Source organism: Erpetoichthys calabaricus, chromosome 1 (assembly GCF_900747795.2).
Source record: "Erpetoichthys calabaricus chromosome 1, fErpCal1.3, whole genome shotgun sequence".
In the NCBI taxonomy this organism is placed as follows: domain Eukaryota; kingdom Metazoa; phylum Chordata; class Cladistia; order Polypteriformes; family Polypteridae; genus Erpetoichthys; species Erpetoichthys calabaricus.
Window position 1 is genome coordinate 331,489,766 of NC_041394.2, and position 70,394 is coordinate 331,560,159.

General features: G+C 40.7%; 1 protein-coding gene across 2 annotated transcripts; it reads left to right on the top strand.

Annotated features, from left to right (window-relative positions):
- Window positions 1-5,875: 5,875 nt before the first annotated feature.
- LOC114665979 (zinc finger protein 271-like) lies at window positions 5,876-53,228 on the top strand. 2 transcript variants are annotated; one of them, XM_051925324.1, is made up of 5 exons: window positions 5,876-6,289; window positions 16,309-16,747; window positions 18,144-18,508; window positions 18,622-19,554; window positions 19,673-20,491. In XM_051925324.1, the coding sequence occupies exons 2-5, from the start codon at window positions 16,315-16,317 to the stop codon at window positions 20,078-20,080; spliced, it is 2,139 nt and encodes a 712-aa protein (XP_051781284.1). In that variant the 5' UTR covers window positions 5,876-6,289; window positions 16,309-16,314; the 3' UTR covers window positions 20,081-20,491. The 2 variants fall into 2 exon arrangements, with proteins under 2 accessions (XP_051781284.1, XP_028676506.1); XM_028820673.2 differs by lacking the exons at window positions 18,144-18,508; window positions 18,622-19,554; window positions 19,673-20,491 and adding an exon at window positions 48,533-53,228 and having other exon boundaries at window positions 6,147-6,289.
- The last annotated feature ends 17,166 nt before the right edge of the window (window positions 53,229-70,394 follow it).

Here is a 70,394-nt window from a genome sequence, read left to right on the forward strand (position 1 = left end):
TTCTCCAATGCTGTCTTTAATTAGTTGTGTTAGTGAATTAAAGGAGTGGATGAATAAGAACTACTTGTCTTTAAATACAGATAAAACAGAGATGCTAATTGTTGGAGGGAATGATGCTGATCACAACAATATTTTGTCATCATTTAACTCAGTGGGAATCCCAGTCAATTTTACTGAATCAGCCCGCAATCTAGGAGTTATCTTTGACTCTAGCATGTCATTTAAAGCACATATTACAAAGTTGTCCAAAACATGTTTCTTCCATCTTAAAAATGTTAGGAAATTAAGGCACTTTTTAAATAAACAGGATTCTGAGAAACTAATTCATGCATTTATCTCTAGTAGGATTGACTACTGCAATGCGGTGTTCACTGGATGTTCAAACTGTTCTTTATACAGCCTCCAGTTAATCCAAAATGCGGCTGCGAGAATTATTACAAGAACAAGAAAATACGAACACATAACTTCAGTTCTTAAATCCTTACACTGGCTCCCGGTTAAGTTTAGGGCAGATTTCAAAATCCTTCTTTTAACATATAAAGCATTAAATGGTCGAGGTCCGGCTTATTTGTTTGAACTTATGACTTACAAACCTGAGCGCACATTAAGATCTCAAGATGCCGGTCTGCTTATGATCCCAAGGATTAATAAAATAACAGTGGGAGGTCGAGCTTTTAGTTACAGGGCCCCTAAACTGTGGAATGGTCTGCCTGCTACTATAAGAGATGCCCCTTCGGTCTCAGCTTTTAAATCCCGGCTGAAGACTCACTACTTCAGTTTAGCATATCCTGACTAGAGCTGCTGATTACTGTACAGACTGCATCTCTGTTGTTAGTCATTAGCACTTAAACATAAGTAACATGACAGTTATAATTGTATACTAACCCTCACTTATTCTGTTTTTCTTCTCGGTACTCAAATATGGCACTTGGTGCCATGGCCCACCTGCCAAGTTGTTTTGCCTGCCTAAGGAAAAGTCATCCCAGATGGAGGATCGCAGGAATCGTGGGAAAGAGGGGTCCTTTCATCGGATTGGCTGGCCCAGCACTGTTTCAGCCGTGGAATGGCCAAATGGGGGAGGCAGCTTGAAGGATGATGTCTCCAGGACTCTACACAAATCCAAATCTTATCATGGGATATATCATTTACTGTTAAATTCTGCTCTGTACTTCTAAAATTTATATTTTTTATTTCTTACTATACTAGGGGGCTCTGCCCCCTGCTCGCTTCGCTCGCCAACCCCTGGCGTTGGGACATGAGAAAGAGTCAGATGTATGAATTAGATCTAGAATAGTGTGCAGCTTTGGATGATGCCTTGAATGAGTCTTCCTTGGCATGGATTATTTATAATTTTAACTTTAACGTCAGATGAACGGCGAACATGTGAGAAGGCAACATAAAGTTGTCCATGTCCAAAAACGGGTTCAGAGAGGTAGATGCCAACCTTGTCCATGGTTTTTCCTTGTGATTTGTTAATGGTCATGGCAAATGTAGGTTTAATGGGGAACTGTCGGCGTTTCAATGTAAAAGGTAATTCTAGCTCAGAACTTGTAAGGTCAATTCTAACATTCATCAATAATTATCAGTTTTGCAAGACGGATGTCTCGGGCATTGCTACTGTGAATGTTCATAGTGGATACTGATGTCTCTGTGATTTGGACCGGTATTTTGAATATTGAGTGACATGTACGACCATTTATTAACAGATTTGCTGCCACTCCGGAGGATCGCAGTCACTGTTAATATGTTTCCTTTTCTGCAGTTGAACGGTTAATAGTGCTTTATTGTAAGGAGATCCACCTATGCTGACACCTATGCTGTCTAGTGTGAAGGTGTTGACGTTCACTTTAGAATATGTGGCTTTGGGTGTCACTTCTTATGGATGTGTGTGTGTGTGTGTGGGGGGGGGGTGGGGGGTGGTGAGGATTGTTGTTGCGCGAGCGTCTTCTTTCTTTTTGTGTTCCTGTGTCTTGTTTGAATCCCCCTCTTTGTGTGTGTCCCGTCCGTTGCTTGTAGGGTCTGTGGGGTGGGCTTCGCTCGCCAACCCCTGGTGTTGGGAATGACAAAGAGCGTGATGTATGAATGAGATATAGAATAGTGTGACGGTGTAGATGATGCAAATAGAAATCAAACAATAAAGTGTGTGGCACAGTGTAAAGGTTTATTTGAAAATTTCTTTGTACACGCCGTTTAAGTGTAAAAGGTAATTCCAGCTCAGAACTTGTAAGGTCATTTAAGATGGTTATTGTTGTGATCAGAGTCAAGTTTGTCAGAGCTTAGAAAGAGTTGTGTCTCTCCAGGAAGTAATGGAATGACTTGGGTATTTATGTTTTCCACATTAATATTTTTTGGACATAATATAGTGCGTTGTGTTAAAAGGGGCATTTGGTCTAATGAGATTGCTGTTCCAAATCTCTCTGTAACTAAGTCGTCGCAGATAAAGGCTTGAGGAATTGTAATAATATGTGGCTGAAGTCCATCTGTATTGGTGAGTGTACCATCTCTCAGTTGTAATAAGCAATTGTTATGATCTGGTTCTGGACATCGTATCTTTTTTACTAACTGTATCTTTTGAAAGTAATGCCAATTGTCTGCGTATTTTAAGGTGCACTGAACAATAGCTGAGTGCATGGCATCTGGAAGAATAGCTAATCACTGTCTAAAATCTCCTCCTCATAAAAGTACCTTTCCTCCAAATCGAATATTATTATTCATAAACGTTTGTAGAAGTTTATGAATGGTGTTGAGTAAGTGACTTCATGTCATTGAACATTCATCAATAAACAACATTTTTTCAAGACGGATGTCACGTGCAGTGCCACCGTTAATGTTCATAGTGGATACCGATTTGTAGGATCTAATGCAGTTGATAAAGATTTCACTTTCAGGTACATCGTCAGTTATAAGCCTCTGTAGATATTCAGTATATGAATGTAAAGAAGGCAGTCTAATTTGACCCTTTTGACAACAACGTGTAAATGTATAACTTGTATTGCCAGTTGTTTCTTCAGGGAAGTGAACTGAATGACAATGATTGCAAATGACATTCATTAATCCGAATGAATTTTCCTGGTGTATGTTTTCCTTGTGCCGTTTGAGAGGCGCGTTGTTGCATGTGTAGTATTTGGGACGTGTTGTTTTGGAGCTGTAATCGATTTGCCTGTGCTGTGTGAGAAGCCCGTTGTAGCCTTCGCTGCCATTAACGTATGTCTGAGACGGGAGGTGTTTCGTTTTGAATCCGTGACTGTTGCGATGCAGCACTTTGATTGATAGATTGCGTAATGTGGATCTAGGATGTAGATTTGTGCATATTTGCGTTGTTGATTTGTTTCAGGGTGCACTGTTCCAATGCGATGCAGTATTTGTGCACATATGCGAAAGCAGTATGGGCCATTGCCTTTTGGTGGCCTGATATTTACTCCGGTATATGCAAAAGCAAATGAACTATTGTAGGATCTAATGCAGTTCATAAAGTTTTTACTTTTAGGTACATCGTTAGTTAGAAGCTTTAGTTGAGCTTTGCGTTTTTGGAGTCGAGACATTTTTTCTTATGGATGTGTGGGGGGGGGGATCGTTGTTGCGCGAGCGTTTTGTTTCTTTTTGTGTTCCTGTGTCTTGTTTGAATCCTCCTCTTTGTGTGTGTCCCGTCCCTTGCTTGTTGGGTCTGTGGGGTGGTTTTGTGTTCTTTTTTTTGGTCTTCCATGGGCTTGTTGAATCCCCCTCTTGGTGTGTGTCCCGTCCCGTCCCGTCCCGTGCCTGTAGGGTGGGGGTGGGGGGGTGGGTATGGTTGTGCCTTGCTATTGTGCGCTCGTCTGTTCTTTTTTTTTTGGTGTGTTTAGTTTCGTGTGCAATGTGTTTCGTGCTTTCCCCTCGTTTGAGTACTCTTTCCCCTCGTTTGAGTACTCTTTTATGTGCCTTTTCCTTATTTTGGTGCTTGTTGAGCCTCATTTTTGTGACTCCTTTCTGTATGTGCTCACTCCTGTTTTCTGTGCTCTTGTCGGACTCTTTTTGCGCCTGCGTCTCTCGTGGCCCCTCATCCGCCTCTCTCCCCCTCTTTGTGTGTCCCGTCCCTTGCTTGTAGGGTCTGTAGGGTGGTTTTGTGTTCTTTTTTTTGGTCTTCCATGGGCTTGTTGAATCCCCCTCTTGGTGTGTGTCCCGTCCCGTGCCTGTAGGGTGGCGGGGGTATGGTCGTGCCTTGCTATTGTGCGCTCGTCTGTTCTTTTTTTTTTGTTGTGTTTAGTTTCGTGTGCAATGTGTTTCGTACTTTCCCCTCGTTTGAGTACTCTGTAATGTTTTTTTCCTTATTTTGGTGCTTGTTGAGCCTCATTTTTGTGACTCCTTTCTGTATGTGCTCACTCCTGTTTTCTGTGCTCTTGTCGGACTCTTTTTGCGCCTGCGTCTCTCGCGGACCCTCATCCGCCTCTCTCGCCCTCTTTTGTCCGCCTTTCTCGGGTCCTCAGCCGACTCTCGCGGACTGTTTGTTGCGCCGGCGCAGTACGTCTTTTTGCAGCTACGGCCCATGGCCGGATGTGCCTGCGTCCATCATCCGGTTTAGCATTCTCGGTTAGTAATATGGATTGAGGAATTGCTCTGTTCTGTGAACTGCATTGTATTGTATTGACCCCCTTCTTTTGACACCCACTGCACGCCCAACCTACCTGGAGAGGGGTCTCTCTTGAACTGCCTTTCCCAAGGTTTCTTCCATTTTTTCCCTACAAGGTTTTTTTTTGGGAGTTTTTCCTTGTCTTCATAGAGAGTCAAGGCTGGGGGGCTGTCAAGAGACAGGGCCTGTTAAAGCCCATTGCGGCACTTCCTGTGTGATTTTGGGCTTAACAAAAATAAACTGTATTGTATTGTAAACTGTTCTGCAGCTGGGGGGGTGTCTTTATCAGCACATTTACAGGACAAAAGATGCTGATGGAGAAGTGCGAACGGATTTAAGGTGGGCCGGATGTACGAGTTTTTTTGTAGGCTCTGGTAATTCTAGTGTTAAGCCTACGAATAAAGTCTCAATGCTGGGCCACCTTAAAATCCCCCTCCCCTCTTCATCAGCGCCTTTGTGTTGTAAATGTGTCAGTAGGCACTGGTAGCAAGCAGCCTGCTATTCCACCCCCCACCAACACAGCTGAAGTTGGAGAGAAAATTCTTAGAGCTCAGGTGTATTTATTTGGGCGTAAGGTGCCTGGAGATTTATAGGGTATATAATATTTTGTTATTTGGAATACAAACATTTAATGTGTGCTCCGTGTCTACAACGATCTGTGTAAATGTAGGATGACAGGAATTGTTGAACACATAACTAAAGCATAAAGTTTTTTCATGTTATAGTAATAATTGACAGCATGCTGAAGTGAAGTGTATAACGTGTGAAGACTGAAGTCCAGATATCAAATAAACACTTTCACAAAAATGTATAACAAAACAAGTATGCTTTTATTCAAGAATATAACTAAAGAAAAAGAAATTGGGTTAGGGTAATAATAATAATAATATAGGAAGTAGTAGCCAAGTGTGCTTGGCTGCTGCAGAAGTAACAACGGCTGTCTTATAATCAAAAAGGTGCGGGTTCTATCCCGGGTCCTCCTCGCATTTACCATTTTGATTAGTGAGCTGCTATTATTATTATTACAATTATATAATAAAAACATAATTGATTTGAGTCTGTAACAGACGGTTTAAATATATAGTACTTGTAAAAGTGTTCATCGTATTTCCTGTAGTCATACATTTACACATATCTTTGTAGACACGGAACACACACGAAATGTTTGTATTTCAAATAACAATCTATTATTTACCCTGCACATTTCAGGGCACCTCCCACCCAGATAAACACACTTGAGCTGCGAGATCTTCAGCTCCGTTGGGGGATGGATAGCAAGCTGGCTACTGCCAGTGCTGATCGACACATTTGCAAAACAAAGACACCGATGAGGCCGTGCGAGGGAATTTAAGGTGGCCTGGCATTACGAGTTTTTTCGTAGGCTTTAGGGTTTCTAGTGTTAAAAAGCAAGAACAATCTTACTTGATTACTTATCTGAAGCCTGTACAATAAAGAGGGTCATCCCTGGATGCCAGAGCACCTAGCTGTTTTGTTGAAACTGCTGTTTCACCTATGCCAATAGCTCGAGTGTGTTAGGCTTAAGAGGACTTTTATTTTGACACATTTCGTAGCACTCCTAGCCGGAAATACTGCTTTTCTGTTGCATTTGTCCCGACTTTACACGCTGACTGCAGTCGTTTGTTTGGGAAGTTCAAGAAAAGGCACGCACTTCCAGAATACGCGAAGGTAAGAGCAATGATAGTGATATAGCAGAATTCCGTTTGGAGTACTGTTGACCGAGCAGTACGAGTATGTGCAAGTTCCATTGATTCGAGCTCTGCTCCCCTTACGTTCGCATTACTTTGGGCGGGGGTGGGAGAGGGTTTTTTTCTGCACACGAGCCAGGCAAAGGACAAAGATGATTTAGTAGAAATCTTGTGTGGTTTTTGGAGTCAAAACGTTTACGCGAGAGCTATCCGATAGCAGGTGAAAGTTGGTCCTCGTTGCTCCCTGCTATACTGGTGCTATGCACGAGAGTGGACAGCGTTTGTCTTCAGGGTCACGTACGCGTATCGCCCCCTGCATGATTTCCGTGTTTTCGCCTGTGTGTTCAGCTGCATGATTTCTGTGTGGTGGTTTTTTTTTCAGTCCTGCCTTTACTTTTCAATCGACGAGGTACGTAGATTCTTCATTAAAACAGTTTTGATTACTGGTTTCTCAGTTTAAATCATACCACCAGTCATGTAGAATTCAGCACCCTAACTATCAGCTTGATAGAAGAAGCAGTTTCGGAGTCCGCTGGTCTGGAGCATCGATGCTATTGTTTTGTCTATCTGAAGGAAATCATTTTAAAAAGTTCATTACTCGGATAAACGACGTCACCGATGATTTTCTTGGCCTTCATTGAACTGCACCTAACGCGTATACAGGTGCATCTCAATAAATTAGAATATCATCGAAAAGTTAATTAATTTCAGTAATTCAGTTCAAAGTTAGTCATATATAGATTCATTACACACAGAGTGATATATTTAAAGCGTTTATTTCCTTTCATGGGCGGCACGGTGGCGCAGTGGGTAGCGCTGCTGCCTCGCAGTTGGGACATCTGGGGACCTGGGTTCGATTCCCGGGTCCTCCCTGTGTGGAGTTTGCATGTTCTCCCCGTGTCTGCGTGGGTTTCCTCCGGGCGCTCCGGTTTCCTCCCGCAGTCCAAAGACATGCAGGTTAGGTGGATTGGCGATTCTAAATTGGCCCTAGTGTGTGCTTGGTGTGTGGGTGTGTTTGTGTGTGTCTTGCGGTAGGTTGGCACCCTGCCCAGGATTGGTTCCCTGCCTTGTGCCCTGTGTTGGCTGGGATTGGCTCCAGCAGACCCCCGTGACCCTGTGTTCGGATTCAGCGGGTTGGAAAATGGATGGATGGATGGATTTCCTTTCATTTTGCTGATTATGGCTTATAGCTAATGAAAACCCAAAATTCAGTATCTCGGAAAATTAGAATATTGTGAAAAAGTTCCATATTGTTGACTCCTGGTGTCCCACTCCACTCAGCTAATTAACCCACAACACTGGCAAAGGTGTCCTGAGCCTTTAAATGGTCTCTCCGTCTGACTCTGTAGGCCACACAAGGAGGGTAAGCCACAAAAGGTCATTGCTAAAGAAGCTAGCTGTTCAGAGTGTTGTATCCAAGCATATTAATGGAAAGTTTAGTGGAAGGACAAAATGTGGCAGAAAAGGGTGCACAAGCACCTGGGATAACTGCAGCCTTGAAAAGATTGTGAAGCACAGCCTATTGAAGAATTTGGGGGGGGGGGGGGGGGCACAAGGAGTGGACTGCGGCTGGAGTCAGTGCTTCAAGAGCCACCGCACAGATATGTGTATCCAGGACATGGGCTACAGCTGTCACAGCAGTTCCTCAGTCTAGTGGAAGAGTGAAGAGGCACAGAATCCAACTTGCTTGAGGTCCAGTGTGATGTTTCCGCAGTCAGTGATGATTTGGGGAGCCATGTCATCTGCTGGTGTTGCTCCACTGTTTTTCATCAAGTCCAAAGTTCGCGCAGCCATCTACCAGGAAATTTTTGAGCACTTCATGCTTCCCTCTGCTGATAAGCTTTATGGAGATGCTGATTTCATTTTCCAGCAGGACTTGGCACCTGCCCACACTACCAACAGTAACAATACCTGGTTTAATGACCATGGTATCACTGCGCTTGATTTGCCAGCAAATCCGCCTGTCAAGAGGAAGATGAGAAACACCAGGCCCAATGATGCAGATGAGCTGAAGGCCGTGATCATAGCATCCTGAGCTTCCATAACACCTCAGCAGTGCCACTGGCTGATCACCTCCATGCCACACCATATTGATGCAGTAATTCATGCCATAATCAGCAAAACGAAAGCCATAATTAGCAAAATGAAAATAAACACTTGAAATATATCACTTTGTGTGTAATGAATCTATATAATATGCGTTTCACTTTTTGAATTGAATTACTGAAATAAATGAACTTTTTGATGACATTCTAATTTACTCAGATGCACCTGTATTGTGTAGGTTAAGAGCATGACCGCTAATGATTTCTTGGGCTGTACGCACTACCCATTGTAATGCTTTGTGATTAAGAGTAGTACAGTTCCCATACCAGACAGTGATGCATCCAGTTACGATGCTTTCAGTGTTGCATGATCTGAGGGTACACAGGCTCATGCTGCACCTCTTCAGCTATTTGAAGTAAAAATAAAAAATATATATATACAGAGCTGTGCCTTCTTTGATACTTTTCCTGTGTGAACACTCCATGTGAAGTCCTTGCTGATGGGTACACTGAGGAATTTAAAACTATTCACCCTCTCCACAATGGTCCCATTGATCGTGATAGGGGAGTGTACAGCTCCTTGCTTCCTGAAGTTCATGATTATCTCTTTGGTCTTGGGGCACATTGAGGGCGAGGCAGTTTTCGTGGCAGCAGTGTGTCAGGCCTCTGATTTGCTTTCTGCATTTAAATATGGAAAGCTGACCCACCACCAATTTTAGAGTGATGTTATACTGTGTTTACATGCTCTCAGACTAATTGGAGCTGCGTGTTGTGACGTTTCATGTTCCCATTTATGTATGTTCATGTGAGTTTCCAGTTGGACTGTGCAGAAAAATGCAGGATTGATGTTGATTAGTGTTGATCACTAATTTCACCAAAGCATTGTTCGCAACATATTTCGCCAAAGTGTTATTTGCAGTGAATTTGCCACGTTCACCCTTGTTTGTAGAATTCTTTACTGATAATTCGACTGGTTTAGGAGAACTTTTTTTCTCCAGCACCCCATCATGTTTTGTGAGACCAGAGCAAGATCCCCGGAGGTGTAACAGCCAACAATGGATAGGACCACCCCCTGAGTATATAATGCTGATCATTTGCATTACAGACTCTGTGGGACTTAGTCAGAGGTAGAACAGATAAGTAAATTAATGCAGGTTCTCAAAATTTTATTTTTATTAAATGTATGCAGCACATATAACTTGCTTGTAGCCAAATGTGCAGGTTGATCTTCGATTTCCACATCAGTATAAGAGAAGGAGGCATGTACCCTATGCATTTATAGTTAGCCATGTGGAGATAAACAAATCTTGAAGGAGTTTGACGACTCCACCCCCCAACACAGGACGAAACATTTATTACGGTTTTAAGGTGGGCTGGATCTACGAGTTTTTTCGTAGACTGGTAATTCTAGTGTTAAACAATGCATCCATATTTTTTGCCTTTTCTGTAAGCTCTATAATTTTGACAAAATAGTTTCTTTATTTAAGAACTGACTTTACTCTGCCATGTTCAAGGTTCATGGTTTTATTTAATAACGTTTATATAAGAAAACATGAAATTTGCCTTCTCAATCACATGAAATAACAGACAGAAATTAAATAAAAGAAACAGACAGAGATAAGACAGTTTAAAACTTGCACGGAAATTCTAAAACATTGACAAAATTTGAAAACCAGACTAGGTCACACTGTGATAAATGGACAACATGACGCTAAAGACTTCTAGCAGTTTTATAGTGCAAATTTGCCTAAAAATGGTTACATGATTAATATGAAACCTTTATACATAAGAATTGTTTTATTATCTCTGATAATCCTTATTAAAAAGGCATCGTGCCAATAGCCATACCAAATACACCTCAGAAGAAGTCATCCAGTTTAAGCTAAGCATGTTTTAGACTGGCCTGTACTTGGGTGGCTGCTGGTAGAGGTGTTGGTGAGGCCAGCTGGGGGTGCTTACCCTGCGGTCTGAATGTGGATCCCAATGCCACGGTGCTGAAAAATGGTGCAGTCTTTCGGATGAGACATAAAAATGAGGTCCAGACTTTCTGTGGTCATGACCGATCCTTGGCCATTCTTGGTAAAGAGCAGGGTGTATACTGACGTCCAGGCTAAATTGCCCTCCATGGCCTAGTCAGTCTGGCCCCCTAATCATCACCTGTCTCTAATTGGCTTTCTGTCTCACCACTTCACCACCTAACTGCTCATGTGTGGTGAGTGTTCTGGCACATAATGTCTGGCATCCCATCATCAAAGCTGAAACCTACACGTTAGTTGTTGTTTGAAGTGGCCCCCCACTCATTATGAAGAAGTGCTTTGAGTAGTAAGAATAGCACTCTATAAATGTAAAGAATTATTATTGTTGTTATATGGCCCTGGGAAGAATGGAATTTGTAGAACAGTTTTTGTGTGGTTTTTTTTAAGCAACTATCCTCCCTTATTTACTTAAGATTTGCATATAATGGGTATCTATCATCAGTTGAGCTGATTTCCATTTTCATTAACATTGCCCTCCAGCACACACTTACCTAACCACTGACGTCCGCCGCAATAACGTCAGCTGCAACTTTGGTAATCTGCTAAGGATTCTTTACACTTTTCTTTGTCAGACTACTAAACCAGACAATGAAGCTGAAAGTGATGACGGTCTGCATCACACTGCAACAAAAGGACAACAAGAAGTCCTTGTCCACATTAAATACTATAAGTATAAGGAGGAGAAGTGAGGGCTGATTACATTTAGAGTATTATGTTTTTTTGTATTTGCATTCCAATTAGTTAACATTACATCTTGCCTGAAGAAGGGGCCTGAGTTGCCTTGAAAGCTTGCATATTATAATCTTTTTAGTTAGCCAATAAAAGGTGTCATTTTGCTTGGCTTTTCACTACATTCCAATTAAGATTATTGTCTAGGGTAGTTCTTAAGTTTTTGTGTTCAGTTACCATTTTTACCTCCCTTCAAAGAGCAATGATGGGTGAACTTGCAGATTTCGGCCTCTTGAAGTCAAATATCATTTACTTAATCTTTTTGACATTCAGAGTAAGATGGTTCTTTTTGCACCAGTTTACCAAGCAGTCCACTTGATTCAAGTGTCTTTCATCTTCCACAGATATGCTTCAGCATGGTATTATTAGCATACCTGATAATGTAACAGTGGTCATTGTGTCTCGGGTCACTTATGTACAGTGTAAATAGTAAAGTTGATGAGACATATCTTTGAATGAATGAGATATTTTGAAAAATTTTTGAATATTTTGAAAAAGGTGTCTTGTACTTTGACTTGTCTGTGAATGATTAAAAATAAAAAGCCCTGAATCCATAAAGTAGTAAATGGATTAACATTCCTTCTGGTTAATTTCTTAGTATGTGAGGTTGATTGGTATTGAATGCTGTAGAAAAATCCAGAAATAGCACTCTGATGTACACTACTGATGAAAAGTTTTAGAACTCCTCAGTTTTTTCAGATTTTGTGGAAATGCACTCAGTTTAATATCTTAATGTTTCGTGAAATTAAGGCATAGATCAAATTTAACAACCACAAATAAAAAAAGGCAAGGAATCATTAATTGAAAATTTTATCCAATATTTTGATTCATCAAAGTAGCCACCTTTTGCGGATATAACAGCCAAACACACGTGGCATTCTTTCTATAAAGGAAATCAAATATTGGCCAGAAAGCTCTTCCCAACACTGTTGCAGAATTTCCCACAAATGTGTTGCACTTGTAGGTTGCTTTCCTTTCACCCTTCTGTTCAGTTCATCCCAAACTTACGTGGTGGGTTTTAAGCCTGGAGATTGTACTGGCCATTCCATGTTTTGAAGTGTACCTCCTTGTTCTTTTCTTTTAACTTAATTCTGACATAGCCTGAAGTTATTTTTGGGGTCATAGCTTTGCTGTAGGATGAACCCCTGACTTAGTAGACACAGACCAGAAGGTACTGTGTGGTGCTGCAAAATGCTATAGTAACCCTTTTGATTCACTCTCTGCAAGTCACCAACTCTGACCCCAGCAAAAGAACCCCAGACCATCACATTTTCTCCTCCATTTTTGACAGTTGGTGTCGCACACTGAGGAACCATCCTATCACCAACTTGACGGTGTACATACACCCTGTGTGATGAGCAGACGTCATCGGTCCATAAGACTTCTAGTCTACAGTAGTCCACAGTCGGTATTTCAGGGCTCTATTTTGTCCTTTAAGGAATGGCTTTCTTACTGCCACTTGTCCTGTCAAACCTGCAGCACAAAGGCTCCATTTCACAGTACAAACAGAGATTTGCTTTTTTTTTCGACATACACTGTTAAGCTGTACTTGAAGCTGTTGTGCTGTGAGGCTCCTATCATGAGAGCTAGGGACCCCAAGAAACTTGTCTTTTGATTGGGTTATGACTTTAATTCTGCCAGATCTCATCTTAACAGAGTTTCTTTCAGTTTCCAATTGCCTTTGGATTATGTAGGACACCACTGGACTCACTGACACTTTGAATTTTTTGTTGCAATTTCTCTAAAGGAAAGGCCTACACTTCTAAGGTTAATAATACTCTGTCTCATTTAATTTGTCATTACCTTGCCATTATCACTGGAATATTGTCCATGTAGATAGATAGATAGATAGATACTTTATTAATCCCAAGGGGAAATTCACATACTCCAGCAGCAGCATACTGATAAAGTAACAATATTAAATTTAAGGAATGATAAAAATGCAGGTAAAACAAACAATAACTTTGTATAATGTTAACGTTTACCCCCCCCGAGTGGAATTGAAGAGTCGCATAGTGTGGGGGAGGAACGATGTCCTCAGTCTGTCAGTTGAGCAGGACAGTGACAGCAGTCTGTCGCGGAAGCTGCTCCTCTGTCTGGAGATGATACTGTTTAGTGGATGCAGTGGATTCTCCATAATTGACAGGAGCCTGCTGAGCGCCCATCGCTCTGCCACGGATGTCAAACTGTCCAGCTCCATGCCTACAATAGAGCCTGCCTTCCTCACCAGTTTGTCCAGGCGTGAGGCATCTTTCCATTTTATGCTGCCTCCCCAGCACACCACTGCGTAGAAGAGGGTAGTAGTAGCTTTAAGACAGGCAGAGGGTTTTTAAGTAATCAACAGAAGCTGGGACACTTGTTTGCTTCAACTTGCAAGGCTTCATTTACTTGAATTGCTGCAGAACATCTTTAGGTTGTAACCTCTTAGTAGTTCCTCGAAGAAGGCCCATTAGTAATATTTTTTTTCTGTTTTTGCTAACCTTAACCTTAAATTTAAACCTCTGGCAGTTTACTATGTACCTTTTCACCATTTTAGGTCATTCATTGCATTTCAACTGATTACATTTGAAGACAAACTGGAAAACTGAGGCGATCTAAAACACCTGACTAACCTGTATGAGCCAATTAAAGTGAAATGAAAAACCATACAATGTTTCATATAAAATTGGATCAACGACAAGAAAAAAAAGTAAAATTAGCAAGCCCTCATAGGTAAAAACAAATAGATACAATACATAATAGGTTGTTTTTTAATATTTCTATCAAGAAAGAAATACCTTTCTAAAATGTTTTCAACTGAGTCTTAAATGCAGTTACAGAATTAGATGCTCCGATCTCAAGGGCGAGACAGTTCGAGTTTGGGGACCATAACACAGAAGGCTGTATCCCCTTTTGTTTTTAATCTAGTGTGCGGAATAACAAGTAAGCACTAGTCAAATAATCTAAGGGGTCTACCTGTATGATTAAAAAAAAAAAAAAAATCTTCTGTGTGGAGTTTGCTTGTTCTCCCCGTTTCTGCATGTATTTTCATCCCACAGACACAAAGGTTCATTGGAGATTCCAGATTGGCCCATTGTGAGTGTGATGTCCTGGGAGCCTTTCCAGGGTTCTTTCATGCTTTCTGCTTGGTGCTGCCAGAGTAAAGTCCTGCACCCTGATACCTTGATTTGAATTTAGTTGTTTTATAAAAACATTTTTAGTTTAGAAAGTGGTGTTGTAGTAATGAGAAATGTAATTACTCAAACTAAACTGAGACTTCCAAATAAGAGGGTAGGTACAGGAGTTCATAGATAAAAATCATTATTACTGTTTTCATGTGCTTATTTAAATATTGTAAGATAAAGCCTTTCCCAACTTAATATTCTGTAGCTATCAAGGCTATTACGAATGCATTGGTTCAAGAAGTGCAGGCTTCCACTGAAGGTCAAAATGATTAGCTAGACTGAATTATAAAAAAAGGCAATCATCCTATGGTTTGGATGGACCCTGTCCTAGCAATTCTGGGCACAAGGCACACAACCAGTCTTGTACAGGGTACCATCCTGAAACAATGTAATACTATTAAACTGAATGTTACTCATTCTCCCAATCATTTTCAAGACAGGTATATTCTTACATAGGGTTTAGAGAATAAGGTGGGTGGACTTTGGATTAGCAGTTAATTATAAAATGTTTGATTTAGATGTGCACTTCATACAACACAATAAGTTTTTAAGGGATATGAAGTGTGATGTAATTCACAACTGGATGAGAATAAAGTTCTTTAGATAAAGGTAACTTAATGCTGTCAGTTATTTTTCATGAAGATTCTATTATCTGTAGGGCTATCAATACTTTAAAGGCGTCTGCTTCAGGCATCATAGTTACAGTATAAGAGAAAACTGGAAGAAGGTAAAGTGTATTATGAATAATAAACCAGCAAATGAATTGTGCAACAAGTAATGTCAATTGATTTTTTTTTTTCTGAAATTTTCACATCAGAAGACTTCATTAACTTGATAACATTGACTGTGTGAGTTTATAATAAAAACACAGGCTGAAAGAAAATAGCTAAACTTCATTTGTTACCTAGCAACTTTTAAAAAACCTTCAAGAGTTTGAATATATTTGCTAATTACTATTTGCTGTATGTAAATGTATCAAATGTCTATACAGAAATTACTACATCTTTTGAGAAAAATTCTTACGATGGAATATATCAAAAATAATTGTGTTTTTAAAACACAATCGGGCAGATAGTGGCAGTTGTTCACTTTTTAGGGATCACATGCAAATGAATGGAAGCAGGTCTGATACAGGTGGGTTAATAATCAGACAAAATGTTTTTGGATGGAGAGATGTTTCGTTGATTTTTCTGGAGTTTTATGGGGGAAGCTACACAAGTGTTTAGTTATAGAGGTGAGTACAAATAATTTAACCTAACTTTCAAAAAAGCTTGTCATGCATAGCATCATAAGAGGCTTTTCTGCCAGTAATAAGAGAGACCTGAATAGAGGGCATAATGTTCAGATGGGTCAAGAATTAGCTTAACACGGGAAGCCACTATTTACAATACAACTGGTTGATGGGAAAAGTGAGGTACAGTAGCATGAGAATCAGTGTGCAGTTCTCTGAAGTTTTCATAAACATCTTAGTACAGTGATGTAACTGAACATTTTTTAGAAGTCAATAAATTAGATGATTTAGCAGATGTCCTAAAATTATAATTCCCACAGGCACATCTGAAAGAGTAATTTTTGGCTTGTATATCGAGGATCAAGTCAAATGTCTTGCACATAGAAATCAAAAATGTTCAATACATTTTCACAGAGGGGTTCCTGAAGCTATAAAGTTCACCTTATGAGAAACTCTTCAAATTTATAGTGAACTACACAGTGTATGCAGGAATTTAAAAATAATAATAAAAAAAAACCTAATACATGGTTAAGTTATGTAGTGCAAACATGGTGTGAAATACAACACTGGTTATATTTAAACTGATAAGCAATCTTGTGAGGCTATTTGTGGAATAATGTATAAGTGTTGTTTTCCATTTTGTAAGATGTATATAAAAGTACTTGAGTAAGAATTGTTGGTCTGATTCAAGGGCAGCAGGCAATAAGATGTGAGAAAAGACTGAAGGACTTCGCTCAGATGTGTTCAGGTCTTTTTGGTTCAGTTTTCAATAGTGTACTCTTTTCTGTTTACAGATAAAAATGGCTAATATGCTTGCAGTAACTGATGTGTGCCATGGAGAAAATACGTCTAGTTATCCAAGTGCTCTGAAAATGAGATCTACATTTGAAAATGTGAGCTCTGAAGAGATGAATACCATGGATGAAATAAGTGTGAACATTAAGAAAGAGGACTGTGATTGGGAATCTGTGCCCCTTCAGCAGGGGGGTCCTAACATAAACAAGCATAATGAATGGGACCTAAGGAGCATTAAAGAAGAGCCAACATTTGACATCACTGACAGAGAAAAAACTATAACTGCAAACAGTGTTAAAGAAGAAAATATAAAATCAGAGTCTGTGTCTCAGCATGTGTGTCCAGATAAAGAGGCGACTGGATTAGGCTTCACACCAAGTAGTCCCCCTGCACTGCAAAATGATGAGATTGCATCATATTCAAGTTCTCCTGAGAAAGGTATGTGCAGTATATAACATTAATGTAAAATTTGGGGCTGATGTGATTGAACTGAGGGGCCACTGTCATTCTTTTTAATTGTAAATGTATTTAATTGTGATGTAACACTTAGTGACACAATTGCAAAATTGTTAATTCAGTTAAAATAAAATTACTTAAGTGACTTGCACAGCGACCCACAGGGTTTGGCACTGCAATATTTAGTTTGCAAAATGCATTGTCACATTTATCATTAAAGAAGTTCATAGAACCTGCAGATAGCAATTCCTCTTTGTTAGATTAGCAACTGATTAGCGGCTCATTAAGAGAGCGTTTAAAAATTTTGTCAACACTCTCTGTCCGTACAGTTTGAATGATCTGCAGCTTTGTTGTTCTCCTCCTATGTTCCAGTTTTCAACACTCTAGTAGTATGAGTGCTTTGGTTAAACCAGGATTAGTTTCTCGCTGCTTTAGTAAATTTTGTTTTAAGGGGAGCCATTCTATCTAAATCTGCATTGTTTTCTACATATTCTTGCATTGTTTAAAATATTTAATGAGAAGTAAAGCAAAATTACAGGTCTAATTGGCTAATTAAACAGATTACAATATGCAAGCTCTCAAGGCAGCTCAGGCCCCTTCTTCAGGTAAGTTGTAGTACAGAAACTGGAGTTCCATGTGTTTATATATACACTAGGAAAAAAACAGCATTTGAAAGCCTTTAAGTTGATCACCTTCAATGTCAAACATGAACAGACCTCTCCAGCCTAAGATTCCTATAACAGGAGAGGAGAACAATGTATAGTCAAGATCTTGTGATAACTGTCCAACAAAGTCTTTTGAATTTTTTGAGTTTTCCATACAATGTGGATGCCCCCTGGCATACAGACAACCACCAAACCTGTACCAACTGTGAATAGCGCTATATAAATGTAAAAAACTATTATTATATAATAAAAACATACATTTGATTTGAGTCTCTAATACTCTGTTTAAATGCATGGTACTTGTAAAAGTGGTAAAAATACAAATTATTTATCAGTGCTGTTATAGTTACCCTAACATGACATAAGCTTGATATATACATTATATAATACTAACAATGTCAGATTGGGGGCATGAATGTGTTTAGAGTGCGGTTTCGGCTTCTAGTCTTATACTGCTATGACACTTGTGTGTCCCCAAAAATGAAAAAAAAAAAAAAAAATACGGGACATGACAGAAAATAATCCCGTCATATGCTACCTGTGAAAAGATTCCGCCATTATGAGTATGCAGCAGACTGGGAATAACTGTGGGTGTGAGTAGTGTTTAGAGACACTGGAACTGGAAATGACAGGGAATTCTTTGATGTGAAGGGATAAAAACACACACAAGCATGGGTGAATTATTTCTCCTTGGTATCTTGTTGAGCAAACAGACACTGCACTGTCACGCAAGAGGAGGTACCCCCCTTCGAAGGCGCTGGCTCTGCTGCAAGAAATGAATGGTTGCGACTCAGACGGTGGCGAAGAAGCTATATTTGTTATCGAAGAAGACGACGACGATGAGACAGACACAGAGGTGCACTCGGATGAGGACGAGGGTACCACATCAGAGAAAAAAAGCAGAAGACCTCCCCGCAAGAAACGTCTGGTTACACAAAAGAACAAGGTGGCAGCACCAGGCATAAAGGCGAAAGATGGCACTGTTTGGATAGAGAAAGAAGCTGGATGTCTTCCTGCTGGTGAATCTACCACACACATGTCCTTCAATGGGACAGCAGGGCCTACAGAGCACGCCAAGGTATCATGCAAAGTTCTTCTTGTGATTTATGTTTTTGGATGTTCTTTATATAAAAACCAATTTGAATGATGTTTTATTTATTTACATTTATTTATTTACTTCTCCTCTTACAGTGTAAAATCACCAGTAGACTGCAGAGCTTCCTGTGTTTGATAGACATTAACATGCTGTTGACCATCAGAGACTGCACAGTCCATGAAGGCCGCCGAACAGACCCCAGCTGGAGCCTGTCTCTCTACGAGCTGATGGCGTTTATATCTATTCTTTTTACAAGAGCAGCCACAACCACATTTGGTGCTGTGGTTGACGCCTGGTCTGAACTATTTGTTATACCGGCAATCAAAGATACAATGCCCCGTGACCGCTACCAAACAATTATGGGGCATTTGCGCTTTGACAACAAGGATACCCGTGCAGAACGTGTAAAAAATGACAGATTTGCTGCGATCTCGGACATCTGGCAACGTTTTGTTCAGAACTGTATTTTGAGTTACAACCCAGGACAACATATTACTGTAGATGAGCAACTGTTTCCAACCAAGGTCCGTTGTCCTTTCTTGCAATACATCTCAAACAAGCCTGACAAATTTGGCATAAGATTTTGTATTGCTGCAGATCTGGAGACAAAATATATGTGCAATGCTACTCCTTATTTAGGAAAGGACCCCAGTCATCCCACGGGAGAAAAACATTCAGAGAATGTTGTCATGAACCTTATGGAGCCTTTTCTGGACAAGGGCAGAACTGTAACAACGGGCAACTTTTTCACATCTCTGTCGCTGGCAAATAGACTGCTGCAACGTAACACAACTCTGCTTGGCGCCATGAATAAGATACAACGGGAACTTCCACCTCCAGCTAAGGACACTTCAGGACTTGAGGAATTCTCTACACTTGTGTTTAAAACTGGCAATACCATGCTGACTGTGTATGTGCCCAAAAAGAAGAAGTCTGTCTGCATTCTTAGTACCATGCACCAAAACGTGGAGATTGGGGACGATCGGAAAAAAAACCCAAATACAGTCACAGACTACAACAACATGAAGGTATGCAGATATATGTAATGTTGCCTCAGTTTCACAATGGTTTCTGATATGTACTAAAAAGGTCATAAAACAACTTATTCAAAATATTGCCTCTCTCTGTCTCTCTCTCTCTCAACAGTGTGCCGTTGACATCATGGACCAGAAGGTTCGTGCTTATTCAGTTCGAGCAGGAACTCGAAGGTGGCCGGTTGCTGTGTTCTACAACATGCTTGACCTGGCGGTAATGAACGCACACGTACTATACAAGGCATGCATGGGGTCCACTGAAAAAAGAAGAGTATTCTTAGCTCGCCTTGCAGAGGAACTTCGTTGTTACTACTTGCAAGAAAAGGCACTGGAAAAAGTAAAAAAGATGCAACTTAAACTACAAGCTCCAAGACCTCCATCTCCCCCTGGAAAGAAAACTCAGTGCCAGGTGCTCCTTCGCTGTCATAGGAACCGTAGTACAAATCGGTGTGTACAGTGCAAAAAGTACACCTGTCGTAAATGTAGGAAGGAGGATCCTTGGGTGTGTGGAAACTGTTAACATTTTAATTGTATATATCATGGCACAGTTCTCTCTGTACTGTTCTTCCCGCCGCATGTCGTAATGGAGTGCGGTATGAGCATCGCCTGAGGGTGAAGCTGCATTACAACTCCCAACCCAAAATTATTTGTACACTTTGTGTAAAGTTCTAGTTTCAGATTGTATAAAAATTAAGACTTTGTGTGTGTATGTGTGTGCGTGCACGCGTGGGTGAGACAAAAACAGATTAATGTTTAAGTATTTATTGTTATATAAAATAAACACTTTCACAAAAGGTTAAACAAATCAAGCGTGCTTTTATTCAAGAAAAAAACTGAATGAAAAGAAATTGTTCAAATGATATGTTGGTCTGAATGTGTAAAGACTGTCAAGTCCAAATATTTTCACATAAAGATGTTTTCATGCATGTTTGTGTGTGTTGCACATTCAAGCAGTTATATTTGATATAATAAATACATTTCATTTGAGTAACAATGTGTAAATTTGTTAGTTGTAAAAGTTGATGGTAAACAACAAATTATGTCTGTGTACCATTGTAGTTACCTTGATGTCACATAAGTGCGATTGTCACAAAAAAGTTGCATTCAAGCGTGATATAATAAACACATACATTTGATTTGTGTCCACTAGACCTAACATTTCTTATTTTATCATACATTTACACAGATTGTTGTATATACTGAACACACATAAAATATATGTATAGTAAAACCTAAATTAACTGTCCATCAGTCGCCATTAAAGAAAAAGAAAAAAAAAAAAACATTGTGCACACCAGCGCCTACCTATTACTGTACTACTACTGCCATGCAATACACTGCGAGCTTTGCCCATTGGAACAGCTTTCCCTTGTGCTAGCACATAGTGTACTCCCCCAGCACCACAGTGTCTTGTTACATACCTTCAGTTTTAATAGCATTTCATAACTTTTCTCTTTTGTTACAATTAATCTACTATACATTGTGGCTGATAAACGTGTGTGTGGTTTTTGGAATTTTCACAAAAAACTGAAATTATTAAACATTAACGAAATGGTGAAAGCATTTCAAGTATTGCTTCAATTTACTGAGTAGGAAGAACAGTGAACAAAGTAAGCATGATTCCGACAAAATTGAAAAATATGTCAAAAATGGAAACCACTGATGATATTATTCTGTGTTAATATTCTTCTGTATTGTAACAATGTTTTTAAATCCTGTTTTATTGCTTTGTTAATATTTTGTGACGTGTAGGCAGCTTGTGATGTGCTGCGTGGAAGCAGAAAAGGAAGAATGAATGCTGTAAGTGATGGGACTGGATGAACAGCTTTTTGTTTTTTTTTTTTTTGATCTTTAATTTATTAAAAAGCATATAACATTCCATACAATCAAGTCAAACTTATCAGAACTAAATTCAAATCAGCCTCCACCCATATAAATGCTTATTTTAAAATGTTATTGATTAGAACGGCTTCTGTTCTGTAAGGGGGCGGACACACACTCTTAGGAAACAAGTGACGGGAGAAGTTGAGAGAAAAAGGAAGGTGTGGTGGAAGAAAGTTTTGAATAAAGAGTCAGGAGACAGTAAGCAGGAGTGTTTGAGACTTTCTCGTATACTCGGATATGGGGATGGATGTTTGAGGAATAAATTGCAAGACTGATTATATTTTTATATTATGTACATTAAAAAACTTCTTCTTTCGGCTGCACCCGTTAGGTGTCGCGACAGCGGATTATCTTCTTCCATATCTTTCTGTCCTCTGTATCTTGTTCTTTAACACCCATCACTGTCATGTCCTCTCTCAAAAAAAACTTCACTGTGAACATCAAATCAAATTAATAATATATTGAATGATTATTATAAAAGTAAAGTTGAATAAATCTGTCTCTGCAGCTGCATGAATAAAAGGTAAAGTTCCACTTTCGGTTAGCGGAAATAGCCCAAAAGTTGATAGAAATCTGTTTTGTACCCAATACTTGTATGCTTTCACTTAGGTCAACCAAATTTTGCATTCTCAAGTTATGGTGTTTACATATACACACTGTGAAAGGGTGCTCCCGGACACAGACAGGCAGACACATTACAAGCCATCACCACACGTTTATTTATACAATTAATATAATACAAGTCTAAGTGCACCACACCAACAAACCCCACAGTCTCCCAAAGTCCTGGCTCTTCCCAGGCCGTCTCTCTTTCTCTCTTCCAACACAACACTCAGGGCCTCTCCTGCCGCCTCCTCTGACCTTGTCCACCTCCTCACCCGACTCCAGCCTTGATTGTAGGGAGGCGGCTCCTTAAATAGGCAGGCGGCTGCGGACCACACCCGGCCACCTGCCACAACACACACACACAGATGCACAGACATATTTCCAAAAATGGTATTTTGGGACTCTGAGAGGATGAAAACGTCGAGATTCATCAAAATCTTGAAATGGAATTTTTGTGGATTCCAGTACTTTCCCTCTCTATACTTCGTATACGAGAAAGTAAAAAACAGTGTCAGGGGCCACCCAATCCTGAGTAGATTATTATACCACCTTTGCTCACCACCTTGTATCTATCTCCACCTTGTTGTTTGCAACTTATAGCAATAAAAAAAAAAAAAAAGTTAATATTCAGCCAATATTCAGATCCTCTTAATCAAACTCAAGATTGCGAGCTTCTGCCTCTTCCATTGTAGAGGCAAGGCTGGAATTCCAAGCAGAAGTTTCTGGAATCAATCCCAGATAGGACGCTCATCTACTTGAAGTGCACTCCTGCACCTATGTAAGAGTCGCCGGTTAACCCAACACACGCTTAACATTGTGATTAATTATTAATTGACCGAATGTTGTGCTTAACACTGCAAAAGTGCACCTCAGTACTGAATTCACCATATGGAATGAACAACATAGATTTGAATTTGCAAGATGGTGCAGTCATTAGTGCTGTCACGCATATCTTCTGGAGGTCGTGACTCAAGTTTCTCGCTGTTTTAGCGCGTGCTGCCCTTCAAATACTCCTTTATTTCATTAGTTTTAAAGTTGTGTGTTGTGGGATATGGCCGGCCGTTCATCCTGGCCAGTACCCCCAGGCCGCTAGATGCAGCCCTCCTTGCAACATGGAGATGCCCCGAATTCCAGCCGGGCATCATGGAGTATGGAGTTTTAATACACAGCCCTGCTGGATAACGTCGGGGCCGCCAGGGGACGCTGCAGGGAGACAGACAAGTTTATTTTCCATACAGCCCAGAAGTAAATCCTAGTCACATGGTTGAAAGAAATAAAGTGCTTCCGGGCTGATGAAGAAAAGAAGTTTTTTTACCTGACCCGGAAGTGATAGAAAGTCACATGGACTGAGGGACAGAAACACTTTCGGGTCACGGACTATAAAGGACTCTGGGAAATCCCAAATGGACAAGCTGAGTTGGGTGGAAGGGTGGCAACGTGTCTGGGAGTGGAGGATTGTATTGATTGTTTATTTGAGATTATTGATTTATTAGAGTATAGTGGAGTGGAGGGTGCTTTGTGCACATTTATTATTATAATAAATTCATTTTGGACTTTTATCTGGTGTCTGACATCTGGTCTGAGGGTTCAAGGGGTCATGGGAACCCTAAAACTGTCACAATGTGTAGTAATTCAGCATGTCTCAGCCACTGCACTGCTCCTGGTGGGTCGCGAGTTGCTATTGTTTATATTTGGCAGTTGGTCACAGAAAGTGACAAAGTGGGTCATCAAGATTGGTCATGGCAGGTCTCCACTCTGACAATCATGTTCAATTTTCCAGGGGGGATACGCATTTGTAGTTGCGAAGACACATATATTGAAAAAAGTGGGCATGGCACTAAAATGACTGAGAGACACTGTTGCAATTGTCCTGAAGTGTGTGTACCCTGTTTGTGGAAAGTTTGGAGGAGGCTTGGCCCCACAATCCTGCATTAATTAGCAGGCTCCTGTCAATCCTGGAGCATCCACTGAACAGTTTCCTCTCCAGACAGAGGAGCAGCTTCAGCGACAGACTGCTGTCAATGTCCCGCTCCACTGACAGACTGAGGAGATCGTTCCTCCCCCACACTATGTGACTGTTCAATTACACCCGGGGGGGGGGTTAACGTTAACATTATACAAAGTTCCTCTCTGTTATACCTGCATTTTTATCGCTCTTTAATATTGTTTTTGTATCGGTATGCTGCTGGCTGGAGTATGTGAATTTCCCCTTGGGGATTAATAAAGTATCTGTCTATCAATCCTATCCATCTATCCATCCATCCATCCATCCTTGGCCAGTGCTTCCCAAACTCGGTTCTGGGGACCCACTTTTGCTGCAGGTTTTTGCTCCAACCAACTTCTGTTTTTAATTGGACTCCTGGGCTAATTAAGTTTAATATACATTACAATATGTATATTAAAATCTACTAAGCAGTTACTGTATATGTTGATAATGTATTTTTTTTTTTTTTTTTTAAACAAAATTTTCTACTTGATTTTCATTCTACTTTTCCAGGTGTTCTAATTGTTTAATTAATCCATTATTTACTAATTACAGTAATCCCTCCTCCATCGCGGGGTTGCGTTCCAGAACCCCCCCGCGAAAGGTGAAAATCCACGAAGTAGAAACCATATGTTTATATGGTTATTTTTATATTGTCATTCTTGGGTCACAGATTTGCACAGAAACACAGGAAGTTGTAGAGAGACAGGAACTTTATTCAAACACTGCAAACAAACATTTGTCTCTTTTTTTTGAAAAGTTTAAACTCTGCTCCATGACAAGACAGAGATGACAGTTCCGTCTCACAATTAAAAGAATGCAAACATATCTTCCTCTTCAAAGGAGTGCGTGTCAGGAGCAGAGAATGTCAGAGCGAGAGAGAAAAGCAAACAAATCAAAAGGGCTGTTTGGCTTTTTAAATATGCGAAGCACCACGGCACAAAGCTGTTGAAGGCGGCAGCTCACACCCCCCTCCGTCAGGAGCAGAGAAAGAGAGAGAGAGAGAGACAGATACAAACAAACAATCAAAAATCAATACGTGCCCTTCGAGCTTTTAAGTATGCGAAGCACCGTGCAGCATGTCGCTTCATGAAGAAGCTGCACAGAAGGGAGCAACGTGAAGATAATCTTTCAGCATTTTTAGACGAGCGTCCGTATCGTCTAGGTGTGTGAACAGCCCCCCTGCTCAATCCTCCTACGTCAAGATCAGAGAAAGTCAGCGCGAGAGAGAGAGAGAAAAGTAAGTTGGGTAGCTTCTCAGCCATCTGCCAATAGCGTCCCTTGTATGAAATCAACTGGGCAAACCAACTGAGGAAGCATGTACCAGAAATTAAAAGACGCATTGTCCGCAGAAATCCGCGAACCAGCAAAAAATCTGCGATATATATTTAAATATGCTTACATATAAAATCCGCTATAGAGTGAAGCCGCGAAAGGTGAAGCGCGATATAGCGAGGGATTACTGTAGTGGATCTAATGCCAAAGTAGTTGCAGCCTTTGATTCTTCAGTGTCTTTTGCCTGGGTGTTTGCTCTGCTCATTTTTAATTGTCATTAATAAAATACAATGATGGGGGAAAACTGCACAGAGAAAGGGCAAAATATAATGAAATCAACAAAAGATAATTAAGCATTTAAATCTATAGCAAAAGCAGAAATATTTCCAAATGTTTTATAATACATATAAAAATCATGCTGCTGTGCTGTTCTGAATGTAGAATAAAAGAAAAAATATTCCCAGCTAATTAAATGAGCTCAGTGTTATGAGGTGTTGCCACTGATTATGAATCTGGTTGGAACAAAAACCTGCAGCTACAGGGGGTCCCCAGGACTGAGTTTGGGAAGCACTGATCTAGGCTGTTTTCTTTGCGAGCTTTTTAACTGCACTCTGAGTGGCAGTGCAATACCAGTTAAGATCAGCCGCTCCATGCCGGCCTTTTGTGTGTGTTCCACGTCAGGCACGATTGAAAATGTGAAATGTTAGTTTTTTTTTTTGTCAGTTTACACTTTCATTTAAATTTTTAACTAATATAAACCTGCGAAATTGTACATTTATGTATAGTAGTTAAAATACATCTTCTGTAGATACGTATTCCTTAACACTAGAATTACCAGTCTACAAAAAAACTCGTAGATCCGGCCCACCTTAAAACTGTTCTCAGCTCTGTGCCAGCATCTTTTGTCTTCTAAATGTGCCGATTAAGACGAGCAGCAACCATCGCAGAACGTTCACTAAGTTTTCCCAGCTCATTCCTTGTTTGATTATCTGGGAGTGACTGAACTGCTGGAGTTTTAGAGTGGAAATTATAGATCGTTATTTGGAACACATGCATTTCATATGTGTTCCGTTTCTACAGTAATCTGTGTAAACACATTGTTAAAAGAGAAACTTTTTCATATTTTAGTAATAAATGTTACAAAATGTAGGCATAACCTATGGAATGTATGAAGCCTGATTTCCAAAGATCAAATAAACACTTTCACAAAAGGTTCAAGAACGATACAACAGCTTCCGTGGAGTGCAGCAGGTTTGCCGAGCCTCAGAGACCCGAGTTTGATTCACCGCTGGGGAGAGTGTGTTATTTTTTTTTTTTTTCTTTTTAACCTTTGCTGCTCTGCCTGCCTGTAAGTGTCTGCTTTTAGCTAAATCAGATAAAAGGCTGCAAAATGCAGTCGTGAGCAATGAATATGGCCCTGGTGGTCTGTAGAGGAGTACTAAAACTGTGCTGGAATCTATTTTAATATCTAATTAATTGAACACATCATCCTTGCCTAATTTATTACTTTTTTATTCTCCTAATTTGCTGACATTGACTTCAGTGCCACAGTTTATTTGAATTAATCCAGCAATTAAAATTCCAGAATGACTGTGGAGTGAGTGGGAGCATTTAAATATTAAAGCACACAATGGGAAATGTTTACAGATCCTACCCATAATGCTAAAAATGTGTGATGTGCAGTTTTTAGAGTAGCACTGAGGGGATCTTGGGAAATTAAACCCTAAACTGTCAGAAATTGTCCTTGGTGAGAGAGCTCCTCACTCTTTTAAGTAGCCCATCATTTTCAGCAATAGTGATATATACTGCATTAATGCCTGAGGGAAAATTTCTCTTTTTCGCAACTTACTCAGAGTTTTAGGGGCATAGCGCACGGTCAGCAATTTTACAGTGCCCCTAGATCAATTTCAGGTTAAGGACTTTGCTCAAGGGCCCAACAGAGTAACATCCCTTCTGTCACTGCCAGCATTTGAACTGCCAACCTTTGAGTTATCAGCCCAGATCCTTTAGCCACAGAGCCACCACTCTTATCTGCACAGTTTTCCCATGTAGCAGCAGGCATGGATCAGTTAACAGACTCCTTGTTTTCATTTTTAATTTTGTTTAACAAAGAAAATTAATCAATTTTTTTATTTACCTATATACATATATATATATATATTATATATATATATATATATATATATATATATATATATATATATAATATTTATATATATAATATTTATATATATAATATTTATTTCCTTTTGTTTATTTTTGCCCTATTAAAAAGCCCTAAGCAATTCTCCTTTGGCCCTGCTCTCCTTCTCAAGGGTGGGGTTTGATTTGTCTTCAATTCTTTTTTGTATTAATTGATCTATTTGTATGGAATGATTGCAATAAAAAAAAAAAAAGAAAATTAATCATACAGAGGATGGATGCATTTAATTTTATGTTTTAAACTAGAATACTGGCTTCTTCAACAGTAAAATTCAGCCCATTTTTCCATTCATGATGTAGTTACTTTTTTACATTAAAGCCAACTTCACATTATGTGATTTTTTGTCGTTGGGTATGTCAGATTTGTCAACTGAAGTCACTGAATTTATTCACTGCATCATGTCAAATTACACAACTAAACATTGCTGGATGTGTCTTTCTAGTTTGTCCCTTTTTTGCGCTGGCCAATAGTGTGCTGCTTAATGGAGCTGCTGCTGCTCAAAAGGGTTAACCGCTGTGTTAAGTTCAGCAGCAGTTTCTGCTCTTTATTTTTCCACTTGGCATGGAACGTAAATCCCAAGACATAAAACAGATGAGCCTTTTTTCTGTTTGCATGGTCCAAAGCCCCTGTGCTGCCTCACTGAGCTAACTTTGTGTGAAGGGTTATCGCTGGCCTTTTTTCCATTCTGTTTCAAAACACAAAATATCAGACAGACAAACTTCTCTTCTGTTTCTGAGGTTCAAAACATGCATGTTCCTTATTCCTCCTTGCTACATTCTGCGCATTGAAATTCCAGATGAGCATTCATTGGTTATCAGCTCTCCTGAATATATACAGTCCATCCCTCCGCATGTCACGTTAGATGATCAGCTTTATGGGCTTGTGCCAGCAACTGATTCTGACTCACTAAGATAATGTAAATGAAGTATATGACTAAAAACTGCTGGAAAAATTGCTTAATGTCACATGGGCTAAAGAGACAGTGGTGTCTGGCATATTGTGAAAGACATTTTGGCTATTGTACCCTGAGGAAATTATAAATTTGATCCCAAAAAGCATTTTCCTCCTGGATGGATCACAGCCAGAGACTACTTCACAACAAATATTGCAAAAATATACATCACGGTCCTAGAGGGCCGCAGTGGCTGCAGGTTTTTATTCCAACTAGTTTCCTAATTCGAAAGCAGTCAATGCTGATATAACTTGATGTTTAACTATTTGGCTTCTTAATGTTTGCAATCATCCAAGAGCAATTTTAATTGCACTGTAGAATTTCCTTCTGAGAGAACATCATCCATGTGTTTGTGGACCAGAACAGATTTAAACTTAATGGTTCTTCCAATTCCCCTCTCATTCATTTTAAACATTTTATTTTCCACAGATACATCATGGTAAGCACGTGAGCTGGAGAGCTGCTGCATGGTTTATTGGTTAGCTGCATCTCATTATTAACTAATGTCTGATTAACAAAACAGGCAACAATTCAAACTTAATTCAGCTGCTAAAATAGGCAAATAAGGGTTCTGAAAGGTAACAGGCAAGAGAACTAAAATTAAGTTTGAAAAACGTATTGCTTTAGTAGTAAATTAAAGGGTTCTAATTAAGAAATTGGTTAAAGTGAAAACCTGCAGCCATAGCAGACCTCCAGGACTGTAATTGAGGACCTCTGATCTTCAAAGTAACTAAAATTTGTCTTTGATGAATAAAGGCACTAACAAGGCATAGAGGTAAACACCAAGATTCATTATCAGCAAGGACTAAGTTCTAATTAGGACACTGGCTGGAATGAAAACACGTAGCCACTGTGGCCCTCTAGGACTGTGATTGAGGACCACTGATCTACATGTCTGTTACTTATCAAAGGTTTTTATCCCACCATATCTTAACAGACATATTTATCTGGAAATAAAATGTGGGCTGGTGCTGGGTTGCAAGCATTAGCACAGCATGTCAAACCTTCAAGAACGCATAATAGCAAAGAGCACTGTGGTTCAAAAAAATACAAATTGACCAGAAAAGCAAGACAATACTATAAACATTTCATGCAGTTTGTGTTGTTTTTCATTCATTATGGAATACGTGGATTTAACTAATAACAATGACTGTACTGAAGCTGTACAAATCTTTGGATATGCATCAGGCAATCATCAGAAATCTGCGGAAGTTGTATATTCATGATCGTAGCATAAGTGTCTCATGGGTTACAAAGGAAGGCTGTTGCGGATAACATCGCATCTAAATGGACACAATTTGGAATCAAGTTCTAATTGCTGGGTGCGGCAAGCTCTGGGTACATCTGAAACTTGATAGTCTTCATCAGTAAAGGGACTAAGTGGGAGGATAAGTACAGTCATTATAGCGTCTCTACAGATCTTTTCCAAGGTTACTGTACAACAATGCAGTTTTTATTCCTTGCCAAAACTGCCTGACAGTCGTGGCCAAAAGGATTGTGAATGACACAAGTATTGGTTTTGACAAAATTTGCGGCTTCAGTGTTTTTAGATCTTTTTGTCAGATGTTTCTATGGTATTGCCAACCCATGTTGGGTTGCCAGCTGCTGCACGTACAGTAGTAGACACTATAGACGTACCCTTACTTCTGTGATTATGTTGACTTTTTGGTATTTACATTTTTCTGTTACACATAACAGTATTTTTTGTTGTTGGAAAACAGAAATGATCTGGAGTAAATTTAACACAGAGGAGGCTACATAATCAGTTTGAATACACCACATGAAAAAGCCATCAAACAGACTTTTCATACAGTGACAACAATAAATCCACTTGATTAGTACACAAGAAACAGTCACCATCAGCACATCTGAAAATACCCCATTTATACATTTTCATTATGACAATGACATCAACATTAAAAAGGCAGAGCATTGCAACATTTTCCTTTATTCTAAAAAACTGTACATAATGGCCATTTCTGGCAGATTGGATTTTGTGGATGACACAGTAATGAATATGTGGCATCTGGCAAGTGAATAGGCTTCTCACTATTAAACTAGATAATCAAGCACAGTGTATGTATATAAAAGACAAACAACTTGGATATAACACCATTGAAATAACAAAGTCCTATACCTCTATGTGAAGTAAACATATCGTTATTACATATGTAAAACCCAGAGTGTGGGTCAGTGTGAAACATCATGTAATATTTTATTTCCTTTTGGTGGATTCATCCACAGTGCATTCACCACTAGGGGTTGGTTACCCATTTCCATAATGACATGAGTGCATTTCCCTCAAGGAAACTGTTGTTCTTAGATGTCCTTAGAACCAAAAATTGAGGTCTGCCACAAATTGTATATCTGTATTACTTAGTTTAGGTACTAGGAGAGGGAGCTAGCTGTTTTTAAAAAGCTCTTTTGAGCAGTGAAGTGTTTTTTGAGTTGATCTCTCAATGGTTGTCAATGGTAAGAGGTGGGCTTGAGCCAATCAAGAATGAATACCAAAGAGACCAGACTGCTTAAAAAAAAAAGGACTGTTTAAGGATATAATGCAGGAAGAGAGAATGACACAAGGGGTTAAGAATTATCAACAGGGCATGAATTTCAGCATGAGATTGTGTGAATTGTACATAGATTGTTTAATTTAATAGAACAGGAATATGTGGCTGCATGTTCAGCCTAAAAATGGCTTTTATCAAATTCTGGAATTTCTTCAGAAATAAAAAAGCATCATTCATACATTCTTTGACAATGCGATGATGGGACCAATCAGCTGTCCGCTGTAATTGTTTAGGCTTGTAGTTTTATGCATTTGAATGAAGAAGTCAGAAATAATGGTCAAGATTAATCACTTTTTAATACAGCATTGTAGCGGTGACACTGGGGATTAAAACTTCAACTCCCAGCAGTCCCTGCAGTGGCTCTGATTGGTCATCTGCTGAGGGTGCAGGAGCTGTTGGGTACAAGGAGGCTGGTGTGACATTTTAAAGGGGGCCAGTGATACAAAAAGAAAAAAGTTTTTGGTGTTTCGTGTCTGGAGTTCCCTGTCTGTCTGCCTTCCATTCTGATACCTTTTTTTGTTCCGTATCGTCTCTTGTTTTGGGCTATGGTCTGTCTGGTGTTTTTCTGCACATGAGGACTGTCCGGGGATTTGTTGTCATCCTGCAAAGAAAGGAGAGCTCCTGATCCCATTCACCCATCTTCATCTCATCAGGAAATACTGGTAGGACTATTTATCTCCGTCATTGCATTTCATCAGTTGCCATTTTCCATGGGCTTTGTAGTGTGTGGTTTTTGTTTGTGGTTTGTTTGTGTTTATTATATAATCGCAGAAAGGGAACAGGGGTGGGATTGTTTAGCGTGAAGTTAAATTTCATTTATTAGTGTGTAATACATTCTTTAATTGTTGTTTTATTACCAGTTGCTTCTTTGTCTCTGCTTGTCAGTGTGTGCGGGTTGGGCCAAGGCTGGGTGCATCCCTGGAATCTCCACCAAAAAAATTAAACATGTCACCGTCTTATCGATGGTGTGAATCGCACCAGACCACTACAGTATTTTATCCTTTGATTATAAACCTTGTGCCCATTTTCTAATTGGCTTATCTTGTTTAGGCCTGCAGGGAAATAGGGGCCTCATCCAGCTGGACTGGGTGCAAGACAGGATCCAACTTGTTTGCCACACTTGCACACATTCAGACATACTCATTTGGGGCAATTCAGAGCCATCAGATAGTCTAATCTGTCTTTAGAATGTAGGAGAGAAACCATAGTGTATGTAGCCCAAACTCCAAACAAATAATATCAACTACAGTTGAAGGAAAAAAGTAATGACAAAATAAGTTGCTGCATTCGTTAGTTACGAAATAAAATATTTAGTCTTTCAAAACATACACATTTTCTAAATATTCATTTGGCTCAGCTCATAATACTCACAAGGCGAGGCTGTCAAGTGTTTTGACAGATATTGCCTTGATAAAAACACATAATTGTAAAGATGGAAACACTAACTTTGTGTTAGTCAGGTTTTTAAAATGCTAAGAAAATGTTCATTAGTATAACTACAATGTTTTGAAGGTAGTGAACGTACATACCACACGTAGTTGCATGGTAGAAGAGAGAATGGGATGCAGTTTCAAAATATGAGTAATAGCTAATTCAGGCATAAGCAATAACAAAGTCTGATAAGTTACTATATTTGATACACTTGGGAACAAGTTTAATTTCACAGAGATGGACTTCAAATAGGGGTAAATATAAAAGAGAGCAATTTCTAAAATGAAAACATCAGGGGCCTCATGTATAAACGGTGCAAATGCAAAAAAAATGTTGCATACTCCCTGTTTCCATGCTCACATCGTGAAGTATAAAAACCAAACTCGGCGTAAAGCCACGCACATTTTCACGCTAGCTCAATCCTTGCTGTATGCAAGTTGTCCACTTGGGTTTGCAAACTGGTACCACCCAGCATCAAAACAGTGCTTTTGTTCCAGTGTGGTTTCCCTTTCTTTTTTTAGATCCACATCCCTGACGCAGCTTTATCTAATACATTGAAATTAACTGCATATTGTTTATTAGTTTAAGGCATCTCATTGTAATTAACCTGTAACAATATAATGGTCCACGGAATGGCCAAACTATTCCAAATACCATAGCTGCGTTAGCGTTGTTACTCTCACTGCACCACTGGGAGAATTTATCCCACTGTATCTGAGTGGGAAATCACAGCTCTACAGCAGCTGATCAGATAGAGAATTATCGGTATACAGTATCAAGCACACGCTGCCTCAGCCATGCGCTATTTGAACTGCTCTCCTGCAACAAACGTTTCAGAGCCTTTCCTGTAGGGACCTCACGGTTCAAAAACAGTTTCATCCCAAGAATTATAAACACAATCAATCAGTCCATCAAGTGCTCCTTGTAGAGCTGCTTGTACTTCCATCCATCCATCCATCCATCCATCCTCTTCCACTTATCTGAGGTCGGGTCGCGGGGGCAGCAGCTTGAGCAGAGATGCCCAGACTTCCCTCTCTCCGGCCACTTCTTCTAGCTCTTCCGGGAGAATCCCAAGGCGTTCCCAGGCCAGCCAGGAGACATAGTCCCTCCAGCATGTCCTGGGTCTTCCCCGGGGCCTCCTCCTGGTTGGACATGCCCGGAACACCTCACCAGGGAGGCGTCCAGGAGGCATCCTGATCAGATGCCCGAGCCACCTCATCTGACTCCTCTCGATGCGGAGGAGCAGCGGGTCTACTCTGAGCCCCTCCCGGATGACTGAGCTTCTCACCCTATCTTTAAGGGAGAGCCCAGACACCCTGCGGAGGAAACTCATTTCACCCACTTGTATTCGCGATCTTGCTCTTTCGGTCACTACCCATAGCTCATGACCATAGGTGAGGGTAGGAACATAGATTGACTGGTAAATTGAGAGCTTCACCTTGCGGCTCAGCTCCTTTTTCACCACGACAGACCGATGCAGAGCCCGCATCACTGCGGACGCCGCACCAATCTGCCTGTTGATCTCACGCTCCATTCTTCCCTCACTCGTGAACAAGACCCCGAGATACTTGAATTCCTCCACTTGAGGCAGGATCTCGCTCCCAACCCTGAGAGGGCACTCCACCCTTTTCCGGCTGAGGACCATGGTCTCAGATTTGGAGGTGCTGATTCCCATCCCAGCCGCTTCACACTCAGCTGTGAACCGATCCAGAGAGAGCTGAAGATCACGGCCTGATGAAGCAAACAGGACAACATCATCTGAAAAAAGCAGTGACCCAATCCTGAGTCCACCAAACCGGACCCCCTCAACACCCTGGCTGCGCCTAGAAATTCTGTCCACAAAAGTTATTAACAGAATCGGTGACAAAGGGCAGCCCTGGCGGAGTCCAACTCTCACTGAAAACGGGTTTGACTTACTGCCGGCAATGCGGACCAAGCTCTGACACCGGTTGTACAGAGACCGAACAGCCCTTATCAGGGGGTCTGGTACTCCATACTTCCGGAGCACCCCCCACAGGATTCCCCGAGGGACACGGTCGAATGCCTTTTCCAAGTCCACAAAACACATGTAGACTGGTTGGGCGAACTCCCATGCACCCTCCAGAACTCTGCTAAGGGTGTAGAGCTGGTCCACTGTTCCGCGACCAGGACGAAAACCACACTGTTCCTCCTGAATCCGAGGTTCAACTATCCGACGGACCCTCCTCTCTAGGACCCCCGAATAGACTTTTCCAGGGAGGCTGAGGAGTGTGATCCCTCTGTAGTTGGAACACACCCTCCGGTCCCCCTTCTTAAAGAGGGAGACCACCACCCCGGTCTGCCAATCCAGAGTCACTGTCCCTGATGTCCATGCTATGTTGCAGAGACGTGTCAACCAAGACAGTCCTACAACATCCAGAGGCTTGAGGAACTCCGGGCATATCTCATCCACCCCCGGGGCCCTGCCACCAAGGAGTTTTTTGACCACCTCAGTCCCAGAGATGGGGGAGCCCACCTCCGATTCCCCAGGCTCTGCTTCCTCATTGGAAGGAATGTTAGTGGGATTGAGGAGGTCTTCGAAGTACTCCCCCCACTGACCCACAACATCCCGAGTCGAGGTCAGCAGCGCACCATCCCCACCATATACAGTGTTGACACTGCACTGCTTCCCCTTCCTGAAACGCCGGACGGTGGACCAGAATCCCCTCGAAGCCGTCCGAAAGTCGTTCTCCATGGCCTCCCCAAACTCCTCCCACACCCGACTTTTTGCCTCAGCAACCATCAAAGCCGCATTCTGCTTGGCCTGCCTATACCTGCTAGACACCTCTGGAGTCCCACAGGACAAAAGGGTCCTGTAGGACTCCTTCTTCAGGTTGACGGCATCCCTCACCGCCGGTGTCCACCAATGGGTTCAGGGATTGCTTCCACAACAGGCACCGACCACCTCAGCTGTCTCAACAATAGAGGCACAGAACATAGCCCATTCCGGCTCAATGTCCCCCACCTCCCTCGGGACGTGGTCGAAGTTCTGCTGGAGGTGGGAGTTGAAGCTACTTCTGACAGGGGACTCTTCCAGACGTTCCTAGCAGACCCTCACAATATGTTTGGGCCTACCAGGTCTGACTGGCATCCTCCCCCACCAACAAAGCCAACTCGCCACCAGGTGGAGATCAGTTGACAGCTCTGCCCCTCTCTTCGCCCGAGTGTCCAGGACATGTTTTCGCAAGTCCGATGACACGACCACGAAGTCAATCATCGAACTGAGGCCTAGGGTGTCCTGGTGCCAAGTGCACATATGGACACCCCTATGCCTGAACATGGTGTGTGTTATGGACAATCCGTGACGATCACAGAAGTCTCTGTGTTCCCATGTTTAATACATGCTTTAATTCCTATCATCATGAAAATGATATCAAGTATACATCTCAGTGTTTTAATAATTCAGAGAGCTGTAATATCACAAATGTAATGGATTCTGTGTCCTGTCGGAGGAAGAGAAAGCCCATTTAAGAAGCACTTAGTGATTCACACACACAGAGCACATAGAAGAACACATACAAAACAAAGCATTTAACGTGCTACTTTAGTTACGACGGGATTTGAGAAACTAGTAAATTAAACGATTTAAAGATAAAGTTTATGATGTTCTACTTTAATGACAAAATAAACTACGTGATTAAAGTGGAAATTTCGAGATTTAAGTTCCATGCTTTTTTGCCACTGTGTCCCTATTTTTTTTCTTTTCTCTGTACCCTAATAAGCTTCCATATGACTCTCAGAGGGTGGGCTACGACTCGCCTTTTCACGGCGACTTGATATCTGACAACTTCTTTTTTATTTCGGCACTGTGCGACTTTGTGAACTTGAACTTTCGACTTTCTCCGACACTCTATGTCACTCGATCAACTTCCTTTTGTTGTCTATACCACTGTTTAATCCACCAAATAGCACATTTTTCCTTGACTCCACTAGGTATTTGCTGAAATTCTTCTATTTTCCCCCGTGCTTTTGCCATTGCCTGTTTCACAAAGCACTGAGTTTAAGGGCTATTTATATTTATTTGCGTATTCAAAGAGGCGTAATTCTGGTAGGAGTTTGTGGAGTGGCAGCAGGCCCGTGCATATGCGTTACTTGCCACACAGACCGGGACTTATGGAGCAGAAGAACGTGGAAGTTGGTGAACGCACATATTTATGCATCTGAATTTTTTTGTGTGTACGCACATTTCTGCTTTTGTCCGTATGCCATGTTTTAGTATGAATTCTATGCACGGCGTTATGCATGAGGCCCCAGGTGTTTATGACCGTTTCATTTGTCTTCTAAATATAACCATTCACTAAGTGATAATGTCCAGCTAATGTTTGTCTAATATATATAAATTGCACAACAGAAAATTTCACAAACCTGATAAAATTATCGTGTGACAAATCTGACTTCAACAGTATGTTGCTACAAAAGCAGCTTTGAAGAGTTAGTGTAAATAAAAATATCCTTTAGTTTCATAGGTATTCAGGAATTCATGTGGTAATGATATAATATGTGAATTTTCTTTTTAGCATTGTTTTTCAGTAGTATTTATTTTTCAGCTATTGGAAAGTGACCGTGAATAAATTTGCCCAACTGCCCTTTCAGGTTGCAGACATTAATTTTTACAGATCATTTTCATACATGAAAGAAGCTCGAAGTGCTTTACAATAATAATAGCTAAACAGAGTTATAAACTAAGGAACAGTTATTTAAAACAGTAGAGAATTATAATGCCCATCTTCATTACAAATTATAGTCATACGGCCAGGGAGGTCAGAAAAATTAAACTCTTAAGTGGTGGAATGTTGGAGAAGATAAACCTGTGGAGTTCAAAAGGACAAAAGACTGCCTAGCCACCAAATTGCACTCCACAGTCCATAAATGTGCCACCATTAACGGGATACTCTGGTGAAACTCTTTTCATTGTCCCAGCATCTCGGGTGGCTGCAGCATACTTAGGCTTAGTGCCAGAAAACAAGAAAACTCATAAAAGTGTTTAGTGACCAACCCATAAAGCAGCAAATAGAATTACACTTGAAAAGAATGCATTTCCTCCTCCCCTCCATATGAAGGGATGCCAGTGATGCTGGTAATTTCTTAAGTGACTGATAAAGCCAGATTAAAGAGGTTGATTTTTTTAGTAATTTTTTTCAAAGTTTTCAATAGTACTGGCTTGTAGTACTGCTACCTCATTGTAAGGACCAGGGTTTGCATCCCAGGTCATCCCTGCATGGAGTTTGCATGTTCTCCCCATGTCTATGTGGGTTTCCTCCCAGTGCGCTGCAGTTTTCTCCCACAGTCCAAAGATATTCAGTTGAGGTTAATTGGCGATACTAAATTGGCCTTAAAGTGTGTATGTGTGTTTGTGTGTTCACCCTGCAATGGACTGGCACGCTGTCCAGAGTGTGTTCCTTGCCTTGTACCCTTTGCTCGCTGGGATAGGCTCCAGCAGACCCCCTCAACCCTGTTCGGGACTAAACAGGTTAGAAAATGACTGACTGACTGAAGCAAAGAAACAAAATGCTGCCCTGCCAGTTCTTTTATGCTTCACTCTTGGAAGGCTGAGTAAGTCAGTGTTGGAGTATGTTAGGAATGTGAGGGAACAAGCAGTCCAAAATATCAGAAGGTGCTAGGTTGTTTTGAAACTTATATACAGTTAAAAGTATTCTGAAATCAAGTCTAAAGACCATAGACAGGCTGTGTAATGATGCTAAGACTAGTGAGATATGCTCAAATGTTCCCTTTTTAGTTAGAACTTAAATGCAGCAAGAATTTTATATCTTATTTAGTAATCCTGATAGAAGTGCATTGCAATAATCTAGATAGTTAAAGACAAAAACTTGTACTTCTTTCAGCATCTTGTGTTGATACAAAAGATGTAACTTGTGCATGATAAGGACAAAGACCTACAGGATTATTGTGAGCACCAACTGCCAGGAGAATTGATTGTGATGTGTACAAAAAAAAAGAAATCGGAGGAACAAGAATCAAAAACATGAAACACAACCTATCAGCCCTGTTTCCCCCCATTTTTGCCACAATCACATGCAAGCACTTTTCTTTTGATTTGAATTATCTAATGAGAGATGCTGGATATCAGCAGCACAGCCATATTTAACCCCGAGGTAATTGGCTTTACTCACAGTCAAGAGAATCCTGACCAATCCGAATGTGCGGTACCGTGAAGCACAACTGAAACCAAGAGAAGGAAAATTATCACGTGATAGCCTGGCTGTGGCTGTGAACATTTTTCAGTCTCGTGATGCATAACACAACAAAAAAAGAACCTAAAATCAGAAAATACAACAGTGCAATATTTAGCAAGTGAAAGAAAGCATTCTGAGTAATATTCTTAATGTGCAATTTGATGTTTAGCTCTGAATCTAAAATGGCAATGAAATTCCTTATTTCTGCCATGTTTGTAAAGCCATATAGTCTAGTTTATTTCAAAGCTCTTAAGATTGAAAAGGAAGGTCTACAGGACAGTAGTAAGACCAGCTTTGTTATATGGGTTGGAGACGGTGTCACTGACCAGAAAGCAGGAGACGGAGCTGGAGGTGGCAGAGTTAAAGATGCTATGATTTGCATTGGTTGTGATGAGGATGGACAGGATTAGAAATGAGGATATTAGAAGGTCAGTTCAAGTTGGATGGTTGGGAGACAAAGTCAGAGAGGCGAGATTGTGTTGGTTTGTACATGTGCAGAGGAGAGATGCTGGGTTTATTGGGAGAAGGATGTTAAAGATAGAGCTGCCAGGGAAGAGGAAAAGAGGAAGGCCTAAGAGAAGGTTTATGTATGTGGTGAGAGAGGACATGCAGGTGATGGGTGTGACAGAACAAGATGGAAAAGACGGAAAGATATGGAAGAAGATGATCGGCTGTGGCAACCCCTAATGGGAGCAGTCAAAAGAAGAAGACTCATTCAGTGGTGCCTGTAAGACATTGGGTCATAGGATTTAGAGTCTCCGGGTCATCTGATGCTATTGACAAATCAGTACATCATCTGCATAACTGTGGTAATTCATTTACAGTGCATCCGGAAAGTATTCACAGCGCATCATTTTTTCCACATTTTGTTATGTTACAGCCTTATTCCAAAATGGATTAAATTCATTTTTTTCCTCAGAATTCTACACACAACACCACATAATGACAATGTGAAAAAAGTTTACTTGAGGTTTTTGCAAGTTTATTAAAAATAAAAAAACTGAGAAATCCCATGTACATAAGTATTCACAGCCTTTGCTCAATACTTTGTCGATGCACCTTTGGCAGCAATTACAGCCTCAAGTCTTTTTGAATATGATGCCACAAGCTTGGCACACCTCTCCTTGGCCAGTTTCACCCATTCCTCTTTGCAGCACCTCTCAAGCTCCATCAGGTTGGATGGGAAGCGTCGGTGCACAGCCATTTTAAGATCTCTCCCGAGGTGTTCAATCAGATTCAAGTCTGGGCTCTGGCTGGGCCACACAAGGACATTCACAGAGTTGTCCTGAAGCCAATCCTTTGATATCTTGGCTGTGTGCTTAGGGTCGTTGTCCTGTTGAAAGATGAACTGTCGCCCCAGTCTGAGGTTGAGCACTCTGGAGCAGATTTTCATCCAGGATGTCTCTGTACATTGCTGCAGTCCTCTTTCCCTTTATCCTGGCTAGTCTCCCAGTTCCTGCCGCTGAAAAACATCCCCACAGCATGATGCTGCCACCACCATGCTTCACTGTAGGGATGGTGCCTGGTTTCCTCCAAATGTGACACCTGGCATTCACACCAAAGAGTTCAATCTTTGTCTCATCAGACCAGAGAATTTTCTTTCTCATCGTCTGAGAGTCCTTCAGGTGCCTTTTCGCAATCTCCAGGCGGGCTGCCATGTGCCTTTTACTAAGGAGTGGCTTCCGTCTGGCCACTCTACCATACAGGCCTGATTGGTGGATTGCTGCAGAGATGGTTGTCCTTCTGGAAGGTTCTCCTCTCTCCACAGAGGACCTCTGGAGCTCTGACAGAGTGATCATTGGGTTCTTGGTCACCTCCCTGACTAAGGCCCTTCTCCCCTGATCGCTCAGTTTAGATGGCCGGCCAGCTCTAGGAAGAGTCCTGGTGGTTTCGAACTTCTTCCACTTACGGATGATGGAGGCCACTGTGCTCATTGGGACCTTCAAAGCAGCAGAAATTTTTCTGTAACCTTCCCCAGATTTGTGCCTCGAGACAATCCTGTCTCGTAGGTTTACAGACAATTCCTTTGACTTCATGCTTGGTTTGTGTTCTGATATGAACTATCAACTGTGGGACCTTATATAGACAGGTGTGTGCCTTTCCAAATCATGTCCAGTCAACTGAATTTACCACAGGTGGACTCCAATTAAGCTGCAGAAACATCTCAAGGATGATCAGGGGAAACAGGATGCACCTGAGCTCAATTTTGAGCTTCATGGCAAAGGCTGTGAATACTTCTGTACATGTGCTTTCTCAATGTTTTTATTTTTAATAAATTTGCAAAAATCTCAAGTAAACTTTTTTCACGTTGTCATTATGGGGTGTTGTGTGTAGAATTCTGAGGAAAAAAATGAATTTAATCCATTTTGGAATAAGGCTGTAACATAACAAAATGTGGAAAAAGTGATGCGCTGTGAATACTTTCTGGATGCACTGTATGTAAATTGGGCATAATGAGAGCAATTAGATTGAGAATAATTAGGTCCAAAATAGATCCCTGTGGCACACCACACTCAATGTTACAGATCTCTGAGGTGTACTCGCTGTATACAACTGATAAAGAATTTTCTTCCTGCGATATAAGAGTTAAACCTTCCATCAGAATTAAGAATTAAGTCATTGACTACTTTAGTCAGAGCAGTTTCTGTACTGTGCTTTGGTCTGAAACCTGACTGCTACTTATCTAATAGAATTCTTATTCAAGTAATTATTTAATTGTTGAAAGAGTACTTTTTCTAGTATTTTACTTAAAAAAAGACAGGTTATAGATGGGTCTAAAGTTGTCCAAGACAGAAACATGAAGATGAATTGTCTCTAGTAGTGGCTTATTCTGCACAATATACATTTATTTATTTTTATTATTGATTGATTGATAGACTGGCTGTATTATTTTCACTGTGAATGCATACCCTGGTTTTTTATGTTTCTGCTACTCTGTGTATCTGAAATTCCCCTCGAGATTGATAAACTTTATCTAATCTAACTTTTTAACAGCAGTTTTTAAAGACCAAGGAAAAATGCCAGTTTTCAATGAACAAGTGACTTTATCAAGAACACTTTTAAGTAGCAAATCAGAGACATCTTTAAAAAATCCAGTCAATCACATATAATGTGGATGGTTTTAACTAAGTAAAAATTCTACAAAGATCAGATAGGCTTATTTTAATAAAGGAGCTTAAATGGCTGTGCCATCTGCATTGAGAGTCAGCTAGTTATTATAACACATAATAAAGCCAAAAATGTGTTAATAAATAAGGCACTGTACTTTGGTGGTTAATAAATAGTTAGAGAAAGGGTATGTAGTACTGCTGTACTAGTGATGGCAAGATACTGTAAAAATTTACAAAACGGACATATTCACTCCTCAAGAAAATTTTTGCCGGAACCTTTCTTCCCTTCACAAGCTGGCTGAGTAAGGTTTTAGTTCCGCAGTACTGCAGATCTGTTTCACCTGGAAACAAGCTAGAATTAAAAAGTCTTATTTTCCTACCAGTAATAAGATCATTTACATAAAATGTTTTACTAGTTAATGTTCTAATATTAAATAATGCCATATTGAGGTTTAAGGAAGGAGGCAGCAAAGCAGAAAATTTAGTACAACTAGAGATACATATTAAGTTACTGATACTAACAACAAAGTGTCTGTGCTTTTTAAGAAATGTATAGTTTGTAATCACAGGCTTTATATAATGCGCTTCTTTAGGCAGATCCATTGCAAATTTATTACATTTTACTAGAGGATCATGACGATTATTATAAGTAATGGAAAGAAGTCTGGAAGGTTATATTACCTTTGTAATGTTTGTGGAGAGGACTCTAGCTCCATATCTACTGGGGTGCAGTCCATCCCTCTGTAGAAAAATGGTCTCCCCTAAAAGAGGTGCCAGTTGTTGATAAAGCTGGTATCATGTCCCTCGCAAAATTATCTCAGCCAGTCATTCAGGGATTGAAGGGAGAATTTCTTGCAATTATTAGTCAGAAAGTTCAAGTTCAGGATGATTATAGTTGCCAATAATGTGTAGGACAACTGAATGGATCAGACACAGTATGCTGAGAGAATACAGGTGAACTGTAGGTGGTTTTCTGCCCTTGGCACATCTGCAGTTATTCTGTTTTGCAGTTCGAAGCTGAGGTAAAAGAAAGAAATAAGACCTGATTGAGGATGCAGTGTTATTAATAATAATAATAATAATAATAATAATAATTCATTACATTTATATAGCGCTTTTCTCAATACTCGAAGCGCTATCCACACAGGGAGGAACCGGGAAGCGAACCCACGATCTTCCACAGTCTCCTTACTGCAAAGCAGCAGCACTACCACTGCACCACCTATTGTCTCACAAACTGTAAAAGAAGCTTGGTTGTAGAAGAGTTTCAAATCATGTGCAAATGTTCTTTCTGTTCTTTTAGTTTCTTTTGGCATGTGAGGAGGTGCTGAGTCTTCTTTTCTACAGCTTCAGGTTCTTTGTAAACATCCTAAAGCTTGTAACTACTCTTCATAACTCTATTGGGTTAAGGGGCTACTTTTTATTATCATGGGCACTGTTTAATTCTGCAATGACCAGGATCAACCTAAGTACTGAATTTTGTTTCTGAACATAGATGTTGGAATAACAGTAAAAATTCAAAATCCTTGATCCTTCTTCTGTTGCACACTTTCTGCCATCTTGAAGCCTATTAAGGTAATTTACAATTCCACTCTTGTGCTGAACTTCAATTTCACGGGGGGGTAAACGTTAACACTATACAATGTTATTGACTGTTATACCTGCCTCACACTCTCCACCTTTCACTTTTTAACTTGCACTGTGTTTTTATCACTCTTTAATATTGTTTTTATCAGTATGCAGCTGCTGGAGTATGTGAATTTCCCCTTGGGGATGGATGGATGGATTAATTAATTAATTAAGTCTAACTATCTAACTATCTACCTACCTACCTACCTACCTTTAGTTGTCTGTCCTATCTTCACACAGGCTTTGATGCTTACTTGTCTTACTAAATAACTTCTGAGTCTTCCATTTTGGGAGGAAACTGTGTGGATCTTCTCAAGAAAATGTTCTCCTTCATTATGTTTGATTGCAAGGAATCTGAAACTCTTAAGTAGCCGACTGTTTGTTTTATTTCCTCACATTCAAATACTTGCTCAAATCTCATTGTTGTGTTTGTCCAGGTAATTACTACTATTCTACGGTGCCATTTTTCCCTTTGGCTTCTTGGATGAGGTCACTGGAAAGGGGTGTGTGGCACTTCTGTTATCTATGCAAAGGGAAGAAAGTCCAAGTCTTTGAGTCCTTTTGCTTCCTGTCTTGCTATATGGTTGTGAGACATGGCTGCTATCTAGTGACCTGAGATGAAGCCTGGATGCCTTTGGTACTGTGTCTATTTGAAAAATCCTTGGGTACCGCTGGTTTGACTTTGTGTCCAATGAGCGGTTGCTCATGGAATCCCAAATGAGGCACATTACCTGCATTGTGAGTGAGTGTCAGTTACGGCACTTATAGCCATGTGGCGCAACTCCCCGAGGGTGATCCGGCTTGCAGATCCTCATTGTTGAGGACCCGAGTGGCTGGACCAGGCCAAGGGGAAGCCCACGTAACACCTAGCTGCAGCAGATAGAGGGTCATTTCCAGAGGATGGGACTGGACAGTGTGTCTGTCTGGGGGGTTGCCAACCAGGATCCTGAGCTGTGTTGTCATGTGGTGGTTGCGGCAACGCACTGTAACAGTGTCTGCTCCCCAACCTGACCCGACCTTCTTGCACTCCAGCCCTATTTCAGAGAAGGTACTTTATTGCTGGGCACAGGGTCTGTTTGTCTCCAGGGCTGAATCTGCTTTTTTGATATGTGACCCTTTTCATAGTTAATGTACATGATAAAACGTCAGACCTACAGCATTATATTTCCTCTACAACTGAAGAGACTTAGTGATTTAAACGAATACTTTAACCCATTGTAGTACTATTCAGTCATCGGAGCTAGATGTTTTGTGCCATTTACTCTTTTTTAATTTCCTTTTAAAATTGTTAAGTCTTTTCCTTCCACTATTTGTTGTAGATGTTATGGCTGTTCTGTTCAGGGGAAACTGTACGAAAAGACAACTCGGCGACATCCTTTACCAGTTAGGTAATAGGTTCAAAGAGATTTTTATAATGATATTTAAATGACAACTTAGGGTGCCGGAAAATCCACAGAATCACCTGCTTTATGAGAGTCCCAATATGTTGAGAGTAAAGATATTCCTTAAACCGTACTCGCAGGTCACCTTTGTATTCTAAATAACGTTATCATACAATTTATAAGCAATGCAATTTATATAAAGGATTAGCAGTTTTGGTTGCAGAAGATGATGTAAGATAGTTTGTTCCATCTGCAGAATAAAGTTTGTTCATCAATTATATAAATTTATTTTCAACATTTTAAATCACGTTGTCGTTTAAATATAATTAAAAAATCTCTTTGAACCTAACTATTACCTAACTGGTAAAGGATGTCACTGAATTGTATTTCGCCAAGTTGTTTCTTTGTCGACTTGTCTTTTCGCCGGGTTCACTGCCGCCTAATTGCCACCGAACCAGCTGTTCATTTTTCAGTTGTTGCCGATCTCCATGCTCCTGCCAAAGTTCAGACTTACTGTTGTGTCTTGAAGGGTTCAGTTGTTGACTTTCTCCTAGCTGATCTTTTAATGTCTTTGGTGTTTGCAGGGAAGTCAGATATTCATTATTACATAAACAAGCTGATGGTCTGTCAAACAACGAGTGATTCCAAGTATAGTCCAAGTGATGTGAGCATCAGGATTGTGAGCAGAGTCTAGAGTACATAGTCTAGATGATGCCAGACTTTGGATGCATCCATTTTTGTTTGTATTTGGTCTTCTAGCAAAACAGATTGATGGTGATAACGAGATTGTGTTCCATGCATTTGCTGAAAAGGAGAATACTGATGGAATTGGTATTGTCCTCGCCTTTATTTGCCAGTATTACCACTCCATACATTAAAGCTGCACCCTTTCTTTCCACCGAGATCCTCCAGAATAATGAGCTTGTCTTCTGAGGGAACAGAGGCCAGAGTTACACATCCGTGTGACATTCCCCATTGCATTCTAAGTTGGTGCTGAAAGAATGATGGTGGCTGACTGCTCAGCTGTAGGGAGAGAGTCATGAGGTGCTCAATGATGTTGAGCTCATCTCTTTTTTTGATAACTAATAATGTGCTGTCTGACAGCCAGTTCTGTATGAATTCATTCTATATACAGCAAGTTCCAGGAAAATTGAAACATCAGACATATTAGCTCCTCTCCTGTTGTATGGTGGTCCGGGTTGGATTCACTGTCCCTGGCAGCATGAATCTGGGACCGTTGATAATAAAACAGTGATGACACAATGACAGCAAATGATGAGACACACACAGTTGGCAAGAGTAGGTATAAGTGCTTTGTGCTTTTATTATAACCCATAAATTTGTAAAAGAGTGCAGTGCTCTTTGCTCAGTAACTAAATAATCCATAAAATCAAGAAGTTCAGTGCAAAGTTTAAAATCCAATAAATAATCGTTTAAAATGTGATTAAAATCCAAGGCCGAATCCTTCCTTTAAACCTAGTTGAGCCATGGTTCTTCTTTCATAAACCAACATCTCCTCCTCTGCTTATCCTGGATGGGACCCTGCAGCAAGAGGAGACGCCCTCCTGACAGACACAGACAACCCTCAAATCCTGCTCGGGTCCCCATCCCGCCAGTCCATCAGCATCAGCTGGATGCCACTGTGAGCCATGTTCCTTTCTACCACTCACCGTCTGTTGGCCTTTGGTGGGAGCCCACTTGGAGTGCTTGGTTGCTCCTGCTACTCGGAGTGATTGGCAGGAGCAACCCGTCTGCAACACTCCTCGTCCGGGGCTCACATTTTCACAACTGTCCGCCTGCTTTCCTACAACACCTACTCCACCGCAGTCTTCCTCTTTCCTTTAACCTCCTTTTCTCTTCTTTTATCTCGTCCCCTGATTTTACTGTGCAGGCTACATTTATAGGACCAATAGGGTGTATGTGCTACAATCACCTGCTCTGAGAAGCGAATGAAGCACATGATCAATCCTCCTGCATTGCCAAGTGAGTGCACAAGCCATAAAGCACCCCACTCAGTCTTGGAGCAGTGAGACCTGCACTCACCTGGATCCTGCATGCTCCAAGACTCACAATTGTTTATTTAACACTAGCTCCCCTGCCAAAGTTTTGTTGCCCCTAAAGACCCTAGTTTTCTGTCACCAGCGAGAACTTTGACTTTCAGCTCCAGTGTATGAGTTGTAAAGAACTATATAGGTAGTGCAATACCGTGATTTGAAATAACACAAATGTTATGTGTGTTCTGTGTCTATAATGATTTGTGTAAAAGTAGGATGACATAAGATTTGTGAGGCAAGAAATGCTGAGCACTGGTTTAGGTAGACTTTATTATCTATTATCCCAGAGGGACATTTGTTTGCAGCAGGAAAGCACAAAAACAGAAGACATTGTTACAGAGATCCAGTAGCTAAACAACAACACAACATTTGACAACCAGTGTTATTGCATAAACACACACTCAAGGTCAATACAAAGAAGAATAATTACTTTCAGCAGTACACAAAATAATAATGCAGAATTTAACATGTAGCAGCATCCCTACAAGTAACAAAATTTAAAATGCTTATACTGTAGCTCTAGGAATAAAAGAGTTCTTAAACCTGCTGCTTCTTTACCTTTGGAAACCTAAATCTGCAACCTGATGGCAACAGCTGGAATTTAGAGAAACGAGGGTGGCGTCTGTCTGACAGAACTGAGTTGGCTTTCTTACCTGTTTGCAACACATTTCAGTGACAGACGTCTAATGTGAACCAATCATTTTACTGATGATTTTTACAATGTCGTTAAGATGATTTATATACTTATTTGCTGAGGTTGCCAAACCAAAGGTTACAAGCAAATGTAACAATGGATTCAATAAAAAAGTGTCTTTATGGTTTTCTCCACTTTAAAACAACTGAGTTTCCTAAAAAAGAAGTCATGGCTGTCCTTTTTTTTTTACAAATTAGTGCTGTGTTAAGATCAAAGTTTAGTTTGGGTCCCAGATTATTTGTATTGCTCTATCATCTCCACTGTCTCCCCTTTAATTAAAGCTCAGACAGTGGATGGTGGAGAAAACCTGATAGTAATAACGACATAATGTTGACAAGAAGTGTAGAAGTGTGTGAAGACTGAAGTCCAAATATCAAACACTTTCACAAAAGGTATACCAAAACAAGTGTGCTTTTGTTTCAAGAACAATACCAAAGAAAAAGAAATTGTTCAAATGACAAGTTGTGGTGAATGTGTAAAAGCTGAAGTCCGAATATCATTCAGCACAAAATAAAGATGTTTGCATGCATTTGGTTATACTGGTTATATTTGATAGAAACGCAGGTGTGACATTGGAACCACTGTTGTCTCGCAGATCCACACAAACAGTGCAGAGGTAGACCTGCTGCTTCGCAGAAAAGAGGTCCTTGGTTTGAATCCCAGGACCTCCCTGCATTTAGCGCTTCCTGGTATTACAGCTTTACACTTTGACTATTGGTTTTTATTTTGGGCTTGATGACAAATCATTTTGATTTCCCAGTTTTAAACCTTGCTTTGAATTTCATTTAACATTTCCTTTTCTGGTCCCTTGCTGCTGCCACCGCCGCCGCCACCGCTGCTGCTGCTGGTGGTGGTGGTGGTGGTGGTTAGAGGGTTGTTTTAAGTTCATTTTTTTCAGTAGGATTTGGAGTTGAATGGTTGCCCAAAATTTGATCACTTTCTATACATATTGTATTTACTTAAAATTTTGCATTTATGTATTTCTACAGATTTGCAGAGGAGTGGTGATGTCTCTCCATCATCATTTATTCAGACCTTCCCTCATTGCAGAAAACAGCACACACTACATGATGGAAAAATGAAGATGCTGAAGTCTGGATCAGAGAGTTTAATATCGGCCACTTTACAGGCTACATATTCCCCCAGTGTGAAATTAACAAGGACTGACACAATAAACAATGGTCAAGAGGTACAGACGTCAGATTCAGCAGCTTTGAATATATGTGAAGATTTGAAGAAAAATATTCAATGCAAGTATGAATACAATGAAGATCAGATCAGAAAGACGCCATACTGCTGTTCTGAATGTGGAAAACGATTCTCTGCTAGTAGTCATCTTCAGATCCACACAAGAATTCACACAGGAGAAAAGCCATATTGCTGCGCTGACTGTGGCAAACAATTCTCAACAAATGGCAATCTTCAGGCCCACATAAGAATTCACACTGGAGAGAAGCCATATTCCTGTTCTGATTGTGGAAAACGATTCTCGAGGAACAGCAGTCTTCAGACACATGAAAAAATTCACAGTGGTAAGAATCTGCACTGCTGTTCTGAATGTGGTAAGCAATTCATCAACAATAGTAATCTTCAGGTTCATAAAAGAATTCACACTGGAGACAAGCCGTACTGTTGTTCTGAATGTGGTAAGCAATTCTCCAATAGTACCAGTGTTCAGATCCACAAAAGAGTTCACACTGGAGAGAAGCCCTATTGTTGTTCTGAATGTGGCAGGCAATTCTCCAGCAGTACCAGTGTTCAGATCCACAAAAGAATTCACACTGGAGAGAAGCCATATTGTTGTTTGGAATGCGGCAAACAATTCTCCAGAAATAGCAATCTTCAGACCCACAGAAGAATTCACACTGGAGAGAAGCCATATTGCTGTTCTCAATGTGGCAAACAGTTTTCCAAGAATAGCCATCTTCAGATCCACACAAGAATTCACACTGGAGAGAAGCCATATTGCTGTTCTCAATGTGGTAAACAATTCACCACTAAGACCAGTCTTCAGACCCACACAAGAATTCACACTGGAGATAAACCATATTCCTGTTCAGAATGTGGAAAACGATTCTCCATGAAGAGCAATCTTCAGAGTCACAAAAGAAATCATAACGGCGATAAGCCCTATTGCTGTTCTGAATGTGGTAAACGATTCTCCAAGAAGAGCAATCTTAAGATACATATACGAAATCATACTGGTGAGAACCCATATTGCTGTTCTGAATGTGGAAAGCGATTCTCCTGCAGTAGCAATCTTCATATGCACAAGAGAATTCACACTGGAGCAAAGCCATACTGCTGTTCTGATTGTGGCAAAGGATTCTCCAGGACCAGCAGTCTTCATATACACAAAAGAATTCACAATGGTGATAAGCCATATTGCTGTTCTGAGTGCGGCAAACAATTCTACAGGACTAGCAGTCTTCATGTGCACAAAAGAATTCACACTGGAGAGAAACCATATTGCTGTTTGAAATGTGGCAAACGATTCTCTGAAAATAGAACTCTTCAGATGCATGTAAGAATTCACAATGGTAACAGCCCATATTGCTGTTCTGAATGTGGCAAACTATTTTCCAGCAATCGCAGTCTTCACACTCACAAAAGAATTCACACTGGTGAGAAACCATATTGCTGTACTGAATGTGGCAAACGATTCACTCAGTATAGCAATCTTCAAACTCACACAAGAGTACACACTCGAGAAAAGCCTTATTGTTGTCCTGAATGTGGCAAACAATTTGCCAACAATAGTAATCTTCAGGTTCATAAAAGAATTCACACTGGAGAGAAACCATTTTGCTGCTCAGAATGTGGAAAACGATTCTCTGAAAATCGAAGTCTTCAGATACACATAAAAATTCACAATGGTGACAACCCACATTGCTGTTCTGAATGTGGTCAGCTATTCTCCAGCCGTCGCAGTCTTCAGATTCACAAAAGAATTCATGCTGGAGAGAAGCCACATTGATGTTCTGAATGTGAATCAATGATTCCCATGTTCTGAATATGGATCGTCAGTACCAACATTCAGATCCACAAAAGGGTTCACACTGCAGATATGCCTTATTGCTGCTGTGACTGTGGCAGACACTTCTCTGTAAGGAGCAATTTTTGAATACATGGAAAAATTCATAGTAAAAAGGCACAAATGAACTCCAGTACCTTGTGCACAAACAGGCAGCAACACTTGCTAGACAGAAGATTATTAAATATTGGACTCACAGAAAATAAACAAAACAAGTGGAAAAGCATGTAAATATAGTGGTCAATATGCCAGCTCTGCACTCTTATCTTGTATGAATAAGGATGGACAATCACCTAATCATAGCTGCACCAGGTTGTTTCAATGCATCAATAGTAAAAAAAAAAAAAAAAATGGAGAAATGGGCTGATGGTGATTCTACCAGGAGTCATAGAAATGAACTTATCTGGCTGTGAGGTTCTGATGGATGAAGGCTTACACACCAAAGACACTACAAAGTTGACAGACTCCATATCTTGAAAATCTGTAGAAAACAGGTTATTGCACTGAACCAACATTTGTCAGATACTGAGGGTGCATCCTTGGTGCCAGGCATGTGGGACACACCAATTCTAATTGAGTGAAAAATTCATGGCTGGAAACCAAATATATTTGTTAAAGAGAATCAGTCGGACAAAGGCTACATAATAATTAGAATCAAAGGATAATGTGTCATTGCCAGGTGGCTATTCATTTCTGTTAACACAGAGACAAAGTAAAGACCAGGAAATGGCAAATAGAGATAGATGACATGTGAAACAGAGTCACCAAAATTGTGCAAGTGTTGCTGATTTCCACGGGCCTAATTTAAAGAAAATTCCAGGCCCATCTTGATGCCCTGGAAATTACCATAACACACTATGAAGTACAACAGAAGGCATTACTTTGGACAAAACAAGTGAAAAGCTCTCGCTAGAAATTTAAGAGAATAGCAGTAAACAACTAAATAAAAACTAATGATTGAGGTTTACTCTTAACTTGACGGTGTGTAAAATAAACCAGTCTGGAGAAACTAAACACTGAAGGAAGGTATATTGCTGTTGTGAAAGGGACAAGCATTTCACCAGTAGTGGTAGTACTCTACTGTAGATAGATACTTTATTAATCCCAAGGGGAAATTCACATACTCCAGCAGCAGCATACTGATAAAAACAATATTAAATTAAAGAGTGATAAAAATTCAGGTATAACAGACAGTTTCCAAAAGGATTGTAGCACTAAGAACATTGTAAACCCCAATCTTAAAATTGTTTGCAAACTTATGAACGTTTCTCAAAACTCATCAAAATGTATGTGTGGTTTTAAGTCTTTTGTTATCTGCCTTGTCCAGGACTAGGGCTGTATGATATTGGAAAAATATTTCTGATATTTTTGACCAGTATTGTGATTGTGATATAAATTGTGATTTTCTGTTTCTAACTTGTTCCTAAATGAAAAGAATCAGATAAGAGGATACAGTTGCTACATATTTATATTTTTTAAAGATCATTACTACAAGACTGTTACAAAAAAAAATTCAATAATTACCAGCAACTGGTGATTGCATCCCATTTCTTCCCAGACCATTCAAATATGCGCTTCCAGTATATTTGTCACTTTGTAGTTACAGCTTGAGTATCCCTAATCTGAAATTCCAAAATCCAAAATGCTCCAAATTCCTAAAATGTTTGAGCGCCGATGTGATGCCACAAGGGGAAATTTCCACACCAGGTATTTGCATTTTATAAAACTTTCCTTGTATTCAGGTGTGAAAATATGCCTACACCAAAAAGTGAATGTGAGTGATATACAGTGGTGTGAAAAACTATTTGCGCCCTTCCTGATTTCTTATTCTTTTGCATGTTTGTCACACAAAATGTTTCTGATCATCAAACACATTTAACCATTAGTCAAATATAACACAAGTAAACACAAAATGCAGTTTTTAAATGATGGTGTTTATTATTTAGGGAGAAAAAAAATCCAAACCTACATGGCCCTGTGTGAAAAAGTAATTGCCCCCTTGTTAAAAAATAACCTAACTGTGGTGTATCACACCTGAGTTCAATTTCCGTAGCCACCCTCAGGCCTGATTACTGCCACACCTGTTTCAATCAAGAAATCACTTAAATAGGAGCTGCCTGACACAGAGAAGTAGACCAAAAGCACCTCAAAAGCTAGACATCATGCCAAGATCCAAAGAAATTCAGGAACAAATGAGAACAGAAGTAATTGAGATCTATCAGTCTGGTAAAGGTTATAAAGCCATTTCTAAAGCTTTGGGACTCCAGCGAACCACAGTGAGAGCCATTATCCACAAATGGCAAAAACATGGAACAGTGGTGAACCTTCCCAGGAGTGGCCGGCCGACCAAAATTACCCCAAGAGCGCAGAGACGACTCATCCGAGAGGTCACAAAAGACCGCAGGACAACGTCTAAAGAACTGCAGGCCTCACTTGCCTCAATTAAGGTCAGTGTTCACGACTCCACCATAAGAAAGAGACTGGGCAAAAACGGCCTGCATGGCAGATTTCCAAGACGCAAACCACTGTTAAGCAAAAAGGACATTAGGGCTCGTCTCAATTTTGCTAGGAAACATCTCAATGATTGCCAAGACTTTTGGGAAAATACCTTGTGGACTGATGAGTCAAAAGTTGAACTTTTTGGAAGGCAAATGTCCCGTTACATCTGGCGTAAAAGGAACACAGCATTTCAGAAAAAGAACATCATACCAACAGTAAAATATGGTGGTGGTAGTGTGATGGTCTGGGGTTGTTTTGCTGCTTCAGGACCTGGAAGGCTTGCTGTGATAGATGGAACCATGAATTCTACTGTCTACCAAAAAATCCTGAAGGAGAATGTCCGGCCATCTGTTCGTCAACTCAAGCTGAAGCGATCTTGGGTGCTGCAACAGGACAATGACCCAAAACACACCAGCAAATCCACCTCTGAATGGCTGAAGAAAAACAAAATGAAGACTTTGGAGTGGCCTAGTCAAAGTCCTGACCTGAATCCAATTGAGATGCTATGGCATGACCTTAAAAAGGCGGTTCATGCTAGAAAACCCTCAAATAAAGCTGAATTACAACAATTTTGCAAAGATGAGTGGGCCAAAATTCTCCAGAGCGCTGTAAAAGACTCATTGCAAGTTATCGCAAACGCTTGATTGCAGTTATTGCTGCTAAGGGTGGCCCAACCAGTTATTAGGTTCAGGGGGCAATTACTTTTTCACACAGGGCCATGTAGGTTTGGATTTTTTTTTCTCCCTAAATAATAAAAACCACCATTTACAAACTGCATTTTGTGTTTACTTGTGTTATATTTGACTAATGGTTAAATGTGTTTGATGATCAGAACCATTTTGTGTGACAAACATGCAAAAGAATAAGAAATCAGGAAGGGGGCAAATAGTTTTTCACACCACTGTATGTGCAGATTCAAAATGGATTAATTCTGTCAGAGTGGGTGAGGGGCTGTTTCGGGGTTGTCCCTCATGGCAGTTCTAAAGTACTGCGTGGCACCGTTAAAATTGCAGATGACTTGTGCATTAATAGAATGTCACTCCTGATGGTTAACAAAAGCAGCATCATTCTTGCTTCCTTCTTCTTCTTTCGGCTGCTCCCGTTACGGGTCACCACAGCGGATCATCTTCTTCCATATCTGTCTGTCCTCTGCATCTTGCTTTGTTACACCCATCACCTGCATGTCCTCTCTCACCACATCCATAAACCTTCTCTTAGGCCTTCCTCTTTTCCTCTTCCCTGGCAGCGCTGTCCTTAACATCCTTCTCCCAATATACCCAGCATCTCTCCTCTGCACATGTCCAAACCAATGCAATCTCGCCTCTCTGACTTTGTCTCTCAACTGTCCAACTTGGAGCTGACCCTCTAATGTCCTCATTTCTAATCCTGTCCATCCTTGTCACACCCAATGCAAATCTTAGCATCTTTAACTCTGCCACCTCCTCACTCTTGCCAGGTGCCCTTATTGCAGTATGAGTGCAGTAAAGTGTGCTGATTACATTAGGACAACTGGACACTGCTGCAGATTGCCTCTTTTTGGCTTTTTTTTTTAATATAAGCAAACCAATGTTCTGTTTTATGTATGTACATTCTACCATACCAGCATATAAAGGCTAAAATAGAAGTTTTTTTGTGCATCAGGCAATGACCTGCGTTTTGCTGGTCCTTATTCTCTTTTGTGTTTCATCTCACTTTTGGTTATTCTGGATATTGAAAATCTTGCTATGTTCCATAGTAAAAATTCACTTGGCAATGTGTACCTGAACTGAAAGTTCTGTTCCTAGCAATTCCTTGTTTGTTCTGTTATAGCGTATTGTTTTCTTGCCTAGTGTGGCGGATCGGCCGAGACACCCCTTTGACACTGGGACCGGGAGAGCAGCCATGGGATGCACAATACGTCCCCCAGAACGTGTGGTGGCAGCCCTCCTGGGTTACATCGGGGCCACAGCCGTGGGTCATCAGGGCTCAGACCTGTTGGGCTCCGTGGCCACCACCCGGAGGAGCTGCACAGCTTAACGAGCCTGTGTGGGCAGCCACACCCGGAAGTGACGCCTAATTGGGCCAATTACCACCTGCAGCACTTCCGGGAGGGCTATAAAAGGAGCCTGCAGGCACTACTCAGGGCGCCAGAGTTGGGAGGAGGATGTCAAAGCTGCCTAGGAGGAGTGGAGGAGAAACAAGAGTGTGTTTTTGGGTGTTTTTGGGACTGTGCTGTAGCTGAGGGACACGGGGAAGATGTGATTCCCCAACAAAACAAAAATAAAATCTTTATTTTCATTTTCCCCTGTACCTCCGGTGTCGGTCTGTGTCGGCTCGACACCTATGTAGCGCCTTTGCCACACTAGTATTTGTTAAATTACCTGTTCTGGAATTTTAATAATAATTTTTAAAAAAATCTGTTCATGTCAGTTTGATAGCTGAGTTGTCCCCTGTCTGTGGACCAGACCTGATTCATTTGATTTTTGGAACAGGGGCTTGGATCCACTCCATGCATCAACCAGGTATACCTCCAGGAATAGTAAGTCCCGTCATTTACCGGTTTACAAATAGACAAGCGTTTGCAAGGGCCTGGTGTATTGAGAGAAGTAGGCTGGGAAAAAAAAAGTGGAGTTCTTCAGTCTGGCCACAGGCCGTCATAGGTTGGCTGAAACTTAATGTGTTTTCTGCATTCTGACAGATGACATCCACACATCAGGATTAGGAAGCTGCTGTTGAGGGGGTGATGCAAATGCTGTGAGATGACCAAACCTATGACACTAGTCATGCCCTCCCACCACATCATGTAAGCAGTTATTTGCCTATTAATTGGTCAGTTTCTATATTGCTATTTATTTATACAGTATATGTATTCATTTTTCAACTTATTTCTTTATTACCCTACTCCTACTCTTAGTCTGTCCATGTCCAGAGTCCACAGTTTGTTGCCTTTCTGCCAACCCTAGGGCTTTTTGCTAGGCCTGCCAGGGCTTGTACCCATCTTGGTTCTAGATGGGCCACTTTCTTCATGACAATATGCAAGGTCAGAGGGCTTAAATTTTGTTAGTCTGTTGGGTTTGGCAAAATCTGTTTGGTGATGCTTACTCTGTAGATGGCATGTGGACAAGGCAGTGGCTTTACCTGGCATGGTGCAACAGTGGCATCACTTCTTGGCCTTTGGATAAGGTCAAGTGTGAATTATGTCCAGCAGATTCAGTTTGTGCCGCAGAAGTTGATTCTGTTTGTGGAGAGTTTACACATTTTTCTGGAAAAGGGGATGAAGAAATGGCTGTGCCGTCAAGGTCAGAAGATATGTCTTCTTTGGGTTTGAGGAATTTGTTATGATTTGTCTGGAGGAAGGACTGTGAGGAGGAGCATATAGGAAGAATTTTAAGCATATATTTCTACTGGAGACCTTGGGTGTAATGTTGGATATGGTTTTGTTTCTGCCAAATACAGGATCTATTTTGATGTCTCATATGTATCTGGTATCACCTTTGATTTTGCATGGAAAATGATAAACAGCAGATGGGGCCCTTGCACTACCTTTGTGGAACCAGGACTGGAAAGTGATGTCAATTTGTTTGTTTAAGCTGATGATGTCATTGCCTTTATGAGATGGTAGTTGCTGTTCAGTTGTTTAATGTGCCATGCTTGTGATGAAAAAGAAGTGTGGAATGGGCGAAGGCAGTTCTGAGCACAGCTTAACCCTGATGTAACATCTTCAGATGGCCCTATGCAAATGCCATCATTCTCTTTGGGACCTAAAAAAGGCTATTTGTTTTATGGTGGAAAATGTGGCTCAGATGGACATGTAGCGCGTTATTGTAAAGTGGATATATGAAATTATAATAAGTCCAGAGATTGTCTTAAATTGGAGGCGGTTATCTCTGTTCACATTGTCCAGAAAGGATGAAATGGGAAGAAGAGCTGGATGTACATAATATGGTGGAATGTGGAGAGGGAGATACTTTGTGCAGTGTGGAAGGGGAGATGGCTGCAGCACAGTGAGCTGATAGTGAGGACCATCCAGTGGGTGGTGACAGTTTCTGCTGATGATCATGCAGCTTCAATGCAGGATGTAGCTGCTACTTTAAATGTAATGGAGAAGTGTGTGGGTGATTTGGTGGAGGAACTTTCAAATATGGTGAGTGGTTCCGACAGTGTCGAGAGGGAAGCGGGAAAAGAAAGCGAATGATACTTACGATGAGAAAGGTGGTCTCAAAAAGAATGCCAACTGACAGTTGCCTGACAATCTGCTGCCTTATTAGATATCACAAATGATGAGATTGCTGAGATGCCACATTCCTTGGAGGACAAGTCAGACGAATTGGTTGTTACACATTTGTTGGAGACCCCAGAGGCTTTGTTGCCTCTCGTAGCTGGCAGTGCATCAGCACTAGCTATGGATATATATGGAAGTGGGTCAGCTGAAGGAGTTTTTTGTGTATCCAGTATGGAAAAATTTTTAGACCCTGTGTCCATGAACATCCTTGCACAGTTAATGGATGGAATGGAAACCAAGTGTCGGGAAGGGGAATTTAAGCATGTAATTTCATGACTGGGTTTCTTGACTGTTCAGCTGTTAATGTAAGGGGGATGCAGGGAACACATAAACGGGAAGGAGTGTTTTTATGATTGACTGCACTTAAATTTGATGTTTCCTTTTAACAGGAGGTTCACATCCAGAATGGTTTTGACAAAGATTTTCTCTCAGGATTGGAAATGGAGCCTGGCTTTTGGGTCTGTTTCTCCTCTGGGGATGGAACGTTGTTTAAAAGGAGCAGATGTACCTTTCGCTGTGTAATTGCAGTTATACAGTTGTGCTTGGAAGTTTGTGAACCCTGTAGAATTTTCTATACTTCTGCATAAATACTGTATGACCTAAAACATCATCAGATTTTCACTCAAGTCCTAAAAATAGATAGAGAAACCAGTTAAACAAATGAGACAAAAATATTATACTTGGTCATTTATTTATTGAGGAAAATGGTGAAATATTACATATTTGTGAGTGGCAAAAGTATGTGAACCTCTAGGATTAGCAGTTAGTTTGAAGGTGAAAGTCGAGTCCGGTGTTTTCAATCAATAGGATGACAATCAGCTGCGAGTGGGCACCCTGTGTTATTTAAAGAACAGGGATCTATCAAAGTCTGCTCTTCACAACACATGTTTGTGGAAGTGTATCATGGCACGAACACAAAAGATTTCTGAGGACCTCAGAAAAAGAGTTGTTGATGCTCATCAGGCTAGAAAAGGTTACAAAACCATCTCTAAAGAGTTTGGACTCCACAAATCCACAGTCAGACAGATTGTGTACAAATGGAGGAAATTCAAGACCATTGTTACCCTCCCCAGGAGTGGTCAACCAACAAAGATCACTCCAAGAGCAAGGCGTGTAATAGTTAATGAGATCACAAAGGACCCCAGGGTAACTTCTAAGTATCTGAAGGCCTCTCTCACATTGGCTAATGTTCATGTTCATGAGTCCACCATCAGGAGAACACTGAACAACAATGGTGTGCATGGCGGAGTTGCAAGGAGAAAGCCACTGCTCTCCAAAAAAAAACATTGCTGCTCATCTGCAGTTTGCTAAAGATCACGTGGACAAACCAGAAAGCTATTGGAAAAATGTTTTGTGGACGGATGAGACCAAAATAGAAGTTTTTGGTTTAAATGAAAAGCGTTATGTTTGGAGAAAGGAAAACACTGCATTCCAGCATAAGGACCTTATCCCATCTGTGAAACATGGTGGTGGTAGTGTCATGGTTTGGGCCTGTTTAGCTGCATCTGGGCCAGGATGGCTTACCTTCATTGATGGAACAATGAATTCTGAATTATATCAGAGAATTCTAAAGGAAAATGTTAGGACATCTGTCCATGAACTGAATCTCAAGAGAAGGTGGGTCATGCAGCAAGACAATGACCCTAAGCACACAAGTTGTTCTACAAAAGAATGGTTAAAGAAGAATAAAGTTAATGTTTTGGAATGGCCAAGTCAAAGTCCTGACCTTAATCCAATCGAAATGTTGTGGAAGGACCTGAAGCAAGCAGTTAATGTGAGGAAACCCACCAACATCCCAGAGTTGAAGCTGTTCTATACGGAGGAATGGGCTAAAATTCCTCCAAGCCGGTGTGCAGAACTGATCAACAGTTACCGGAAATGTTTAGCTGCAGTTATTGCTGCAAAGGGGGGGTCACACCAGATGCTGAAAGCAAAGGTTCACATAGTTTTGCCACTCACAAATATGTAATATTCGATCATTTTCTTAATAAATAAATGACCAAGTATAATATTTTTGTCTCATTTGTTTAACTGGTTTCTCTTTATCTACTTTTAGGACTTGAGTGAAAATATGATGATGTTTTAGGTCATATTTATGCAGAAATATAGAAAATTCTAAAGGGTTCACAAACTTTAAAGCACAACTGTAGAGGGTCATGTCCTGATCACAGATGGGGACTTTGACGGCAAGCAGGTCTGCTTAATTAATGTGTACGCACATACAACAGAAGGCAGATTTGTTAAGAGGCTTTGCTACCACTTTTATGTACTGATAAAGTGGTCATTCTTGGGGGCTAATTTTAATGTCAATATTGGAGAAGACCACCAGTTTGGTTATCCCCGAGTGAGACTGAAATGTTTATGTAAGGACTTGTTGTTAATAGAAATCTACAACTAGAAATACCTGGGTGTGGGGGCATGGACAAATTCATGAGGTGTGACAAGCCGTTTGGACTACGTTTGTTTCCAGGAAGTTACTTCTGGAAACATGTCAGCTTATCCTAGTCTGGTTTTCTGTCCATTATGTACTACAAGTGTCCTTTGTTTGTGATGTACCTGAAATTGCTAGGGGATTTTGGAAGTCAAATGCAACCTTGGTTCTGGATGCAACTTATTGGCATAAGGGTTTTCTACTGCTTTAGAAAGTCCCTTGTTACAAATTGGATGGTAAATTGGTGGGAACATCTGAAGGGGCAAATCAAGAATCTTTCAGTTGAATATAGTCAAAAGTAAGCGAGGCAAAAAAGGAAGACGGTTCATGTTTTGCAAAATAGACTCGCAGTGGGTGAAATCATGTCTCCAGGTTTCTTTTAATCTTTATAAATGGCGCAAAGCAAAGAATTACAGCTCTGCAGAATGCCGAGGAAAATTTGTGCTCAGAGTTGCATGAGATGTTACGTATTGCGGAGGACTTGTACTTTTTGAGAACTCTCATTTTTAAGCATCTGCTATGGATTTTTTCTTGCCATTTTTAAATGACCCACTATTTGCAGCCAGGGTAACAAAGCTTAACAAGGGACAATACTTTGAAAGAACTGGAGATTGCTTTACATAGCATGATGGGTGGAAAGGTTCTGGGAATACATGGGTTAACAAAAGAGTTCTAGGTGTCTTTTTGAGATTCTCTGGGACCCCAGGCTACAGCGTTAGCTACGAATAGGACTAAATCCTCGATGATGTGGTCAGAGAAATGGCAAACTCTGGAAGACTAAACTGGAGGTCTCCAAGTGGAGGAGGAGGAATGTGTTCATAGTTTAGGTGTTGAATTCTATGGGACAGACCTGCACATTGGGCAAATGAAATTACCAAAATTAAATGAACAGTACTTAGTTGAGCCTCCTTTTGCAAATATAACCGCCACTAGATGCCTCCTATAACCTTTGGTGAGTGTCTGGATTCTGGATGGAGGTATTTTTGACCATTCTTCCATACAAAATCTTTCCAGTTCAGTTCAATTTGATGGCTGCCGAGCATGGACAGCCTGCTTCAAATCAGCCCATAGATTTTCAATGATATTCAAGTCAGGGTACTGTGACGGCCATTCCAGAACATTGTACTTCTCCCTCTGCATTAATGCCTTTGTAGATTTCGAACTCTGTTTTGGGTCTTTGTCTTGTTGGAATATCCAACCCCTGCGTAACTTCAACTTTGTGACTGATGATTGAACATTATCCTGAAGAATTTGTTGATATTGGGTTGAATTCATCCGACCCTCGACTTTAACAAGGGGCCCAGTCTCTGAACTAGTCACACAGCCCCACAGCATGATGGAACCTCCACCAAATTTGACAGTAGGTAGCAGGTGTTTTTCTTGGAATGTGGTGTTGTTCTTCTTTTTCTTATGACCAAATAACTCAATTTTTGTCTCATCAGTCCAAAGCACTTTGTTCCAAAATGAATCCTGCTTGTCTAAATGAGCATTTGCATACAACAAGCGACTCTGTTTGTGGTGTGAGTGCAGAAAGGGCTTCTTTCTCATCACCCTGCCATACAGATGTTCTTTGTGCAAATTGCGCTGAATTATAGAACAATGTCCAGAAACACCATCTGCAGTAAGATGTTCTTGCAGGTCTTTGGAGGTGATCTGTGGGTTGTCTGTAACCATTCTCACAATCCTGCACATATGCCGCTCCTGTATTTTTCTTGGCCTGCCAGACCTGCTGGGTTTAACAGCAACTGTGCCTGTGGCCTTCCATTTCCTGATTCCATTCCTTACAGTTGAAACTGACAGTTTAAACCTCTGAGAGAGCTTTTTGTAGCCTTCCCCTAAACCATGAGACTGAACAATCTTCGTTTTCAGATCTTTTGAGAGTTGCTTTGAGGATCCCATGCTGTCACTCTTCAGAGGAGAGTCAAAGGGAAGCACAACTTGCAATTGACCACCTTAAATACCTTTATATCTCATGATTGGACACATCTGTCTATTAAGTCTTGAACTTCATGAGTTAATCCAACCAATTTGGTGTTGCAAGTAATTAGCATTGAGCCGTGACAGGCATTCAAATCAGAAAAATGACAAGGGGACCCAAATGTTTGCACAGCCAGTTTTTCACATTTGATTTAATTTCATACAACTAAATACTGCTTCACTAAAATCTTTGTTCGGAAAACACCCCAGGACTCAGATGTTCCTAGGAAATGAAAGACATACCAGTGTTATCTTTTTTGTTGAAAGTAGAGTCAATTATTATGCAGGCTCAGAGGGGTTCCCAAACTTTTTCATATGAATGTAAATAATGTGATTATGAAGAAATAAGTTTGTCTTGAAAATATCTAACTTGTTGTTTAACACTTTTTGTTTACATCTGTTCTTTAGGATTTACAGAACCTCTTGACATCTGTGTAACTAAAATTTAAGTGGCTCAATTACAAACAGCAAAATGGATCCAAATGAAGCCATTCTTGTTGAGTTCCATGTCCTAGGGTCAGATGGAAATTCAGGGTGTTTGTTGAAACTGAAGCTTTAAAGTTTAAGTATAGTCCTGAACTGGCGCTTGCGGGGGTCCGCTGAAGCCTACCCTAGCTAGCATAGGGTACAGGGTGCCAGTCCATCTCAGAACAAACACACTAGAGCCAATTCAGTATCACCAATCCACCTAACCTGCATGTTTTTGGACTGTAACAGAAGATCCACACAGACATGGGGAGAATGTGCAAACTGCACACAAGGAGGACCTTGGACGTGAACCCTGGGCTCCTTCCTGCAAGGCAGAAGTGCTACCACTGTTGCCACCAGGGTGTTTTAAGTATTTTTTAATTCATATCATTGTACCAGAGCAAAACTGACAGAAATGACACTCTATTAAATGAGACCTTAAGGGAAATGTAGTAAGTAAGTACTGTAGATGAAGAATAAGTTGCGTTGAACATACCTCAAAGGTGTAATGGAAATTTCCTTCCTTCTCTTGACCAATTTTATCATGTCCTATAGCAGAAGGTGACATTTCTTGATTATTTCTGCAACAGCCCTGACCAGCATTAACAAATAAAGTTTTTACTTTTTTAAAGAAAGGCTCAATAGATGCATAGGTTTTAGGTATCGAGCCCCTTTTTTTTCTCATAGAATATAAAGACCATCAACAGTGATAGTTTAGAAAACAATCTTTGACAAATTTTTCACGGTGTGACCAAAATGAATGCAAATCCCCTTAACTGAAACTCTGCCCTGCAATATGCACTTTAATCATAATGTCTGAATGGTTTGATCTGTAATTTTAAACTATGGAGTGGAGGGGGAGATCAAGGAGAAACATGTCTTTGTCCCAAACATCATGGAGGCCACTGTATAACACCGAGAGGCTGGCTGTTTATAGTTCTGATTTATCTTGCCACAGATAAGTAGTTTTGCAATACCAAGGCTTTTAAAGATGATGTCAAATGTTGTGTGCAGTTGTTACTGCTCCAGGTTTAAAGTGAAGGATTCGTTTTGTGTTGGAGCGCATGAATTTTAGTGTATCAATCCTTTATTTGTGAAGTACAGTGTTTTTACCCTGAAATGGGGGGACCATTGGGGGGTCAGTACTACATGGCGAGACCAAAATATATGCAAGTCCCCTTAAATGAAAGTCTGCAATGTGCACTTTAATCATGTCTGAATTGTTTGACTTGTAATTTGAAAATGTGAAACAGACGTGCTAGAAATTTGATTCTGTTCATCTGGACAAAGTTTTTAAGTGGGAGAAATATTTCAAGACTTATCCAAGTCTCTTCCTCAGTCTCAATTGACTGCAGGTTTCCCCAACCTTATAAACAGTACCTTTGCTTAATCACAGAGACTAGCACCATTGACAAAGGGCCAGTTGGTCAGTGATATGCAAATTGTCCACTGATTAGTAGACGTGCGAACCATTCATAGAGGGTTGAGGAATGGCTGCAATCACAGCATTGTAAGATGGCGACAGATGTACCCTTAGGCCCCCTCCTCTGTTCAGAGATGGTCGTTCCTTTTTCACGTAAATGGCCTCCTTGATTCCTCTCTCAAACCAGCGCTCCTCCCTGTCCAGGATGTGCACCTCTTCATCTTTAAAGGAGTGACCACTATCCTGTAGATGTAAATAGACTGCGGAGTCCTGGCCTGACGAGGAAGCTCTTCTGTGTTGTGACATGCGCTTAGCCAGTGGCTGCTTGGTTTCCCCGATGTACAATTCACGGCACTCCTCCTGGCACTTAACTGCGTAAACTATGTTACTCTGTTTGTGCCGTGGGACCCGATCCTTGGGATGGACCAATCTTTGGCGTAGCGTGTTTTGGGGTTTGAAAGCCACTGAGACCCGGTGTTTCGAGAAAATGCGCCTCAGCTGTTCCGATATTCCTGACACATACGGGATCACTAAGGGTTTTCGCTTAGGCAGTGGATGTCCTTCCTCTGTCATGAATTGCTTGGAGCGTTCTTTAGGTGTCCTCCCTGCTTTGACAAAGGACCAGCTGGGATATCCACATTTACTCAGGGACCTTTTTAACGTGGTGGTGTTCTGCTTCCCTGGCCTCTGAGTCTGTGGGAATGGTGTTAGCTCTGTGTTGTAGAGTCCTAATGACACCTAGTTTGTGCTCTAGTGGATGGTGAGAGTCAAACCTTAGATACTGGTCCGTATGTGTGGGTTTACGATACACATCCACTTTCAAATGTCCCCCGTTGACGATGGAAATTTCACAGTCTAAGAAGGCTAGCTTGTTATTTTCCATATCCTCTCTGGTGAACTTGACGTGTTTGTCCACCCCGTTGATGTGGTCTGTGAACTGTGGTACCTCCTGAGATCTGATTTTCACCCAGGTGTCATCCACATATCTGAACCAATGGCTCGGTGGTGTTCCAGGATAGGATGATAGAGCCCTCTTTTCCACTTCTTCCATGTATAGATTGGCTACTATAGGTGAAACCGGGGAACCCATGGCACACCTGTGCTTCTGCCTGTAGTACTGGCTTTTGTATATGAAATATGTGGATTGAAGACACAGTTCCAAAAGCAGGCACACTTGGTCTGCGTTGAGCGAGGTTCTTTTACTGAGAGTGGGGTCATTCTGTAATCTCTTACGTACTACCTCCACTGCTTCAGTCACTGGGACACAAGTAAATAGAGATGTAACATCAAAAGAGACCAAGGTTTCTTCTGCCTCCATAATGACCTCTCTCACTTTCTCCACGAAATCCAATGTGTTCTGTGCAAATCAAATCAAAGAAAATTTTACGGAGGGCACTGTATTTGCAAAGAGTGGGCTTGCGCTGGATTACAAGTGTTAGCACAGCAGGGCGAGCCTTCAGTGTATAGTCGCAAAGGGCACTGTGGTGGTGTTCAGCTCGCTCTCTCTCTCCATCTTTCTATATCATACGCTAACGTGGCTGTCCATTTGTCTGTTCAGGATTTTAAATCGCCTATAGCTCGCAAACCGTTTCAACTGTTGACCTGAAATTTGGTACACATATACTACGTGACCTCTACTGTCCGCTTTCGGGTGACGATTGACCTCCAAGGTTATTTCCTCTTTTTATTTTATTGTAGAATCAACTCTCGGCAGCGGCCAGCAGGGCAGCCATGCGGTGCATCCGTACGGGCGCCGTTCTCGTTCCTACCACCTTCGCCGATACTTCCCCTACCTCTTCATATCTTAAATCGTTTTTGAGGCAGAGTGAAGACTTAGTACTGTTTCTTTAATTTTTTACGCACTTAAGTAATTGCAACATAAACACAGACTTAATCAGTTTTAACGCGTAAAGATGCCGACAAACAAACAGAAGACGCAGGCTGCTATGGTGGAGAAAAGAAGAGCTGCTCAGGAAGCAGCAAGCGCATCAAACCTCTGAGCAAACCAATAGAGAAAGGATGAAAACTATGAATGCTCAAGTCACGTGTATTTACTGCAAGATATCGTGTAGTGCGCGGTTACTGTTGTATGTGTGTGTATATATATATATATATATATATATATATATATATAATTCAACATCTGTATGTCTGTCCGCTTCTCACGAGAGAACTACTTGACGGATTTAGATCGGGGTTTTTTTTCTATAATTTGCTTGAACATTCCGTTGATTTTGCGACTTTCTCATAGCGCTGAGTATCATACATTAAGTTTCCATCCAGTTTTTTGCGAGGTTTTGTTATCGACAAACAGAATATACGTAAAAAAAATGTGCGAAATTTGCTGTCTCCAGCCTGTTTCCATCAAACTGGCTTTTTATCGATAAAATGGTGTGCGTGATGACGTCATCCCCCCCCCCCCCCCAAAACGAACTGTCGCATAACTTTTGTTGTATCGCCCTTGAGCCGTTTCCATACATATGTCGCAAATTATCTACCTTTTGTTTTCCACGTTACACCCCCTCCACTAAACAAAGAAACAAAGAAATGGAGAGATTATTCAGACAGTTTTTTGAAATTTGCCAGCTTACTGTTATTTCAGTTTCACAAATAGTTGGAATTGTACATAATATCCGAAGACGACAGCAGAATGAAGCAGTTGCTTGTCTGATAGCCCTAGAGCTCGAAGAAAGTACCCCAGTGCGACGAAACCCACGGGTATGGGAGAGACGACAGAATAAGACCTTCTGGGAGGAGGTGGTGGAGAGACTTAACAGAAAATCTCTGGCTGCAACATTTTATAATGACACGACCGACGTTTGAGATGTTGTGTGGATTCATCAGTCCTGATGTTGCGCCCATCACAGGTTGCCACCGACCACCGGTTCCAACCCAAAAGCGGATTGCCATCGCCCTTTACAAGCTGGCAACCTGCGCCGAGTATAGAGTAGTTGGAGAAACTTTCGGGGTTAGTAAAACTACCGTCCATCGATGTGTATATGCTGTGTGCACCGCTATTAAAGAAAAATGAATGCGGCGTTATATCAGACTTCCGACTGTAGCGGAGGCCAATGAAATTGCATACCGCAATTCCTTGGTGCATCTTGTGCCACAGATTTACGGTGCGCTGGATGGCACGCTTGTGCCTATTCTTCCCCCGACGGAAGGCTACCGCGATTACATTAATCGCAAAGGGTGGCCATCTATTGTTCTCCAGGCCCTTGTTGATGACAGGTGCATGATACGAGACATTTGCGTTGGCACTCCTGGAAGTGCCCATGATGCAGCTGTGTTTGCAGCATCGGATCTGTACAGGTGAGCCTACCTTTCAACATCCCTTCACAGTGCGATAACAACTGAATTAACCTGCTTCCCTTAAGGTTTTTAATTAAAACTGAAATTTGAATTAATACAAAATAACGACGTTTAATCAAAAAAAAAAAAACTCTCTTCATCAGACCATGCGAACCGCTCCGCCATTCTCGTTTTGATTGCACGTGATGAAAATGTGACACATTTATTTGCGTTAAAGCCCTTTTTTCCGACAAAAACTGTTTCCAATGTAGTTTTTGCGACATCTGAAGTATCGATATAGAATTTATGCGCTAAAGTTAAACGGAAAAAATATTATGTCGACATGTACAACATTTTATCGATAATTAGCATTTCCATCGGCTATATCGGTAAAAAAATTTGAAGCGCTAAATATTTTTTCGCAAAAACTCCTTGGATGGAAACCTGGCTATAGTTCGCTTGTGGTACCGATTTATTAGCGCGAATCCAAGAGAAACTCCTCGGGCTGCTGGGAAGGGGGCGGGGCCTCCTCACTCACGCGTCTGCCTCGGGGCGTAACCTTAACTCCGCCCAGTTAGCCTACGAGAGAACCACTTCACGGATTTAGACCTTTTTTTGTATAATTTGCATGCACATTAAGGTTGATTTTGCGGTAAGTATCATAGTTCGCTTGCAGCAGCGATATATTTGCGGTAATCCGAGACAGAAGCTGCGCGCCCAGGGGAGGGGGAGCGTGACGTCAGGAGTGAGGAGGCAGGCGGGGTCCTCCTCACTAATGCGCCAGCCGCCGTTCGATTCGCGGTACCACGTTTTGGAGCGGATCTGTCCTCTGCTTAGCTAGCGATACCTGTTTGTTTATTAATTTTTAAAGTTTGTTCTGTTTCACTACTATGCGGGCGGAGTTGCTGGGGACAGCTAGTAAAATATAAACTAACCAGAAAGGCAAGAGATTGCTGTAAACATGTCATGAAGCCTTTCTTCTAAATCTAATTCTAATCGTCAGCATTGACGATTTGTTTGTCAGTATTTCAAAGTCGTCCATATTGTAAACACCAAGAGTACAATGAAAGTGTAGGTAGTAGTGAAGTTTAATCGTATTGTTTAATACGCCACTCCAGTCTTTGTATTCAGTAAGTTTTGTACATGCAGCTGATGAAATATTCTTTCACTTACAATGGATATTTCTTCTTATTAGTTGGATGTACTGCTTGTTTCTCCTTTATTGCTTTTTCTGTTCTCTGCTGTGTCCAGTCAGTCTGTGAGAAAGTATTTTGGGGCTCTCCCAGTAAAAAACACTGACAATATTAAATACGGATTGCTTTCTTGTACAAAAATAATATTATTTTAAAGTTAGGAAATGTGTTACTGTACCCAGGCATTGAGAACCCCTCAGCGGCTACACCCTGGACACGCTGGCGCACCACAACTGCTAAGCTGCTCCACACTGGGACTCGTGAATTTCAGCCCTCCATAACCGTCCACCTCCAGTCCTCTGCAGGCTCTGAGAGCATCTGATCCGAGACTGGGGGTGGGTGGGAGAGAGCGCCGGTAACCCAAGCACTGCTGCTTCATTTAGTTGGGGTCTGCTGGCAAAGCCTCCTGTGCCCATCCATTCTTTAATATCAGCTTAGTATAAAACCATTTCTTGTGGTGTTGTAGCTTTGAGGCAGCACTTTAAGACCATCTCAGGGCATTTCTCAGCACTGTAGAGCTATCACACAGCTGAAGATACAGATAATAAAACAAAAATATAAATACATTAATGAATGAAACCAATTAGAACAATGTATACTGAAATACTTCATTTCTACTTATAAAAATGTTACTTCAACTTAGCTTATCATTAAAATCCTATACAGAGAAGAAAACAATATTGGAACAATTAGATAATATGGTGCGTGTACTTTTTGGTATTTGAAATTTCATTTTAGAAGCAAAAACGAAAAAACGAAAATGAAAGGAATTTTCAGATTTTGATTTTTTATTAAAGAATAAAATAAGGGAAAATACGGTATTTTTTAATTCTGTGGTAGCAAATAGCAGTGATAAACTTAAAATTACACATCCTTTTCTGGATTTATTTGTGATTCAAATAATGAAAGTGTAATAGCTCAAAAATAACAAAACAGACGCATTTTCATTGTCTGAAACCAGAAGTACTTCTTCTTCTGTGCGATTTTTGATGACACGTACGAACAGTCCTCCTCCTCACAACACATCGACCGACGGCCTTGATGTTTCACTGCATGGCATCAGCAGGGGATGGACCATTATGTTGTTTTTCAGAATTAAAAGAACATTTCAATGTTCACTCCGGGACGAGGACATGACTGTAGAAAAACAGTCGCATCTTTCAGGTAAAAATTCAAGCTTTGCAAACTTTGCTTCATTGATGTAGCAGTTCTTTTATGAACGTTGTTGTTGTTACTTACTATGAAACAGCTAACATTTGGTGATTTCATTTACTAACACTAAGCCTGGCAAATTTTGTAGTGCTAGCATTTTGAATGTGTGAAAATGTGTGAATGGTTGATCATTGACAAGTGTAGCACATGTTAAGAAAACTTTCTGTAAATCACATTGCTCTCCTAACGTGTTTCACTTGTGCGCACTGTTAATACTCGAAACGATTACTCGCTATAGTAGCCGGTAAAAGTCAATGAGCAACCATTCAAAATGCTAGCACTATAAAAATTGCCAGACTTAGTGTTAGTAAATGAAATCGCCAAATGTTAGCTGTTTCACAGTAAGTAATAACAACGTTCATAAAAGAACTGCCACATCAATGAAGCAAAGTTTGCAAAGCTTGTATTTTTACCTGAAAGATGCGACTCAGTTTTTCTGCAGTTATGTCCTCGTCCCGGAGTGTCACTCTTTTACTGTTCCGAAAAACAATGTAATGATCCATCCTCTACTGATGCCATGTAGTGTAACTTCAAGGTCGTCGGTCGATGTGTTATGAGGAGGAGGACTGTTCGTACGTGGCATCAAAAATCGCACAGAAGAAGAAGTACCTCCGGTTTCAGACAATGAAAATGGTCTGTTTTGTTGTTTTTGAGCTATTACACTTTCATTATTTGAATCACAAATAAATCGAGAAAAGTATGTGTAATTTTAAGTTTATCACTGTTATTTGCTACCACAGAATTAAAAAATACCTTATTTTCCATCATTTCATTCTTAAATCAAAATCTGAAAATTCCTTTCATTTTTGTTTTTTCATTTTTGCTTCTAAAATGAAATTTCAAATACCAAAAAGTACACGGACTGTACGCCCACCTGATATGGATTATCTATGTTAAATTTTGTTTTGTAATAGTGTTCTAGCTGAAAAGATGAATATGAGGCTAAAGTACAGAATGTCAGCTTTTATTTCCGAGTAAGGTTAACATGCACCATAAATGACAATTGGGGGGGGGGTTAGGCATCATCTGTGTTTGGGCCCAGAATTCCAGCTGAGCAGA

What these genes read in the sequence shown, in the direction of transcription:
- LOC114665979 (XM_028820673.2), top strand. Translation starts at nt 16,315, where the DNA reads ATGGCTAATATGCTTGCAGTAACTGATGTGTGCCATGGAGAAAATACG. An exon ending in TTCAAGTTCTCCTGAGAAAG is followed by an intron (nt 16,748 to 48,532) that starts GTATGTGCAGTA and finishes GTATTTCTACAG; the next exon opens with ATTTGCAGAGGAGTGGTGAT.